General features: G+C 37.3%; 1 protein-coding gene across 1 annotated transcript; it reads right to left on the reverse strand.

The window, feature by feature from the left end:
- Nucleotides 1-4,244: 4,244 nt before the first annotated feature.
- On the reverse strand, nt 4,245-11,309 carry LOC149266314 (5-methyltetrahydropteroyltriglutamate--homocysteine methyltransferase 1-like). The gene is made up of 15 exons (XM_089430278.1): nt 11,159-11,309; nt 8,898-9,265; nt 8,685-8,772; nt 8,333-8,460; nt 8,029-8,220; nt 7,532-7,734; nt 7,252-7,415; nt 6,883-6,963; nt 6,469-6,635; nt 6,225-6,330; nt 5,886-6,136; nt 5,668-5,740; nt 5,423-5,551; nt 5,053-5,274; nt 4,245-4,871 (listed from the first exon to the last, which is right to left on the reverse strand). Exons 2-15 carry the CDS (start codon nt 9,245-9,247, stop codon nt 4,725-4,727), a joined length of 2,301 nt encoding a protein of 766 aa, XP_089286404.1. The 5' UTR covers nt 9,248-9,265; nt 11,159-11,309; the 3' UTR covers nt 4,245-4,724.
- Nucleotides 11,310-56,299: the final 44,990 nt, after the last annotated feature.

Raw genomic sequence — 56,299 nt, forward strand, 5'->3', positions numbered from 1 at the left:
TAATAGAGATGATGGGTGGCAAATCAATTTGAATTTGATTCCTACATTGATGTCAAGGTATATCTCTAAACAACTCTTGTTTTTCCCTGCTCTATGTTTCCTTTAGCTCACTTTTTCTCTATTGTAATTTCTTTGTCCTTTTTTATTTTATTTTTGTTTCCCTTAATTTTCTTTGATTAAGGTTTAGGTTAAAAAATCCCGTGCCCCCTTTTCCATTTTTTTGACTTCAATTCATTTTTAGTTTGTTTTTACTTGATTTATATTAATAATATTATTAATGCTTATAATTATTTTGTTTTAGCTTATATGTTATTATTAATACCTATATTAATTTTGGATTTACTTATAGAACATTACTAGTACTTATATAATATTATTATATTTATTTTATTATTTTTATAATGATTTTAGTATTATTATGAGTATTTATTAAAACTAGTATTATTATATTCTTAATGTTTCATATATATTGAATTTTTTTGTATATTGTTCACGGACCTGGGAGATTAATGATCGCTACATCCACAAAATATTTGTAACACACAGATCCACCCAAAGGATTATTTTTTGCCAACTCAACCATGGAGCCTAACCCCAAGAGTGGCATGAGAATTTAACCCATGGTCTCTCACTAGCAAAGGTACTTTAACAATGAGGACTCGATTAATTGAGCTAACCCTCGGGGCTTCCATATACATTACATTATTAACACTATTATTAATATTAAGTTTTTTTAAGTTTTCTTATTTGTGTCGACTATTGTAATTGCTTTTTTTATTAATTTCTATTACAAGATCAAATTTTAACCATTCTTGATATTGATTATGGACTATATTGGTTGGTCTAAAACATCTTCACGAACTTGCAAATAACCTATGTGATGGATATAGAAGAAACTTCTCAACATAACTCTAATTATAGAAGTCGTAGAACTAAGAAGATTAAAGAGATTGTTACTTATTTTTTACCCATGAAGTTAGGCCTTCAACTTCTTGTAACCTAGTGGAAGTATTGGAAGTAGAATGAGACCAAGTCATTTAAGAAATACAAGTCCAATTATAGCCACGTGTAGTTTTATCAATAGCCTATGCTATCAGTTAAATAAGATATGGAGCCTTATGTCCAAATAACTCATTCGGCTCTTACAGTTGAGTTGTGCAAGAAAGCCTCTAGTTGAGCCTTGTTTAGTCTTCTATCTTGGAAGGCCTACTTGTTAACCATCCACTAGTTCACCTTCGCAACCTACAATCCAAATGTCCTTACTATGGTCACCCAAAGAATCTCCAACATCTCTTTTGGTTCTATATATAAGGGAGGTCTATTTGGAACTCGATTATTCAATATTGTGGTTAGCTCATTCCTACCTCCATTTCCCAAAAAGTTTCCCTTCTAGGTGATAAATTATCCTTAACCATCATGTTTCAAGCACCCTAGAAACTAATCAGAATTGAAGTGATATTTATATATGCAAAAAAAACCAATGAAAACGTGTTTAAGCAAGTTCTTCTTAGTAATCATTTTTCATGGTTTAATAATGCATTGATCTATGTCAACCTTCATATGTGAATCATCGTGTTGTTAGATAAGAAGAGCTTGATGTGGCACATCTGCATTAGTCACTTGACCATCGGGTTGGGATCCTACACCATAAGCGAGCCTCTTATCACATCACTTACCCCTTTAACTCACTCAAGCAATCTCAAAGCTTTGAGGCCAAGCTATGACCTATGGTGGGTCACACTGTTTGGGAGAGGTGAGTCACATCAATTAGTACTGAAATCTATTTTCAATTAGACTTCATTATAATTGTTTTATGGGATGTTTTAGACTGTGAAATTTTGAACAAATTGAAAAGACATCGCAAAACATATCTAATAAAAAGTTTAGGTTCCAATCCACTATCATTTATGAGATATACCATGTGGAAGCTAGGGTTTGTGAATGATCTTGAAATCAATTTTAAACGAATGATCATGGCATTTTTGCTATAAAAAAAAATCTAGGACGCTTCAAACTATGAAATTCTAAGAGATCTTAGGAGACATAATAAAGTACCTTAGGAAAAAATTTGGAATCAGATTTGAAGAATTTGACAAGTGACATGCCATACAAGTTTGCCCTTGGGAAGAGGCCAGAAATTGACAAGTTTTGATAAAGTTGCCACAACTTCCATTGGGCACATCAAATTCTGATTAGACCTGTGGAATTGCATAGAAGACATATTAGAGTATTATGGGCCAAAATTTCATATTCAAAATGGCTCAAATCTAAGAGATATATCACAAAAAAATCAACCATCCAGATATTCTCCAAATTAAGTTTATAAAGGTACGTAACTTGCAAATGGCATATTTTTTTATTAGAAGATCCAATTTTTTTGGTGATTGAAAGTTGTGATAAGTAGCAGTATTACAATTTTCTCACACGCCTCAAAAGAAAGTTACTACACCAATTAAATCTCCCGAAGGCTCATCCAAGTCTCATAAAGAAAGTGAAGACTTAACATTTAGAGAAGAAAGTTAATGAAATGGATGGTAATATGTTAAAAGATGTCAATATATTAAGTTCTTAAGAAAACCTTGAAAGAGAAATGATGGATGAAATGAAAAATAAGATGATTGAAAACAAGTTAGAAATACAAAAAATACAAACCATGCTATTACAAAATCTCCTTAAAAGTGATATGGAGATCCAAGAAAATCATGAACATAAAGAGAAGTAGCGTGTTGAGACTCAATCACATATGGGGAGTATTTTATCACAATTGGAGAACACAAATATTGAATTGTAGAACCATAATCAGGAATTTTCAATCCAAGATCTGCATCATTAGGGCTTCAAGTCAACACCAAGGAACTACTTTTTGAAAAGCAATATGAGGAAGTTTGGTGGTATGGTCCTATACCTTAGATATTCCACATGGAACAATTACCAAAAGTTGAATCTCGTGGTAAAGAACATTTCAAAGGATAATATGTTAGACCTATTTATAGAAAATTTATGGGAAAACATCAAACACAAGGTGTGCCTCTTTGAACCTAAATCTCTAGAGCATACTTTCCATTTAGCAAGGAAAATTGAAAGTAAAAATATGACTACTAAAAATTGGTCACTAATAGCTATAGAGAAAATCATGTTCCTTGTCGTAAATCAACAAAGTTGACTCCTTAGCAAAAGGACCATGTTCAACTGTGACAGCAAGTATTGGACATAGACTATGAAGATAAAGAAGATCAAAAACTGGAACCACCACAAGATCTAGCGCTAAGAAGAGGCTACTCCAACAATACATTGCCATGCATTCGCCAACACCAATACTCCACAAACCCTCGAGATAGAAGGATATATCAAAAATAAAACGGGGACAATGATGATTGATTTAGGTAGTGCCCATAACCTCATCAATTACAAATTGGCAAAACTTCTTAATTGTGTTATATATCCAGCACCAGAATTTCAAGTAATGATCGCAGATGGAGGTACCATAAATTGTCTAGGGCACTGTCATGATATTAAATTGAATATGAAGGAGTGTTTACTGGATAAGGAATTGTCATGATATTAACTTGAATATGGAGAAGTGTTTATTGGATAGTTCGATGATTGCAATCCAAATGGATAGTGCTGATGCTGTATTAGGGGTCCAATGGTTACAATCGTTGCGAACAATAACCCAAATGTACATTATCAGTCATAATTAATAGTTTAAAAAAAAACATTTATACAAAGAAAAACCCACAATAAGCTATCACCCTGAACAATCAAGTTTTCCTTCCAGCAAAATTAACATACAACAAACTTGTTTAGAAGTGTTCAGTCCTGTAACTCACCTAGAATACATCTAATCTTCTGTGCTTCAATTCAGTGCTATCATGTTGTTACAACAGAGGAATGAGATCCTGTAACCACATAAATAGTTGCCTCGCTACAAGTTTTAATCAAGCAACTTTATAACTAATCCCAGCAGAACGGAATACATAAAAAATAACATCAAACTTCACAATAGAAATGCATCAGGCTAAACCACTTGACAACGTGTCTACGGAGAGATATCTGGACTTGCATCAACCTTCTGTGAGAGGTATATTTCTTATATAATAACTTCTCAAATTTCAATTAAATTTATAATTTGTGATGTGTTTTGTGAGTCATAACACACACAATCATTTAAATCTTTCCTCCAAATATCTGATTGGGCAAAAACTAAACAAAATGAGACATTCATAGGCTAAATAACAAACTCGGACTCAGAAACTACGCTGAAAATTTTTATATCAATTGTAGGCACAACATGCAGAAATGAGAAACTCCATCATAACAACTTTAGGTAGACATTTTCCATCCGCACGACGTTTTCGTAATAGCCGGAATAGCAATGTCTAGTGAAATATTTAGAAAGATGACCAGCGTGGCCAATAAACAACTCTGCAAATTTCTTAAAAACTAGTTGATTTTTTGGTTTTACTTTTTTCTTGTTCTCGTTAAAAAATTGCAGAAACTCTACATTTTTTGCCAGAGTGGGCTCAATCTTCGTGATGTGCACTTAGGTGATTCTCAGGTACAGCCATATGATATGCACTGAGAATGAAACCTGCTACTTATGTTGAACTTCCACTGATATACTTCTAAACAATAGATCAACTGACCCCTTCACATAAGCAACCCAAAATTATTCCTCCACATCTTTATTGCACTAAAATGCTGATGTTAAATTGTTTTCTTGATCATTTTGCAGAGGCAAGCTCACTTCGCAGCAACTTGGCAGATGCAACCATGTTTGTCAATGCAGGAACAACTTCATCATACTTCCTGGTTTTCAAACCACAATCTGGATTTACCCACAGGATGTTTGTCTCCAGCACAGCAAGTATCTGGCCGAGCAGGAGAAGATTAAAAAGAGTTAACGCCAAAACATAATGCAAGGGTGTCTCCTGAGTCCTAAGTAATAATATTTTGTTGTTAGAAAATGCACCTCATGTTACATTACTTGAAGGAATTGACTAGTAAATAGGCAAATTGATAAGACCAAGTGAAAAAATGCTGTGGGAGTACCTTGCGGATACGGTCTGCGATTTCTTCCGTGTCTGGAATGCGAGGAGAGTGTATATCATAAACCCCAGGACCGATTCCAGCCCCATATTTCACGCCCTCCTGGAAAACTCTCAACAATTTCTCATCGGAGCGGGAATTCTCAATGGTAATGACATCGGCATCCATATTAATAATGGAATGAATAATGTCGTTGAAGTTGGAGTAACACATGTGGGTATGGATCTGAACAAACAAGTACCATATTAAGGGAAAAGGAGAAATGATATTGCAAGGCGTGTAAACTCTGAAAGAACCAAACAGCAGTTCAGCTCATGTCCACTCGTACATTATTGCTACACAAAGAGATGAAAAAGGGCATGTTCAAACAAACCTGAGTAGTATCCTTTACACCACAGTTGGTGATACGGAAACCATGAACAGCCCATTCCAGATAGTGAGCCTGTTCCGCTTTACGCAAAGGTAGTCCTTCTCTCAGGGCTGCCTCATCGATTTGGATCACCTGCGAATGCGGAATGATAGTAGTTCGGTGATATATAACAATAAGGTTAAACGAAAGGGCACTATACAGAAAATAAAGTTGGCATGATTTTAGACTGAGCAATTGCAAAGGCATACCTGAATACCAGCTGCCTCCAAATCTTCAACCTCCTCTTTGATAGCTAGTGCAATTTGCATGCTGGTTTCTGACCTATAAGACATGTAAGGGACTTTAATTAAAAGGTTGAAATGGATCTAACAATTCAATAAAGGGGGGAAATTGAACTGGGAATCACAAGTGGAGATTCAACTAGAAAAATATCTAGCAATTGCGAAAAAGAGTTGGTCACCCCTACCTGGGCTGATCATCTCTTACAAAGGACCAATTCAAAATTGTGACAGGACCTGTAAGCATTCCCTTCATAGGGCGGGCAGTCAAACTCTGGGCATACTTTGACCAAAACACAGTCATTGGTTTTGGGCGGCTGACATCTCCATAAATAATCGGTGGCTTCACACAACGAGAACCATAAGACTGTACCCAGCCATTAACTGTGAATGCAAATCCCTGAAGCTGTTCCCCAAAATATTCTACCATGTCGTTTCTCTGCAGAAAGAGATAAGACAAATAATTAGGTTCCATCATAACAATAGATGTTGTTTGGTGATTTCAACCAAATCAATACAGCACCCACCTCAGGTTCACCATGCACTAGAACATCGATATCCAGATCTTCCTGCAGTTTAACCACTTTTGCAATTTCCTGCTGAATGGACTGAATGTAATCCGCTTCTGAAATCCTGTTACAAATCATAAATTTATACCATCTTAGACATGCATTTTGACAGGCAATGGGTAAATTATTAGTAAAACATGTTTGTTGATATAAGCGTTATACTATATATTTTGCAGATTGTCATCTATCCAACATAACATACTTGTTTGATTTGTATTCACGGCGAACTCTGCGAAGTTCTACTGTCTGAGGAAAGGACCCAATTGTGGTCGTTGGAAGAATTGGGAGGTTCAACTTTTTCTGCTGCTCATCTAAACGAGCAACGACAGGTGTAGCTCGCCTGTGATCAGAGCCTTTTAGTGCTTCAGCCTGTAATTTCAACCGAACCACTTCAAATATTGTACCTAATGGCTGCCAATTAGCCATCTACAAAATGCTGAAGGTAATGTACTAATCAGATTGAAAAATATCCTTTCAGTTCATTAATTAAAGGGCTTATGGTTTTTAGACAAGCTATATTAGTAAGTGTAAGATAACAAGAAAAAAAGGAAAAAATAGAATTAACAAAGTGGAGATACTAAGCCAAACAGTAGCAACAGAGCATTTATCAACATACAGCTTTTTGCACTGCCTTATTGTTCACTCTAGGAGAGGTCTTTCTTGAAGATATAGCAGCTGCGTTGGCAGTGAAATATGCCTGCCAAAAAATGACTATGTTTAGATAGACTTAGATTTTCGAATCAGAAGCTCTAGATAAAAAAAACATCAGTAAGAAAACAATGTTCAGATGATAAAAGGGAAGATTTTAAATGCATGTAACAACCAACTCCTGAGGTGAAAAATCTATACTCTAGTTATACCCTCGTCCAAGCTGTTCATTCCTATAGAAAATGTCTTCCAGCTTGTAATTGCAATTAGCATTGTCCTCACACATTCTAACAGTAATCAATACAGTGCAAGTTCCAAAAATGTCAATAATCCTTACCTGATCTGCTTGACCAATCAGTGCTCTTGCCAGAGCTACTACTTCAAGTACTTTTTGTGCAGCAAATGCAAGCCAGGACTTAATCTCATTATCAAGCTTTGTCTCATTTACTAAATCCACAGCTGTATGGAGAAGAGAGCAGGATGTGGAGACAACTATTTTGTCTGCAATGCAAACAGATGGCATTCTCAGATTAACTAGGAAAGCATATGGAATTTATTATTTCTCAGTCCAAAAGCACCCCAAGCAAGGTAAAATAGCGTGCATAGTGCACACATACCTTTACCAACACTCTTTTCAAGATCCTTTAAAATGCTAAACGATGCTGCCAAATCATTAGCCCAGATGTTTCTACCATCAATTACTCCAGCGAAAAGGTATTTGTCTCCAGGAAAGCCAACAGTTTTGACAAGGTTGAGTGTTTTACTTCCACGTACTAGGTCCAACCCAATAGCAGATATAGCCTTCAACTGAATTATGATCCTGAGGTAAATGGTACATTTCACAATATTAGAAGATTAGATCCCCAAACCTACACCATGTGATTTTTGGAATTTAAGTATTTTCTAACGGTTTTCAAGAAACTGAATGATTATTATGATAAAGATAGTTTATTTCAGATTATCAGAAAATTTAGATCCCTAAAGCTACACTATATGAGTTTTGGAGTTCAAGTACTATCTACCTGTTTTCAAGAGAAATGCAGTATCATTTTTATTTTCTCAATAAAATGAAAGGTATCATGTACATAAGCAGGTGAAAAGGTTGTCGTTTTACCTATATGTCTCAACAGGAATATCAGCAAAGTATGTTTCTACAAGCAATTTGGTCCCAACCAACGCTTCTTCTAAGAAAGAATAAGCTTTAGAGAAAGCATTCAGGTGGTGAGCCTCAAGGTCCATTACAAGCAAGGGTTCATCAAACTGTATCCATGTTGCCCCAGCCTCCTTCAACTCACCTAAGACCTCTCTAAATTAACCACAAATTACAACACAGAAAATAATTTTTGTCAGATTGTACCATTACTACTTATCAAACGCAAGAATCTGTGACTCAAGGGGGTTTTTACATGAAAACTTACTTGTAGACCGGCAGAATTGAATCAAGCAGAGAAAGAAGGTTGAATGTTTTAGGAACACCTTTTGCAGGCTTTGATAACAACAAGTATGACACAGGACCTACGAGGACAGGTACAGTCTCAATACCAATCTGCACTCCAAAAAACAAGCATTAATTGTACATTCAAAAATTGGCTACAATCTCACAGAGTTCACCATTCAGAACATCCATGCCAATGAAATGTGGAAAATGTAAGGATCTTTCTCAGTCAAACAGCAAAGAGTCGGTGCTTTTCATACTAAGAAGCTAAGAACAACCCACAAGACAGCCTGCTTCAAATGCCAATGTTTTGTGGTAAAATGAACAATACTGACCTCTTTAGCCTCTTTGTATTCATGCACAGCTTTGTGTGAAGAGTACTTGAATTTAATTTCTGGTCCAAGCTCTGGAACGATGTAGTGGCTGAAAAGGACAATCTTATCTATGTTTAAAGCCTCTCAATTGGAGAAACAAAAAAAAAAAATAGAAATCTATTCAGTAAAATCAGGGTATTGACAGCCTGCTACAAATTGTAATGCTGCACTTACTAGTTAGTGTCAAACCACTTGGTCATCTCCATAGCAGGAAGCTTAGCATTTCCGCGTGCCATTGAAAAGTAAGTGTCGAATCCAATCTCACCACCAGTCCACCCATATCGTGGAGGAACAGCCCCAACCATGGCAGTTGTGTCAAGGACCTGATCATAGTAGGAAAAGGTGTTGCTTGGGATGTATGTTAGACCGGCATCAGCCATTTGCTTCCATGTTGCAGCTCTCAAATTCTTTGCTACATTCTGCAACTCAGCTGCACTGCTCTTGCCATCCCAAAAGGATTCAAGTGCAAACTTGAGTTCTCTCTTGGGGGCAATTCGGGGATAACCAACCACATGGGAAGCCATGAATAAGGACTTTGAATCCTGCCAACGGGGCAAAAGAAGGATACTTGTAAACTCTCAAACAAGATCATAGGCGTATATTGACAAATATTCAAGGACAGAAGTTTTTTAATTGTATAAGTTGATAAGATGTCAACATCCCAATCAGAACCAAAGAGGCCCATGAGACCATAATATTGACCAGCTGAATAGACGCTATTAATATGAACTTTAATGTAACTGTATTTGAAACGTGACCAAAGGGTTAATCATTGAATCATGTCTAGGGACAGTTGTGCTTATTACAGTGTGGAAAAAAGTGCAAACTCCAAACTCACTGGTAACACATATTATTAATACCCAATGCATATCCACAGGCCAATCTTCAGCAATAAGCACAGACACAGCTATTCTCTTATAGTCTCCCATGCCGTAAATTCATGCTAACCTCATATACAAAAATAACATGGGTTTGCAGGACTGATCTACATATGCCCAGAAAGTAGTTCACATTTAGAATCTAAAATATTATGAGCAAAACCATAAACAATTAGACCATGATGGTCGTAAATTGGGGTTATCTCATGCGGTTCGGCAGAATGGCAGTTCAAATCTCTGTTATCTTTCCCATCGAAGTTTAAATCCTTGCTAATGAGATGATAAACTATTATGCTTTGATAAGAGGTGATGAACTATAACGCTTTGATAAATAATGTTGTAATGACTTCATGCTTCTGAATATTGTTGTATTAGCAACCTTGTTTTATTAGCATAAATAATTAGACCAGGATGGTCGTCAATTGGGGTTATCTCATGTGGTTAGGCAGAATGGCGGTTCAAATCCCTGTTATCTTTTCCATGGAGGTTCAAATCCTTGCTAATAAGATGATGAGAACTATAATGCTTTGATAAAAGGTGATGAACTATAATGCTTTGATAAATAATGTTGTAATGACTTCATGCTTCTGAATATTGTTGTATTAGCAACCTAATAATGTTGTAATGAATTCATGCTTCTTGTTGTATTAGCAACCTCCTTGGAGGTGAGAGGAAGGCTGATTTCTTTCCTCAGGAAAGAGAAAAACTAGACCTTGATGATAAAAAATTTAGGGATGGATTGAGGGATGTTATAGCATTTGATTGGATTGCAAGGTTCCAGTATCTGTGAAGAAGAACCTACTTCCACCATATCAGTGACAGGGAAATTGGGCTGAAGCGCGTTTAACGTCTAAGACATCTTTACCAGATAACAGCAAACGCATAGGCAACCAAATGATGCACATCATCTCCCTCACCAATCCAAAATTGGTGATAAGATCAGGTTTCATTTGCTGAGAGATCGTCTTAACAATCCTCACAGAATCTTAAGCCTCTTTGGTTCAGTGCATACACTGTCATCAGGGCACCCTGTGTAGACCTCCTAGCCAGGGTGATAATTAGGTAAGTATGAGTTATGTTTGAGCCCTGAACTTCTACTCAAAACCAAAATCCTAAAACCCTGTGGAATCATATAAGATTTAACAAAGCTGTTTGCATAAATTGAATATCACAATCAAAATTACAATCCAAAGTAATAACAAATGTCCACACACAATAACATCAACACTAGTCCAGATAGTGGGTTGCCATTATGGAGACCCATGTTAAAATCTCATGGAAGATATGTGTCCCCACTAAGGTATAATCAATATTAGCACAACATATATATAAGAAATACAGTGTTCACGTTTAATCTACCCAATGCATCATCTAGAGTCAACACACTGTTTTTCTGCCACACTCTGGCACATACATTGAGATCGCCCACACTTACAGGTGCTGTGAATTGCAGGTGGATTCTTTGTGTGAAACAAAACAAATGATGAAATGTTTTTGAACTCTGCATTCTAGAGTACAAATTAAAAACATAAAATGGCATTAGAATGGAAAGCTGACCTGCAAAGGAAATTGTGGCAGCAGCGGCAGACTGTATATCTTCTGCCGAACTTTCAGAAGCCCTGGGTGGAGTATAACAGTGTGGACATGCACATATATATAGATGGAGACTTGGGGTAGTCATAACGCATAAGCAGATCGTAGTAGGTGGTTGGTAATGGGATACTTGCTGTCTTTTCACGATTGTGCACGCTTGTTTAGGGCCCATCCGAACCGACTACGACCCTCCATGTGGTCTGTTCCAACGGTTTAAAAGTTTTGGAACATGATTTCCATAGTTGATGTAGGTAGTTTTAGCGGCCACCTTTGACCCAATAACCATAGTTTGTCCTTTTTATATATTGTCACCAAATTTCTGGGTAGTCTTTCACTGTTATGAATTAAGTCAGGTCCAAAGCAGAGTTGTACTTTACTTTGTTGGTTAACTTGGTTGGTACCTATGGTTTGGTAGGTATGTAATTTTATTATAATATAATATGATATGATTTAAAATAATAAGAATAATAAATGATAATTTAATTTTAAAGCGATGTTTAAGTTAGATATTAATTTAGTGAGAGTTAAAGTTTTTTTATATATGGATTTGGTTATTAGATATATAAATATTAAAATGTGGTTCACGAACATTGAGTATAGTATTGAGTGATCATTATATTTATGGGGAAATTTAAGTAGATCAACCCTAACCTATAGTATTGAGTGATCACTATATTCACGGGGAAATTTAAGTAGATCAATTTTAACTTTAACTAGCACAGCCTAATTCTAAGGCTATGGAGGAGATTTGACTATGTGACCTCTCCATTGGGTTCCCCACCAAGTGAATTATCCCTATAGCTTGGTTATTATATGTTTTACATTTGTGTATGTGAACAAATAATTTTTTTTGGAAAAAAATAAGTTTTAGATAAAAGAGCTCATTCAAATTGTTTTGGTTGAAATATAAACTTAACAAATTGTGTTTTCATGTGAAAACCTTTTTTTAATTCACTTTTTCTTGGTAGGTGGGATAGACTCTTTTTCTTTGAATTTTGGAAAGGGTGAATGGAAAACATGTTAGATATGTTTTTATTAGGAAGAAATTCATAATTAAAATATATAACCAACTTAGATTTGATCCCGCTTTGTGCTTGGTAGATCGGGAGTTAAGATGGATCTACACTAGTTTAGATCTACACTAGTTTAATTTCCCCCTTTAAATACGCTATATTCCACATGAATATATTGAGTCGATACCATGGGTTCTCATAAACCTAGAGCTCAAAAATCACTGAAAACTTGAGCAAGTAAAATTTACCTTAACTACCTAAAAAAAATTAATAAATAACAAAAATTCTTCATGACAAAAAAAAATTAATAAATAACAAAAATTCTTCATGACAAAATCAAGTAAATATTTTTATTATTATTTTAATATATATTTATTCATTTTATCTTTTATTTAATTAGAGGAACCTTAGAATGAAAAAATAAAGTCAAAATTAAAAATAAAAATAAAAGAAAAAATCTTTTAAATGGAAACTAGAAAATAATAAAAATAAAATTAACAAAAATAAAAAATAATACAAAAGATTGGAGATATTTATTTATTTATCTCATACATAATCAAAAGGGAGTGATAAAAATAATAAAGTCAAAAGTAAAAGCCTACAATTATTAAAGAATCCAAATGGAAATAAAATGGAAATTAGAAAACAATAAAAGAATTTTTCAAATTTCAAATATTAATATATAAGATTAAAGAATTAGAGAGATTGGAAAAATCTCATCACAACAAACCAAAATAAAATAGCTTAGATCCATCTTAACCGTGCCCAGAGGGATCCAATCTCTTGAGGTGCAAACCTCTTTTTTGAGTGCAAAACTTGAGAAAAAGTTTGCACCTCGAGAGATTTGATTCCTCTTGGCACTTGAAGATCCGGGGTTAAGATGGTTCTGGTTGGTTATATAGTACTATATAATATCTATATTTATATCTATGTGTATCTTTCTCATGGAAAATTTTAGGGGCTAATATAGGTGGGCTAATTTTCCATGCTTTTTCCAAAAGAAAGATTCGTCAATTTCCATTTTTTCTAAAAATGGTTCGCCCAAATTTTATAGCATACAATTATTTTACCTTTAAAGTTGCCAAAATTTTATAGGAACTATATATAAAATCATTAGAATTTTGAGTATTTTTGTTAATATATCTCTAAATAGTTTATAGTTTGCATATTATGAACTAGTAAGATTCACCAAGGTTTCTAAACTTTTAGATAAATTTTCATGCTTAAAATTTTCCCTGATCTTTCTTATTCCATCTCTCTGTCACCCCCCAAACATAGACACACACACACACTCTCTCTCTCTCTCGGCCCTTCAATTTTGTCGCTATCTCCCTCTCCCCTCCCTCGCTTCTTAAATTTGATCTCATTGTGTTGTGTTTAAGAAAGTATCTAAATTAAAAAAATTCAATTAGTTGTAAAATATTAAATTCAGAGCGAACCGAGGGGAGCGCGTAAGGAGCTACAATCAACCTAGAGACAGCACGCAGTTATAGAGCCATGGCCCCAAGAGGGGATCGCGAAATGGACCCTCCCTTTCCACCTGAGCTAGCTGCATTTCGAGATCTGGTTGCGACATGCAATAAACAGCCAGCATCTGAAAACTAGCAGAAGATTGTAAAAAAATGGAATCCATCCCCACAGTTGCTCTGTCGACTGAAGAACCCTGCAAAGTGGCATTAAACCTAGCAGAACGAGGGCTTATTGGACAGTTCACATGCTTATGGCCCTCGCCTAAAGCTGTAGAAGCTTGGGTGCAAAGGAACTGGCGACCACTGGTCAAGGAAGGAATAAAAAGCCATTTCGTTGGCAAAGGATTCTTTGTATTCGTATTTGAAGCAACAGAAGACATGAATCTCATATTCAGAAACGACCCGTACTTCATGGGGCCCCAGGGTCTGTATCTGAATCAATGGACACCAGACTTCGATCCGACTCAGGATGTGCCCTCAGTTGTTCCGGTCTGGGTGCGATTGCCCCATCTACCTCTGCACTGCTGGAACCCTAAATCCTTAGAAACCATAGGCAACAAACTTGGTAAATACATCGATCGAGCAGAAAGAAGAGATCAATACTCCTATGCGAGAATTTGTGTAGAAGTAGACTTGGAGGAAGGTCTCCCTGAAGCTATTAAACTCACAGTGGCTGACTGGACACACATACAAGTGCTAGACTATGAACAACTCCCATTTAAATGTCGGCACTGCCATGGCTATGGGCACTTTTCCAAGCACTGTAAAAAGAAAATAGAGGATGGAGTCGAGAAGGAGAAAGGAGATCAATGGACTCAGGTACAGAAATCAGGAACAACTAAGCAGAACAATAGGAACAAAGGGAAAGCCTTGTCCACTGGGAGGGGTGCTCCCCCCGAAGCCCAAGCTGAAGGAAGCACAACCCCTCCAAGAGCAGACATACCCACAAATCCCTTTGAAATACTCAGCACACCAGAAAAACTTCAAGATCCAGCAGACAAAGAGGTTGAACAACAGGCTAACAATATGGAAGAAAACAAAAGGCAAGAGGAAACAACCCCTCCCCAAACCGAAACCCCAAAAGGTGCCTCTAGCTCCCCATCCTATGCAGATATGACAAGGAAGAAGACCCCAGAGACATCGGGATCCTCGGAAGATGAAACAAATGAGAGGCCCTCGAAAAGAGTGGGGAGGAAATCTCACAAAGAAGCCAAAGAAGAGGAAGCAGAGAGACAAAAAATGCAAGGCAATCAGGCCACACTTTGGGAAGCAAACAAGTTTCAGCTAGAGATCTCTTTCCAGACGCAGCACTAGATTTACACCGAACTCCGCCATCTCCCAAGTAAGATAAACTTAGCTCTCTTTAATCTCTATGTACCTGTCCTCTATACAAAAAAGGAAGAATGTTGGCAAACACTGATTGAATTTCTGGAAGCATACTCCCTAAAGAACATAATTATTGCGGGAGACTTCAATCTAATCCTCGACCCAAAGGAAAAAAGAGGAGGAACCAGCAGTAGGGACCGCTTTCTTCCCTTGGTGGAAAATCTGATTCAATAATGGGATTTACTAGATTTCAAGCCAAAAAAGGGCTTTACACATGGACAAATAACATAATAGGGGAGGAGCACATATCAGCCAGGCTGGATAGATTCCTACTCCAGAGCTCCTTCCTCTCCGAGAAGATGATCATTTCCACGAAAATTTTGCCAAAGTGGAAGTCAGATCATAAACCCATCCTCCTTCTGCTGGAAGAAGAAGAAAACCTGGGGCCAATCCCCTTTCGATTCTGCCCACTATGGGCAAATAGAGAAGGGTTTTTGGAAACAATGAATAAGGCATGGTCCATCCATGTTCTTGGTTCGCCCAACTATGTGTGGGAGCAAAAGATAAAAGCCACCAAAGCAGCACTGAAACAATGGATAAAAAATCCCACAAACTCCCCCACTACCCAACGAAAACATAGCACAAAGAAGTTGTTGGATCTACAAATGGGCCTAGAGAAGCAAGTCATAACCAGCGCAGAAATCCACAGTGAGCAAGAACAACAAACCAGAACCCTCCAGAGTTCCAGAGAGGAGGAAGAATACTTGAGACTCAAGTCTCGCAATCTCTAGCTTGCGTCTGGAGACAAAAACACAACCTTCTTCCACAAGCAAATCCGAACTCGTCTATCTAGAAACCACATTGTTGAAATCACCTCGCCAGACGGGGCTGTACTCAAAGGCACAACTCAGATAAAAGAGGCGGCAACCTCTCATTTTTAGCTATTGTTCAAAGAAGAAGGTGTGGTGGATGGTGAGGAAGCTCATGACTTCCTCAAGCACATCCCAAGGTTGGTAAACGAGGAGGACAACGCAACTCTCCTTAAGCCATTCACTGAAGACGAAATAAGCAATGTAATATGGAAGATGGAACCAGACAAAGCCCTAGGACCAGACGGATTCTCCATTCACTTCTATAGAATCTGTTGGGACACTATCAAGGCTGATCTATACTGAATGATCAAAGGCTTCCTCTGAAAAGCCAAAGTGGGAGGAAGCACAAATTCCACCTTCCTAGCTCTAATTCCCAAAGAAGCCAACCGGAGGCGTTCGACAAATTCAGGCCAATCTCGCTTTGTAATGCGTCCTACAAAAGCCTCACCAACTTACTGGCAAATAGAATAAAGCCTCTGCTGGAAAACTCATTTCCACCAACCAAGGAGGGTTTGTCAAAGGTAGGCATATCCTAGATAATGTGATTCTGGTGCAGGAAATCATCCACTCCAGCAATCAACGCAAAGAGCAAGGTATGCTCATCAAACTGGACATGGCGAATGCCTTCGATCGAGTAAGGCACTCTTTCCTCCTCCAAGTTCTTTCTGCTTTTGGATTCAATCCTGAATTTGTTAAATTAATTAAAGCATGCATTGGAGAACCTTGGATAGCCCCCCTAGTGAATGGCAGACTGGCATAATACTTCAAAGCTTCGAGGGGAATCAGGCAAGGCTGCCCTCTGTCCCCCTTCCTGTATATTCTAATGGTAGACTCTCTTAGTAGAAAGCTCATAGCTGAGAAGCTCAAGGGGACTCTTCCTGGCATCAGGGCCATAACTGGAACAACCCCAATCAATCATGCCTTGTTCGTCGATGACTCCATCCTTATGGGGGGAGCCTCCATTAAAATAGCAAGAGCCTTCAATGGAGTAATCCAAAGCTTCTGCAGAGTCTCCGGAGCAATGGTCAACAAGAGGAAAAGTGCAGTGTACGGTTGGGTGGTAGACCAGCAAACTATACTTAGGATTGCCCAAGCCCTGGGCTTCACCGGCTATGTCTCCTGGGAAAAATTCAAGTACCTTGGCCTGCCTTTAACCTTGGGTACCAGCAAGGCCCCTCATTGGATGGAAATTATCAGCAAAATCAAGGCTAAAATGACTTCTTGGGGCGGACAGTGGCTCACCACAGCAGGGAAGCTCACTCTGGTCAAGTCAGTTCTCTCATCCCTTCCTATATATCAGGCCTCCTTCCTTTTAGGTCCAAAAATGATAACTGAACAACTAGCAAAGCTAATTTGAAACTTTCTATGGCAAGGAGGAAAGGGGAACCAAAGAAAAAATCATATAGTAAACTGGGACATAGTGAAAAGGCCAATATCTGAAGGTGGACTATAGGTAAGAGATCCTGGGTTGGCCAGTTTGGCAATGGGAGGCAGGATCCTTTGGAAAATTTTCTCAAATCAAAGACACCCTGTTAGTCAAGTCCTAATTAAAAAATATTTGCACAGACTCTCAATCAGGAATATGGAAGAAGGAGCCTCCCACAAAGGTACCAAGTTGTGGAAGCTATGCAACCAAGGTTGGAAGTTTTTCAAAGAAAATCTCTACAGAATACTAGGAAATGGGAAAAGAATTAGACTGTGGGATGACAAGATCATGGGCCTCCAACCCCTAAATCTTGCACTAGAAATCACAGACCTGCGGAACTGGCTCATTCAAAAAGGCATCCATAATCTTGCTGAAATCTACACTTGGGATGCAACAGGAAACTGGAGTAATTAGGTCCTCCAACGTCCCCTTGACTGGATGCTCCCTCAACTCCATCAATTACTTTATAAACTCAATGGTTTGTCTCCTGCGCATCTCTAGTCGAAGGACAAGTGGGGCTGGGGGAAGACAGGAGCTTACTCAGCAAGGCTGGGTTTTGCATCTCTACAAGAACAACATCATCAAATCCACACTACAAAGCTTTGGCAGCATGTTTGGGACCCATTTGGACTCCCAAAAATCAACTTCTTCTGTTGGACTCTCATGCATAGAAGGACTCTCACTGGAGATAATTTAGAGAAAAGAGGAATCATTGGACCCCACAGATGCCCTCTCTACTGCAAGGCTTAGGAAACAATCGAACACTTATTCATAGACTACCCCTTCTCTCAAGAAGTCTAGTATCAAGCAATGATGGGGCTCAACGCCCAAATCCCTGAGCAGACATCAGTTGTTAGTCTCTTTGCAACATGGAAATAAAGCTATCCACAGACTCTAAAAAGCAAATCTACATGTTCTAAAGTCTAGAATGCAATCCCAAAATGCATCTGCTGGGGAATCTGGTTGGCTAGGAATGAAGCCATCTTTAACAACAGACTTCAATCCACCAACTCAGTGTCAGTCAAGGCCAAAGCTCTGCTACTGGAAACTTTTGAAAACAGACCTTATAAGCATGACAACTCCCTACTACCTGAAGAACTCAGCTGGCTAGGTGAATCCCTGAGACGGGCCAGCATCAAAAAGAACATCTCCCTGCCTAGCCATAATCCAGAGTGGCGGCTTCGGAATTCTGAGGAGGACTTTAAAAAGTGGTGGAAAAATCAGGGCAAAGTCACGATATTCTTCGATGGAGCCTCCAAAGGAAACCCAGGGATATCAGGGGTAGGAGGAATAATTTACTCCACAGATGGGCACAAAAAGGATAGGTTCAGTTGGGGTCTAGGTCAGAGCACAAATAACCAGGCCGAGATTCTCGGACTGCTCAAAGCGTGCCATCTAGCTCAAAGGAATAGAGTGGAAAATCTTCAATTCTTCGATTACTCCGAAATCCTGATAAAAGCCCTTAATATTGGTGACCAACTCAACAACTCTGCTCTAAACAAGACTCTTGAAAGAAGAAGAAAGATTACTCAAAATTTCACTTCCTGCTCATTCTACCATGTCTTGAGAACTGGAAGCTGACATAATGGCTAATAAAGGGTGTCTTCTAGCTCTAGGAATGTTGGCAAAGAATGAAGAAGAAGTTGAAATGCACCCAATTCCTTAACAGAATAGGTGAGCGGTACAAGGACAGGCTAGACAAGGCAGTGGACCTTAGTCCCAATGCTTTTGTCTAATTCTGCTCTGAGGGCAGAAGAATTATGTAGATTCAAGGCTCTAGCATGGGGAATCAGATCGTGGGATGGTTTACTGCATGGACCATCGAAGGTATGGGGATTAAATAAGGCACAGAACAGAAGGCAAACATAGAAGGGGTGTTTTTTTTACGCGAGGAGTGGCAAGCGATCTTATCGCACTGCTTATGGAGGTTGGGCAGTATTCCTCACTTGGACGAGATGAGCTCTTTTCATGTTCTTTAGAGGTGCTAAGGGTGGGATAGCGAGGGATGTGAAAAGTGTTAGATCTAGGCAGGTGAAGATCTAATGATTATCATGCTTGGAACATAGTGCGGTGTTAATGAAGTGGGGAGTAGTCTACAGTTTTCATCGCACCACTTTTGGCTATTGGGTGGTTTTTTCTCATTCAGACGCTATATACCTAAGGGCTCGACACGTGGTGAGACAAAACTGCCCATATCACATCCTTCTGAGGTGATAAGGGCCGAACAGTAAAGGACGCGATAAGCGTCGGATCTTGTATGACAGTCATCGCGCAAGTATCATGGTGGGGAGTTAATGTCGTGGGGAGCGGTAAGTGGATTTCATCGCCCCGCTTTTGGCTGCTGGGTAGTTTTTTATGAATCAACGTGATGTACCTGAGGGCTCGATGCGTGGTGGGACAAAACCGCCCATATCGCGTGCTCCTGAGGAGTTAAGAGCCGGAAAGTGAAGGACGCGATATGTTTCGGATCTGGGTGAGGGAAGATCTACGGCTACCATGCGGTGAACAAAGAGGGAAGTTATCCTTGATGTGGGGTCGGGTACGGAAGAATAGCCCAACTTATTGGTGGTGGGGCCAGGTTATTGAACATTATAGTTATGTGGGGTCAAGAATGTAAGAATAGCCTGGCTTATTGGCGGTGGGGCCAAGTTATTTAACATTATAGTTTTATTTGGGTGGGCAAGTATAGGCTTGGGATTAATATTTATCTGGGAATTATTGTAAGGTAGGCAATATTCAATTATCAAAGGAAAGTGGAAATGTAAGAAAGGAAACTCATAATCCTATAGAAATTCAAGGAACACTCAACCATTCCAAAAGAATCAAAAGCAACAGCTAAGCTCTGATCCAAAAGCTAGAATAGGAGGACTCTAAAATCTTGAATCTCTCAAATGACTGTAATCGAGGTTGATTGGCCATGCCCAACCTCTTCTTATAAATAAAACTTAACCTTTTTTGTTAAAAAAATTAAATAAAATATTAAACCTATATTTTGGATCAATCATGCCAAAGAAAATACAATAATGAAAAACTTAAAAAAAAATCAGGCACTATCTTTCCTCTATTGTTGTTAGTCAATTTGTTTGCCCTCATCGCTTGGATCCTTAGTTAAGATGAATATATGTTGGTTCTTAGCAATACTATTTATATTATATACATTTCATAACTTTAAATATAAAAATATTTTAATTTTTAATTTTATTAAAACCTTAATTTAATTTTTATGGGAATATTTTTAGTAGTCCTTAGAGGGTTTAGATATATCTCAAAAGTAATTATAACATTTTTCCTTTTAGCTTTTATTAAAAAAATGTTATAAAATTAAGTCTACAAAAGTATACATACTCTACGCTCTCTACCCTCTTCAGTTTTGAACCTGTGACCTATGACCTCTTAGAAGGAAACACGTGCTCTTAACCATTAGGCCCACTCAAGCTATATCTATGGTAAAGTGAGGCTGAATATCCATGGTTAAGAATATTTTCATATTGTTATGCAATATTTTGATTGTGCAATAGGTTATGTTTTTTGGGCATGTGGTATTGATAAGTGTAACAAAGCCTAGCTTTTACAAGTTAATAATATCCACACTAAAGTGGGGGTGAATATCCATGGTATTGATTAGTCATGGTATTGGTCGTTGTTATTTTAACAAATCCTATTCAAAAGTTAATAACTAAATCAAAATCTAACAAATTGAATTTTATTATTTTTATTGCTTAACTTTTTATTATTAATTGAGCCTTTGCAGTCATCCCAAAGTCACTTTTAACTATATTTATTTTTTTTATTTTGTAATTAAAGCCTATACACATCTACCGTATACCGGTTGTAGAGCGCCTCTAAGGTCAAATATGAAAATTTGTTTTATTGTTTTCTAATTTCCATTTTATTTTCATTTAGATTCTTTAATAATTTTCCTATTTTTGAGGCTTTTATTTTTTACCTTAATATTTCTATCTATCATACCTTTTAATTAAATATTAGATAAATAAAGAAATATTGCTTGATTTTAGACTTTTGTGATCCATACTAATTTTGATAAATTCTTTCAGATTAATTACATCATGAGTTTTTGGTCGACGTTTCGAACCATCTAATGGAGTTCATCATCAAGACAAAGGTGAAAAATCAGTTAGTCAAAATGTTTAAATAGCAAGGATGCATTTGTTCCAGAGTTAGGCATTAGGAAATAGTTGTTATGAATTTTTTTTTTTACAAAGTCGGTTGCTATATTAAGGTCTGAAATAAAATAGGGGAGTCAGATCTCCAGAGATACAATAAATGCCGGAAACAGCCTGGGTCAATAGAGTTACAAAATGAGACTCTCTCTATTACCCTTTTTCTACTTGTTCTGATTCTAAAACTACTAAAGCTACTATAGATTCTTACGAACTGAGATAACCAAAATTTACATTTAAAGACCATCTTAGTTGATTTCGATATGGCTGATTTGTCTTGCAGTAGATTCCTTCGGATTCGGGTCTACTTCAGGTTGTTTGGCACTTGAGGAGCTGGGTGCCTCTTTGTTTCGTTTATCCATCATGAATTGCAGAATTGAGATTGATTCTTCTGCATGGCTGCAGCAATTTGCTAAATGAAGAAATTGCTCATGCAATGAAGATACCCTGTGCAAAAACAAATCTATTTCAGCTCTGTATTTCTCATGCAAAATGCGGTTCTGGTTTTCCATCCTTGTCTCGAGGTTCTTTTGTTGATTCTCCAGAATGCGTTGTTGGGCTCTAACTTCTTCGAGTTCAGCTTGCAAGTCTGAACAATGCAGGCAGTCTTCACTTCGGTCCATTGGGATTGATAAGGGAGTAAGAATACAGGAAGAGGAGAGAAGAATGCTAAAAGCGCAGTATTCAAACAGGGCGAGGGGGATAAAAAAGACAGCGGGAGTTAAGATTAGAAGAGACCTGAAAATACAAAAAGCAGAGGAAGAATACAGAGAAACAGACTTTTGGGCGCTTTGGTTGGGAAGCGCAACAGAGATCCGATTCAGCTGAGAGGAGCGCCTGCTCGCTACGCTCCAGATATCCGAACCCAAGCAATCGCAGAGGTTAAGACAGGGGAGATAGAGCTTTCTGCAAGAACCTGGTGACAAGAGAAGCTTACAGCGGGAAAGAGAAGGATTCACGATACAGAGTAAGATAGTGCTAGAGAAGGGGAAGAGGGTGTTAAATATATAGGAGAGCTGGGGAGAAATTAGGCAGGAGCAGGTATGTCTAGTCACGGGAGGCTGGTGGGGAGTCTGCTGGCAAATCTGAGAAGAATCCAGGAGTCTTAGAAATACAAATCTGGGGAAAGATATGCCGGCGGGCATGATTAGACTAACCCGATTGCTGTTTCTTCTGCGGTCTTCGTATCCTTGTATTATCCCTATGCTGATGACAATCCAGTTGCCGGCCCAATAAAAAGGACAGATATCAGGCCTGACACCGGATTTAACCTTGTAGTGGGAGATTTCCATTGAGATCATGGCAAATATTGAATCGATTCCCTGGAGTTGCATCTGAAGGTGCCGGCGGGTCTTCCACACACGTTGTTGGCGTGTTCATCCGCCTTTTTGTTAAGATTTCGAAGGATATGGAAATATTTGATGTCTTCCATCATATGATGAAGAATATGGTTTCGTTTATTTACTTGTTGAAGCAGAATGTTGGGGGAGTTTTGCTGCTGCGCCATTAATCGGATTACGATTGAGGAGTCCCCAAATACCTGAGCTTTTTTTATTCCCATTTTTCCTAACTGGGTTAGACCTTGGAACAGAGCCAGAGCTTCGGCTCTGTTGTTCGAGACCTCCCCAAGACTCCATTCGTAATGGAGGATGCATTCCCCTTTGGGGTTTGTGATCAGTCCCCCTGCTCCAGCTATCCCAGGGTTCGATTTGGATGCCCCATCAAAAAACAAGGAGTAGCAGTTACTCTTTTGAATCCAATTGGCGAAGTCCTGCTCTTTTAGTCTGATTTTCCATGACCTGATTTCTTCTTTGTTCTAAACTTCTCTCCTATTGCCTTCTGATACTTTGCACTGCCTGTTCAAGATGTAACTAATTATGTCTCGCTCCTCAACACTGTACTGTGTAGCATCAATTTTACCTTTGGTGTTGTTTGAGATAGTTTCCAAGGCAAGAGTTTTAGCTTTGTTGCATGTAGTTCGAATATTTGTACTCTTATCTTGAAAAAAAAATTGTTCCTGGCAAGCCAGATTCGCCACAACAGGGTGTGGGGAAGAGCGTTCCATACTCTTTTCACCAAGTGACTTATTTTTTCTTTCCAGGGACAGATTTTCCTCCACTTGTATATTGTCTCTGCTATGGTATTCTGAGGTTCCCAGTTTATAGCTCCAATGAAAGACATCTTTCTCTAGCAATCGGTAGCAAATGGACATTCTATGAATAAATGATACATCGTCTCTTCAGCTTGGCAGCAGTTGGGGCATCTGGAGGGTCCATTGATACCCCTTCTTTTTAAGTTTTCTGCTGTTAAGATTTTGCCTTTCAGCAGAAGCCATATGAAGAATTTTATTTTTGGGAGAGATTCTGCTCTCCAAGCTAATTTCCAATGTGGCCATATATTAAATTGAAAGGTGTTGCTGCAAATTTGTTGATGGCCTGCTTTGACTGTGTATTCGGTCCCATAAGAGTCCCAACGAAAGTCGTCTGCTTCATTTTCTTTAATAGGGGATTTGTTGTGAAGGAGGGCCTTTAGGCAGCTGAGACTGGGCTCTAATGCATTTGGAATTTCAGGGAAGTTCCAGCCTATCCAGGCACGGGATTGGGGATCCCAGTTGGAGATTTGGGCTAGTTTGTAAATACCTTTCTCGTTAAGAAACTTGATGATTAGCTTGGCTTCTTTGTGTGTATTCAGAGGCTGATGTCCCAATATTTTATCAACCCCAAAGTTTATGCTGTCTCCTCCCCCTGGGACTTTCGATATATTCTGGATCATCGTAGAAAGAGACTGCTTACATAACCTCCAGATTTTGGTAGAATCTCTATTGGGAATATTGGAATCAAGAAGTTGCTGCCTGGGAAAGCTTAGATATTTGATCTCCAACACTCTTTTCCACCACATTGGGGGCCCTGTTATTAGCCTCCAAACAATTTTCGCACCAAAAGCCAAATTCAAGAATTTTGGTGCTCTTATGCCAAGTCCTCCTCTTTCTTGAGTTTGTATAACCTGCTTCCAGTTGACTAAAATGAACTTGCTTTTGTCGCTCTTTCCCCCTTGCCATAGGAATTGGCGAAGGGCAACTTCCAATTTATGATGAAAGATGGCAGGTGCCTGATATAAAGAGAAACGATAAAGAGGTAAGGAGGTGATACCTGACTTAAGAAGGATGAGTCTGCCCGCAGGATTAAGCCATATTGTTCCCCATTGTTGCACTTTCCTCTTTACTTTGTCTATGATCCCATTCCAGGTATCAGCTTTCAAAGGTCCCAGACTAACTGGCATGCCCAAGTATGAAAAATGGGTCCAATCGATTTTGCAGGGAACCCCGAAAATGTTGGCAATGCTGTGGATAGTTTGATTTGTCGTATTCCATCCATAGATACAACTTTTGAGCTGATTTACCAGTCCTCCCGAGTAATCCATAAACTGATCTAGTAATTTCTTGAACCTTTTTGCAATTGTGGTGGAGGCGCCTTCTGTTAGCAGGGTATCATCAGCGAACTGAGAGTGGTTAATATTTTTAACTCCAACCCCATAATTGATGCCAGTTATGAGTCCAACTCTCCTGTTGTGATCCAGAGCTTGGCTGAAAGATTCTGCCATGAGGATGAAAAGATAGGGGGAAAGAGGACATCCCTGTCTTAGACCCTGGGAGGATTGGAAAGCTTCACTTGGTCTACCATTGATCAAGGGGGATATCCAGGGACTGGATATGCATGCTGCAATACGATTAATGAAGGAAGTTTCGAAGCCCATCTTTGTAAGGACAACAAATAAGAAGGAATGCCTGACTCTGTCGAAGGCATTCGCTAGGTCAAGCTTTAAGACAAATCCTTTTCCTTTTCTGGATAGACTTGAATGGATGGCTTCTTGGACGAGAAGGATGGAGTCAGTGATATGTCGATTCGGCAAAAAGCCTCCTTGATTTTCAGATATCAAGGTGGGAAGAAGGGGTTTTAATCTTGTGGCTAAGATTTTGGTTAGGATTTTGTATGAAGAATTGCAAAGGGATATGGGTCTGAATCTGGAGAAGGAAGAAGGTCGGTTTTCTTTGGGGATGAGGGCTAAGAATGTAGAGTTGGTGAATCCTCCAATCTTCCTTTTTCTTTGAACCCATCGAATCATCTTAGACAGGTCTTTTTTTATCACATTCCAGTATTCCCTGTAGAAACAAATGGGAAAACCATCAGGCCCTGGCGCTTTATCAGGATGCAGAGACCAGATTGCTCTTTTGATTTCTTCTTCTTCAATTTCTTTGTTGATGCTATCATTCATTTCCTTTGTAACTCCTTTGGGCATGTGCTGGAGCAAGTCGGCATAGTCTTCTATTCCTTTATCCTCGGTTAGCAGGTCCTTATAGTGTTTAGAAGCTGCCTTCTTTATAGCCTCTTGAGTACTATATCGATTTCCTTCACTATCCAGGATTGTATTGACATTGTTTCTGAGCTTCCGGGCTGTGGCCTGTTTGTGAAAGTAAGCAGTGTTTTTATCTCCCTCTTGAAGCCATAATTGTCTGGATTTTATGCGCCATTTGATTTCTTCTTCCCTATTTATTCTGCTCAGCTGTTCGTATAATTCATTTTCTTGCTCTTTGCTTTGGTGTGTTAATCCATGCTCCTCAATTCTTGCCTGCACATCTTCTAGTTCATTTTTAACTCTCTTTTTGTTCTCCTCTGGTTCTTGGTATCTCTCTTTGGCCCAGTCTTTTAAAGCCTTCTTGGTTCTTTTTAATTTCGTTTCCCAAATGAAACTTGGCGAGCCTTCCACATGCTGGATCCACGTTTCCTTAACAATTTCTCTGGCCGCAGGTATCTGGTTCCAAAGAGGACTGAATTTGAATGGAATGGGTCCAAGAGGGCAGTGGTTTTCCAGAGTTAAGGTGATAGGATAATGATCAGAGGCAGATGTGCTGAGAACATTGGAGTATCCTACAGAAAAGTTTGAGAGGAGCGATATATTAACTAAAAATCTGTCTAATCTTTCCATTATATTGCCACTGCCAATTCTACGATTGCTCCAGGTATATCTGCGATTTTTGGGAATGATATCCACTAAATCGTTGTCCTGGATGATGGCCTCCAGGCGCTCTCTAAATGGATCTGTAGTAAAAGTGCCTCCCCTTTTTTCGTTTGCATGCAGTATTAGGTTAAGATCACCTGCAATTATAATATTTGGACTGCTTTCCCCATCAATGCTATTTTTCAAGTCATCCCAACAAGTTTCCTTTTCTCTATAATGGTTGGGAACATAAACATTGTAAATGGTCACTGTCTGGCTGCCTGTGTTGCTGTCAAGAGTAGTTCTAATCCAGTTCTGATGAGAATTTGCTGCAGTGCAAGTCCATTTGCTGCTGTCCCAAATGGTAACGATGCCTCCCGAGGCTCCTCTAGATTCGCTAATGCTGCCCGAGAATCTCTTCTGTTGTTCTATAATTTTTTTCATTTCATGTTGATCTTGTTTTGTTTCTTGTATCAGCATTATTTCTGGCTTCTCAATGTGAATCAGGTCTCTGAGGGCAGCAGTTTTAGAGGGGTGCCCTAAACCCCTGCTATTCCATGAAAGGATTTTCAACATGGCGCATTGGGCGTGCGGAGAGGTGCTCGCCTCTCTTGGTCTTTACCACTTATCTCTTTCTCTTGATGTCCATGGATAAAGGATTCTATTGGAGTTTGCGTTCCCAATGCTATGTCCTTTTGTGCATTCTCATCCCTATGTTGTTTAGCGGTTTTTCTGCCTGGGCCTGTTTTTTTGAACAAGTCACTGGATGCTCCATGCTCTTTAGAAGAACTTTTGGTAATCCTTGAAGAAAGGGACTCAAAGGGGGGTTGAGAAGAGATGGTCTGAGGTTGAAGGGAAGGAGGGGGCTCGGAAGATGGAATATCAGGGGCAGAGTCATCTGTGGAAAGGATCAAAAAAGGATTGGAAGAGGAGGGAAGGGGAGGATCAGGGGGAAGGGTTTGAGAGGGATTGGAGGACGGGGAGAAGGGGCATTGTACAGATGGGCCAGGATTGCCAGAGTCCTTGGATGGCTTGAGAGGGGGGGTTGATTTCTTTTTTTTGACAGGTTCCCATTGTCCATCTTGCTCTTCAGTCTCTGCATTTACAGTTTTAGTACATCTATTAGCAAAATGCCCGTACTCGTGACATACCTTGCATTTGAACGGTATCTGTTCGTAGTCCAGCTGCTGAATATGACTCCAGTCGTCCACTTTTAACATTATTGCTTCCGGCAGTCCTCGACCAAGGTCCACTTCAACACATATCCTAGCACAGGCTTGCATGTTGTCCTTGGGCTCGCTACGATCGATGTATTTGCCGACAGCGTTCCCTATGGCTCGCACCGACTCATCTCCCCAGCAATGAAGAGGCAAGTGAGGGAGACGGACCCAGACTGGCACAACATTGGGAATATCCAGTTCTGGATCGAAGTCCGGGGTCCATTTGTTGAGGTAGAGACCCCTGGAATCCATGAAATATGGTCCGTTTCTAAATATCAGATCCTTGTCTGCTTTGGTTTCGAAATGGAATGTATAATACCCTCTTCCGCAAAATCTGATCGAAATCTTCCCTGAGATCTTGTCCAACCAATTTCGTTCAACCCATTTCTGGATTGTTCTTGGCGAAGGCCAGAGGCCTGTGAACTGACCTATAAGACCTTTTTTTGCAAGAGAAATCGCTGCCATGCGAGGGAGGGTTGGAGGCAGCAGAACTTCCTGGAGAATATCAAGCTTTTTCACAAATTTCGAAGTTGTTGGCTTGGGTTGCTGAGGAGGGAGTGATTTGATCAGATCCGAGAAAGCTCTTTGTGGATCGATATCCTCCTGTGGCTGATCCGGGGGGGCCATGGCAGGGGCCAAGGCCCAGAATATGTTGATGCGCTGCAGGTATCGTCCTAGGGCCGGCGCGTGCTACCAGCAGAGCGCACTCATTAGTTGTTATGAATTAGCAATTAAAAAATTAGTGGAATAAATTTATTATTATTTTGTTATGTTTTATTTTAATTTATTAATATTTTTAATTAAAATAATATTGAATTTAAAATTAGTTAGATTAATTTAATAATATAATAAGAATTGAATATTTGTAAATATATAATTAAAAATAAGTTTAATATGGTTATTATTAAAAATGAATAATATTCAACAATTATATTTAAATATTATTATATTAAAAGATGGGATAATATTTTAATAGGGAGGTCAAAGAGGACATAAATTACAACATAAAAATAAAAATAATCAATTATTAATTATTAAAAAAATTTATGAAAAGAGGGCGGGGATCCAACTTCTACTTAACTTCCAACCATCATCCATGTTAAGATTAATAGCACATTTTTCAATTTCAATGGCTTCTCCAAGCTTCCTATGATGGAAGTGATCAATCTCGATGACTCGGGAATCCTCGATGCAGACATGGTGATTGGATTTCACTACATGTGCAGTTGTGCTTAATATCTGTTGCATGTTCTTTGATTCTCTGGTTGAAGTGACTAGTTTCCTCAATGTAGGGAATCCCACAAGAACATGGGATGGAGTAGACACTTTTCATGTCTTTAGGGTTTACAGGGTCTTTGACGGATCTAAGAGAATTTTTAATGGTATTAAGGGGTTTGAAGGTAGTAGAAGTTCATAAATTTTTTTAATAATTAATAATTGATTTTTTTTATTTTTATATTGCAATTTATATCCTCTTTCACCTCTCTTTAAAAATATTATCCCATCTTTTAATATAATAATATTTAAATATAATTGTTGAATATTATTCATTTTTAATAATAACCATATTAAACTTATTTTTAGTTATATATTTACAAATATTCAATTCTTATTATATTATTAAATTAATCTAACTAATTTTAAATTCAATATTATTTTAATAAAAATATTAATAAATTAAAATAAAACATAACAAAATAATAATAAATTTGTTCAACTAACTTTTTACCGATTAATTCATAACAATTATTTTCTAACGGCTAACTCTCGAATAGATGCATTATTGCTATTTAAACATTCCTGATTGATTTTTTCACCTTTGTCCTGATGATGAACCATATTAGATGGTTCGAAACGTCGACCAAAAACTCATGATGTGATTAATCCGAAAGAATTTGTTGAATTGAGGCTTCTGTGATCCATATCAAGTTTATGAAAAGTTCTTTGGCCTAAATGACATGATAATACATTTGTCCACCTCTTTCGAACCAACGAGTGTGGTTCATCTTGAGGACAAGTTGAAGAATCCAATCATGGCTACATATTAAATAGGGAGAGCAGATCTTCCAACGGCTAGGTTTGCCTAAAAAACTACTATATTAGGTCAGATAGGATAAACAGTTAAAATTGACTAAGAAACGGCTAGATTTTACTATTCAGATTGTTTAAGCCTATCAAGCGTTATATTAATAATAAAATTAATAATATTATTATAATTTAAACAATTTGAATAGTAAAATCTAGCAATTTCTTAGTCAATTTTAACCGTTTATCCTGTCTGACCTAATATAGCCACTTTTCAGGCAAACCTACCCGTTGGAAGATCTACTCTCCCTATTTAATATGTACTGCTCTCCCTATTTAATATGTAGCCATGATCTACTCTCCCTATCTAACATGTAGCCATGATTGGATTCTTCAACTTGTCCTGACGATGAACCACACTTGTTGGTTTGAAACGTGTCAACAAATGTATTATCATGTGATTTACGCGGAAGAACTTTTCATAAACCTAAAGAATTTATCAAAAAATAAATATTTCCCCTCTTTTGTATTATTCTTTGATTTTTGTTAATTTCTTTTATTATTTTCTAGTTTCCATTTTAATTTTTTCTATTTTTTTTTATATTTTTGCTTTTATTTTTATTTTCAATTTTCAATTTGTTTTTTCATTCAAAGTTTCTTCTAATTAAATAATAGATAAAATGAATAAATATATATTAAAATAATAATAATAAATAAATAAATAAAAAGCTATTAATGGGAACTAGTTGTTGCATCTCTACTATTTATTAGTTTTCTAGTTCAACTAGCTATCTATGTCCTTATCGTGAACCACAATTATTTATTAGTTTTCTAGTTCAGCTAGCTATCTACGTCCTCATGATGAACCACAATAAGTGGTTCCAAAGGCGTCTACATAATTTTTTTTATATGATTTCGTCTCGAAGAATTTTTATTATAAATTATGAATCACTTGCATTCTGAAAAATTAATAATAATAACAACAATAATAAAAAATAAATTTTAATTTTAATTTTATTTTGACCACGTCAAAATGTTTACATGACATTACATTACAAATCGCGAGTAATACATAGCTATATTTAAAAAAAAAAAAAATCATGAGTAGGTATAAACCTTACAAAATTGACCCACCAAAAAACAAAATGTATATGTCATTCTATAACTTATTGATAATGTAGTCTTTCATTACTGTGTAATGTCAATCCATTTGTAGATTTTTTTTCACTGTATATTCAAACTACATGAATCTACTCTACTCATCACCCGAAACATGAAATCAATCACGAAGCAAAAAAGGAAGAATTTCAATTGCACATAATACAATATTTTTTTTGTGGAAAACAACTGCTCAAACCCCTTACTTTCTATATTCCATTTGTAGAATTTTTTTAATTGTAAATTCATGAATCTACTCTACTCATCACCAGAAACAAAAATTGATCGATGAAATCACGAAGCAAAAAAGGAAAGATTTCAATCGCACATAACACAATATTTTTCTGTGGAAAGCAACTGCTCAAAACCCCTACTTTCTATATTGCATTAATAGTAGATCTAAGAAGAAAATACATTGCTTGTTCCGAACAACCTATGCACAAGTATAAACTATCTCACTGCTTCAACCCAATGCTTAGCCAAATCTGCTACCTGCCAAGCCCTACTTCCTTGCACAATCCCTAAGGGAATTAACCCATATTTAATTGGGAAGATCCCTCACCACAACTACCCAATCCATCATAGGCCTTCTACTGATTGCATGCACCATTTGTACAACTCGGAAAATTATACAATTGATAGTACATTGTCCCTGAACTCTAACCTCAACTCGGTCTTCCTCTGAACTAACATGCATGAGTTATTTCATGAGTGAATTATCATTTATCTAATTGATCACTGCATGTGAATTAAATCCAATTTAATTCAGTTAACCACTCATACATGTGAATTAAATCCAATTTAATTCACACAACCACTCATTAGTTCCTCCAATAATTGGAACTAGTTTAACTGAATTTAACTCAGTTAAAATGAATTAAATAATTACAACTCAATAAGAACTCAACGTGAGCCCCTAAAATTTAGGGATCACTCTACATGACTCTAATTAGACTCGCAACTTGAATTTACTCAGCCAATTAAGTCAACTTAACTTAGTTAATTGTTACAAGTTGCTATGAGAATAGAATTACAATTTAATTCAAGGACAAATTAAATTAGGGATTTTTCTAGATGTTATTTTTAACATTTTTTGTTGCAATTTTCAACACCATTTAACCCTAAGGAATATATGACCCTCATTTAGCTATTGATTTTTAAATTTTCTCAATCTTAATTTACATCCTTCATTAGCACCTAAGTCTACATCTTTATTGAGATCACAAAAAATATGAAAATATGTTATTGAAGAGGACCCTTCCACTGCTTTCCTAGTTTTTTTCATAAGATTTTTTAAAGTTTTGTCCCTCAAAGAGCAGTCCACCACCAAATGTCGTATAAAGTGGATGGAGCCTCCCAGAATAGTGAGAGAAGTTACATATTTTTCTTTGATTAATTAAATCTCTTGGAAAAGGGCATAAACTTTAGCTTGATTATTTATCATACATTTTAAACGCCATAAATACTTCCCTTAGAAATATAAGCTTTAACTCAAAGTCTATTATATTTAATCTAAATTAATTGTGATAAATTCAAAATATTATTTTTTAATTATAATAGATTTGTTTTAATTTTAAATTTATAATGTTTAGAGAGTCGATCGAATTCTTCAATGTTATTATTTTTCATAATTAAAAAAAATAAATTATTTTTTTGAAAAAATAATTCGTTATATGTGTGAGAAGTAAGTTCTTCAATTAATTTTTTATTATTTATAGGGATTGTTTGTTTTTTTATTATAATTTCATATAAGTGATACAAATGAGAGGGAATTGGAAAAATGTACATTAGAATCTCTTTCCTATTTCATGACTTTAAAGTAAATTGGGAGAGGATGTTGTTACATGAATAGCATTACATTAGAAATTAATTATAATACGTAAATTTTACCAATTAACTTTAAACTAAATTTAGACTGGTATGAATGGAATGATATGGAAATGATTTAATATAAATTTTATATAAATAGAATTTATATATTTCTAATTGTTTCTTTTGGGTTTAGAAAAAGAGGAAAGAAAATTGTATGAATTGAATGATACGGAAATGTTTTGTATTATTGAATAAAATTTTTACATAAAAAGAGTTTATATATTTTTAATATTTTCTTTTGAGTTTAGAAAAAGGAAAAAAAGAAAAGTGTGTAATGTGTAAAGGATATTTTTAATAAAATTATTAGAAATATGAATAAATTGATTATGCATGGAATATGTTGATATATATCAAAATTAGGCAGGGGTTTTTAATATTTGAGTTTAAGTTATTTAATCTGTAAAATTTGAATGTGTTAGAGGTTTTTCAGGGTGTTGAATCTATTTGTGCAATCAAAAATGCATTTTAAATAACAAATATCACAATTTTACTTGAGATTGTATCCACGGATTACCTTTGTGTGTTTGTGTGTGCGTGTGCATTGTATGTGTTGATATATATATATAGTCTTTGTGTGTATGTGTGTGCGTGTGCATTGTATGTGTTGATATATATATAGTCTAATATATAGACAAAATAGTCTTTTTCATGGAAATTCACCAAAATCCGACAATACAATTTCAAGATTTTTTGTTGTTTAAATACATTTTTTAATGCATAAATGGATTCGGCGCCCTAAAAAATCCTCGGGGCACTTGAATTATGCAAATTAAATAATTTAATCTCAAGTTTTTAAAAATCTCAAGTTGGACAATATATATATATATATATATATATATATATATATATGGGGGTCTTCACGTGGGACAAGTTGATTAAGGGATGGTCTGGAGCCTCTCCGATTTGGAAGGATGGGGAGGAGCTTCATTTGCCTCGTCAGACGCTTCCTCTATGGCTGAGGGTAAAAGCGAGTCTTGACTGCTTGGGGATCTCCCGTTCGGGCACTAATGATAGTCTGGTATGGTCTATCCATAAACCTGTGAGCGTCAAGAACATTTACGCTGACATGATTTCTGTTGTTGCCGGAAATCCTCCTCCTCTTTTTCCTCTATGTTTTTGGAAAGCTGCATGCCCGATGAAGATGATCACTTTCTCCTGGTTGCTATTTCGGAACAAAAATCTTTCATGGGAGACTCTACAAAGGAAAAGTTGGCAGGGTCCAAGTAGATGCTCCATGTGCCTCAATGCCTTGGAAACAAATTTGCACATGTTCTTTCAGTGCCCTACGTCCCTCACAATCTGGTATGATTTGTCTACATATTTTGTTTTCCCTCACATCTTTTTTTCTTCTGTTCAGGAAGGTTTTCTCTGGTGGAGTAGACAATCCCCCTCTTGGAGATTGCTGTTCATTATCACTTGTTGGTACCTGTGGAACTGGAGGAATGCGCACATATTCCAAGACTCTAAGGAGCCTCTCCAGGCTATTCTTCAGCGTATTCTGGCTTGCCATGATTCCTATCATTAATATCTTTCTGCAACAACATGTGATCCCATTTGATGCCGCGGGTTGTGATTCTGCATGTGGTCTCTGCCTTCAGATTGTCACTTTCTCTTTTGTTTTTGGTTCCTTTTCATATAGGCAGGACGTAGCTACTCTCTTCTTATTTGTTTTTTGAATGGAATTTCCTTTTTGGAACAGCCCTGTAAAGTTTTGTCACATCTCCATTATCAACTGATCCGGGAGATGTATATATATTGTCTCTGTTCTTTCTCATGTGCTCTTCTGTTCTGGTTTTGTAAATGATGATAGGCATTATCTGCTGGTATGGGAATTGGTTTTGCATCATTATGCAGAGGTCTGGGCATCCAAGCCAAATCAGTCATTCTGAATTATGTATTCAAGATCTTTATATACTCTTAATATAAAGCTATGATGTTTATATATATATATATATATATATATATATATATATATATATATATATATATATATATGCATTTATAGATATTTATTCGTGAATGGTTCCACCTGCATAGAAACTTGTATATCGCATGGATAAATGCATATTGTTTGGATTCTATAAGTTTATACATTGAAAACAACTTTTTTTTGTGTTAGAAGTCACTCCCACAGTGTGTTGAAATCTATAGAGCTTGTCAATGAGCATTTCTACAACAAGTTTCTGCAATGTGTTGATTCAATGATCAATTTTTGCATATACAATGAGCATTTGTTAAGATAATGTTAGTCACAGAGTTTAATTTTCATAGAAAATATTTTATGCATATGTTTCTTTTATACGTATGAATTTATGAATTCCATGCATTGTCATATACCATTCCTTCCCAAAACCAAATGTTATAATATTTGTAACAACAAAAAGTATAGAATTTAATTGTTATTAGAGAGAGAGAGTGTGTGTGTGTAACAGCCTTAGTGAAAATTCCATGTAATAAAAGTTAATAAAGGCAAAAATAAGAACCATGTTTGATGAGACACCTATTCCAAGTTGAATGTTGGGCAAGACATCCTAGGGGGTGTTCACTTGGTTTATTATGGCTAAGGAAATTGGCAAAGGCAATGGGTAAAGCTTTGGAAAGGTAAAATGGCATTTTTAGCACATTTATTTATGAAAATAATGGAAATTAGGAGAAAAGGGAGGTGAAAGGTCACAGGTTGCATGTGAGGAGGGAAATGAAGGAAAATATTGGAAAATGGAGAAAATAGAGACTTCATTAATAAAAATGCTTTTGAGGATCAGTTGGTAACCTTTTGTCAGTTCAGTTTTGGAGCTCTCTCATTATTCTCTCTCTCTCTCACTCTTGGATATTTAGAGTTTTCTTGGAGCACTTTGGCATTGGAGCAAGAAGGGAAAATAAGGCAAGAGGAAGCAAAGATCAAGAAGGGAAAAGTAGGATCAAGCAGCTACAACAATATTCTTTGCATGTATCGATTTGCATGTGTATTTTCCTTGCTAGATTTGGCATGCATGGTATTGCATGTGGTTCTTTTGTTGTTATGGCATGGGTTTTTCCAGGTGTAACAGTGTTTTCAGCCTAGCCTTGCCATTTCCGGATATCCATGGTGTGATGGGGTTCTCATGTTTTGGTTGAGTTGGATTGTCGAATGGATTCAAAGCTGAGTGAGGTGGATCTCCGAATGATAGAGCACATGATCTAGTGGTCCCTGAACCAGACTATGGATCACAGTAAAGCCACTGGCCTAGTGACCCCTGAGCCAGACTGTGGGTTGCGATAAAGTCAGGATTGTATTTTCTTTGTGGGCCTAGGAATCCTTGTCGGTGAATGGCAAGATATACGGTAAATCCAAGAAGTGGTTTGCTCTCCGTTGGACCTAGTAATCCTGAGTTTGGGATATGCGGTAAAGCTTGGAGAGTGGGTCCCAGTTTAGGGCCTAGTGATCTAGGTTTGGATTGCGGTAAATCCTGAGAGACTAGGAGACAGGAAAATTCCTCACGGTGTAGATGGAGAAATCCAGTGGCATCCATGCTTGTTTTGGCCTAGTGATCTGGTGGAGATCATGGCAAAGCTTGTTATGATATGTTTATTGTTTTGGCCTATCTAGATGGATTACGGTAAAGCCTAGTTTCTATTGATGAGGGTGAGGTGGTTTAGCCTCGGTATGCCCTCGTTAGTTCTTTTGGTTTGAGTCCCATATTCATGCTTGGAATATGGCATGGAGGTGAATGGATGAAGAGATATTTGGCGCAGCGATTCTTTGGTCGGGTGGGACGTGTAAGTCCCATCCCGGGTTTGGATTTTGCATCATTAATGAAAAGTTATTTCTCCTTGTATTTCTATGAGTATTATATTGATTATATGTGGATAATATGGTTGTGATTTCATTGGTATTTCTATTGCTATTATGCTAGTTATATATGTGTTTTATGATAGTGGCTATGTATGGCTCTCATCATGTTTTTACTTGTAAATGAATGGACAATGTATTTATGGCCTAATAGATGATAATGCAGCAAATGATATGAGGGAACAATGGTTCTTAGTGATTCTCAGATAAGTATGAGATCCCTATGCTTAATTTTGTTGTTTACACCTATAGATTACATGTTTGTGAAATGTTTGACGAAATTCATGTCATGGCTAATAGGAGTCTAGATAAAGGCTTGTTCAAGTATTTGCTTTAGCATCATTGTTTCTTTGTTAAATTATTGTTCCGAAGATGTCATGCAATTCTGGGCAGTGACCTGGGCTTTGACCCTAAAAATGTGGCTTAAGTCCCAGGGACGCTGGCACAAAACTGAGCAAAAGAGTCTCTGGATGCTGGCTTGCAAGCGTGTGAGAGCATCTAGATATCCCTGGACGTTGGCTTGCCCTTAGCATGAAAGCGTCCAGAGGGAAAGTGATCAGAAGTTTTAGTGGGACACAGGGGTAAGCTACCTAAAGTGTTGGCATGGTTCTAAGGGGTCTTGTAGCTTATGTGGAAGGTTTGCGTGTTATGTTTATGTCGATTGCATTTTCCTTAAGGTCACATAGGAGGTTGAATCCAAATATAGTAGCCTCTCATCGCATGTTTACCTCAGTTGGATGGTTACTTGGGTAGATGTGGGATCAGGGTGTTATAGAATGGTATCGAACTGGATGGGTTGTGTGTTGGTCATGCATGCATGTTAGTTGCATGTGTGTCTCTTACACTTGTATTCCATGTGCTTGTTGGATTTACATAATGTTAATCATGATTTTAGTGATGTCTTCATGAGGAACTTGATGTTGTTATTGTGGATTGCATCGTCGTGAGTATATGACAGGCTTAATATTGTTATATGTCGCTTACATGTATCATTTTGTATGCTTGGTTACATTCTTGTATGTTTGGCTGCATTCTTGTATTTGTGGTTGCATGTATCATTCTTGTATGTTTGGTTTCAAGTATCGTTCATTCATGCTTTGATCATATGTGTTTATGCATGTGTGTGGTTGGTTACATGTGGCAACGTGTACAATGGAGTAATGGCTATTGTCATGCATAAGGACATAGCATGCATTGTTGATATGGCCTTGCATTGATGACTGGACTCTAGCTAGAATGAGGCTTATGTGTTGATGCACTTACTTGTTATATGTCTATATTCTATTATGATTGCGTTATACATGTATTACATAGATTTGTTGATCTTGCAGACAAGGTATCCCCCCGAGCTATACTAAAGTATGTTGGTTTATTGTGATTTGGTTTAGCTAACATAGTATGCCTTGCATGAAAGAGATCAAATGGCTAGCAAGATGGTAGACTAAAAAGACTCTCCCTATGAGTCAGATGAGCAGCGTGGTGTTGGGCACTCTTCTGATTTGGCAGACACATTGAGAAGATTGAAGGAAGAAATAAGGAGTTGTAAGGCAGACAATGATAGGATCATACAAGCACAAGAGAAACAAGTAGAGGTTAATGCTATACTTCTTTAGAGTTTGTCATAATTGTAGCGACAAGGGCCACTTCGGATCAGCCATGGACATGAGGATAAAACTAATGGGGCATATGGCAGTAGGTCTCATGGTGGTCACATTTCAGATAGAGATGACACTATTAGAGATGGCAGGTTGTTGGATACTTCGGATAGGAGAGGTGATGGATACAGGTACTATTCTAGTTCTAGTTTGGATAGACATCATGATCATCATTGTTATCATCCTTACATGAGGAGTGATAGGGGATACTTTCCAGATGAGTTTAAGAAAGCGAAGCCACCTACTTTTGATGGAGATGTGAAGAAGCCGAAAGATGCAGAGGCTTGGATACTTGGGATGAACAAATTCTTTGAGTTGCATAACTACACAGATAACATGAAGGCAAAAGTAGTTATCTTCAGCTTGAAAGGTAAAGTAGACATTTGGTGGGAAGATGTGAAGTGGGTTAGAGACATCAAGATAGATGACTTGAGTTGGCATGAGTTCAAGAGGATTTTCAGGAAGAAATACTTGTCAGAAAGGTACTATGACAGTAAGGCTAAAGAGTTATATGAGCTAAAGATGGGATCAATGACATATGAAGAGTACACAACCAAATTCTGGAGCTATTGAGATACGTACTTTATCTTAAATATGAGAAGGCTAAAGTTCAGTGATTTGTCAGTGGATTTCCATTAGCATTTAGAGATCGGATTGAGTATGATGAGCCTCGGTCACTTGAGGAAGTTATTAGGAAATTGAAGCATTGTTATGAACAGTCAAAGCGTAAGAATGAATCTCAGCAAGGATGGAAGATAAAGGACAAAGGTAAAGGTAAATGGCAGCCTAAGAGGACAAGGCCTCAGCATGTAGATGAGAAAGAAAATGTGGCACCACAAAAGAGGTTTAATGCAGCTAGACAGGGACATGGGTCACAACAAAAGCAACAAAGAGGTTAGGGTATTGGTCAGTTGGAGTGTTGGACATGTGGTAAGGAGCACCTTAAGAGAGATTGTCCACAAAATCAAGGTGGTAGGCCTCATATATATAGTGCACAAGAGGCACAAACTGTTGGGGATGTTGGTCAGAGTGTTCCTCATATCTATGCAACATTGGATAACAAACAGGCAGAACATCAGGCATTAATCATTGAGATGGATGGTAAGCTTTGTGACAATTTATTTCTATTTTGATTGACCTTGGATCTAATTATAGCTATGTTAGTCCTAACTTGGTGGATAAGTGTGGTTTGAGTAAGGAATTGCATGTATAATCTTGGTTAATGCAATTGGCTACAGGTACAAAGAAGAGAGTTCATCATTGGGTAAGAGTTCATGCATTTGATTTGAATTGTATGCCTACAACAACACATTTGAATGTATTACCGTTGGGATCATACAATATGTTGTTGGGCATGGATTGGTTGTATCTTCATAGAACCAAGGTAGACTTTTATGACAAATCCATTGAGTGTGTTGATGACAATGGGGAACCAAGAGTCTTACAAGGTAAGAAGAAAGCCACATCAGTTAGGATGGTGACAATTATGCAGGCAAAGCGTAGTCACAGGAAAGGGTGTATGTTATTTGCAATGCACATTTCTAGTGACAAGGGTAAGGAGGTTGAGGATGTAGATGTATTGAGTAGGTACCCAGTTCTGCAGCAATTTCAGGATGTATTTCTTGAGGAAATTTCAGAATTTCCACCTCACAGGGGGGTAGACTTTTCTATTGAGTTAGTTCCAAGGGCAACTCCAGCATCAAAAGAACTTTACAGGATGAGCACACCTAAGTTGGTGGAGTCAAAGCTATAGTTGAAGGAATTGTTGGACAAGGGGTACATTAGGACAAGTGTATCACCTTGAGGCGCACTAGTATTGTTTGTGAAGAAGAAATATGGAACTCTTAGATTATGCATTGACTACAGGTAGTTGAACAAAGTGACCATCAAGAACAGGTACCCTTTACCGAGGATTGATGACTTGTTCAATCAGCTGAAGGGAGTAGAAGTGTTCTCGAAGATTGATTTGAGATCCGGATACCATCAAGTATGCATCAAAGAGGATGACATTTACAAGACAACTTTTCGGACGAGGTATGGGCATTATGAGTTTGTTGTAGTTCCATTTGGCTTAGCTAATGCTTCAGCTACATTTATGTGCTTGATGAATAGTGTGTTGCATCTATGTTTGGATAAGTTTGTTACTATGTTCATTGATGACATATTGGTATATTCTAAAAATGAGGAAGAGCATGTCGAGTATTTAGCAACAATGTTGAGGTTGTTGAGGGAGCATCAATTGTATGCTAAGCTCAGCAAGTGTAGTTTCTTTCAGACTGAGGTACACTACTTGGGACATGTTGTCTCCAAGGAGGGCATTGCAATAGATCTAGAGAAAATAAGGGCCATCACGGAATGGGTAGCTCATAAGAATGTGGATGAAGTGATATCTTGCATGGGGTTGGCAGGCTATTACAAGAGGTTCATCAAGAACTTCTTGCAGATTGCTTATCTTATTACAACATTGCAGAGGAAAGGTAAGAATTTTGAATGGAGAGAGGAGTGTGAGGCTAGTTTTGAGCATCTTAAGCAATCGTTGACACATGCACTAGTGCTATAGATTACGGATCCAGACAAAGAGTTTGTAGTATGCATAGATGCTTGCAAGAGAGGACTTGGTGGGTTTGTTATGCAGGATGGACAGGTGGTGTGCTATGAGTCGCGAAAACTAAATGAGCACGAGCAAAACTACCCAACACATGATCTTGAGTTAGCAACAATCATTCATGCATTGAAGATGTGGAGGCACTATCTTCTTGGCAGGAGGTTTGTATTGATGAGTGATCACATTGGGTTGAGGTATTTGTTTGACCAACCGAATCTAAATGCCAGGCAGGCTAGATGGTTGGCCACGATCAGTGAGTTTGATTTCAAAATTAGGTACATCAAAGGAAAGGAGAACAGGGTGGCAGATGCTCTCAGCAGGCAGATACAGGTAAATCACTTAGCAACTATGAGCTCCTATGGGACAGACTTATAGGATAGGATCTTGCAAGCAGGTCAACAGGCTGTCAGGTATATGGAGATTGTGCATAGGTTGCAACAGAGTATAGGTACAGGTACCGGTGATAGTACAGGTACAGGTATAGATATAGGTACAAGTACAGGTGCAGGTGCACAGGATGTGGATTATTGTCTTATGGCAAATGGGTTGGATAGATTCAGAGATAAGATATATGTGTCAGATCAGTGAGTACAAGAAGGTGATCTTGAGATAGTTTCATGTGAAACCTTATTCAGGTCACCTAGGTTATCAGAAGACATTAATTGCAGTGAATAAATTTTATTATTGGTTGAATCTGAAGAGGGATGTAGCAAAGTTTGTGGCTAGGTGTTTTGATTTTCAATGAGTAAAGGAAGAATGTAAACATCTAGGTGGACTGCTACAACCGATTGCGATCCTAGAGTGGAAATGGGAGGTCATTTCCATGGACTTCATCACAGGGTTATCAAAGATAGTGAGGCAACATGATTCCATTGTGGGTTTTGTAGACAGGTTGATAAAGGTTGTGCACTTCATTCCAGTGAAGTCTACATTCTGAGCTAGCGATGTAGCACAAGTATTCATTCGAGATGTGGTCAAATTGCATGGTGTTCTGAAGAAGATTGTGTCAGACAGGGACGTGAAGTTCACTTCCAAGTGTTGGAAGGAGTTATTTACAGATTTGGGCATAGAGTTAGCCTTCAGTACAACTTATCATATGCATAAGATGGACAGACAAAGAGGGTCAACATGATATTAGAGGACATGTTGAGGATGTATGTGATGCATCAGCAGCGAAAGTGGGAGGAGTATCTTCCCTTGGTTGAGTTTCCATACAACAATGGTTGTCATGAGTCACTGAGGATGAGTCCTTTTGAGGCATTGTATGGACGGAGTTGTAATACTCCCATTAGCTGGAGTGATCTAGTGAATAAGGTACTTATTAGACCCGATATGTTGGAAAACATGGAACAAGAAATGCAGGTGATCAAGAAGAATATAAAGGCAACATAGGATAGGCAGAAGAGCTATGTGGATCAGAACAGGTTGTTCAAGGAGTTCCAGGTTGGGGAAAATGTGTACTTGCACATCAAACTGAAAAAGAGCTCCTTACAGATTGGATCATGTGCCAAGCTGGCACCACGGTTTTGTGGACCCTTCAGTATTATTGATAGGATTGGGCCAGCAACCTATCGACTTGCACTGCCTCAGATAGTGAAAGTCCATGATGTTTTACATGTGTCATTACTTAAGAAGTATGTTAAGGATGATGATCATGTGATTAACTAATCTGTATTTCAAATGGAACCAGATGGAGAATTCCAGTTGAAGCCTCAATGTATATTGTAGACAAAGGTGCTCATGCTCTGGAACCGAGCAATCGAGCAAGTTAAAATGTAGTGGAAGAACTTTGGGCCCGATGAAGCTACATGGGAGATGGCAGATCAGATGTGGGCTATGTATCCTTCCTTGTTTGTTGGTTGAGGCAATGCAGTTTTGGTATGGTGTTTTGGTATATGTTTTGATGATGTTTTGGTATATGTACATATGTATATGGATGTAAATACCGCCATGAGCTAAGTTATAAAGCTCAAATAAGCGATATGGGTGTCATGTCATTATGATGTTATGTTTTCATGTTAGTTTGCTTTTCAGCAGGGTGATCATTGTAAATATTGCATCAAGCTATGTTATAAAGCTCCATGGGAAGTATGTTTGCTTTTTAGCGGTTTTGCTAAGGTATAGGTGTGGTTGAAAACCGAGGACTGTGTCCCCCAAGGGGGAGGGTTTTGTAACATCCATGGTGAAAATTCCATGTAATAAAAGTTAATAAAGGAAAAAATAATAACCATAGCTGATGGGATACTTATTCCATGCTGAATGTTAGGCAAGACATCTTGGGGGGTGTTCACTTCACTTATAATGGCTAAGGAAATTGGCAAAGGAAATTGGCAAAGGAAATGGCTAAGGCTTTGGAAAGGAAAAATGGAATTTTTGACACGTTTAATTATGGAAATAATAGAAATTAGGAGAAAAGGGAGGTGAAAGGTCACAAGTTGCATGCGAGGAGGGAAATGAAGGAAAATAATGGAAAATGGAGAAAAAATAGTCCTCATTAATAAAAAGGCTTCTGAGGATCAGTTGGTAACCTTTTGTCAATTTAGTTTTGGAGCTCTCCCATTATTATCTCTCTCTCTCTCTCTTTTTGGTAGGTAAGCACCCAAGAGGGATTTGAACCAGTGACCTATCACAAGGAGTGCCTTAACATTGCACCCATTCACCGTCAATCCAAAGCCCCGTGGGCATTCTCTCTCTCTCACTCACTCTTGGACACTTATGTTTTTCTTGGAGCAAGAAGGGAAAGAAGGAAAGAGGTAGCAAAGATCAAGCAAGGAAAGGCAAGATCAAGCAGCTACAACAGTATTCTTTGCAGGTATTTATTTGCATGTGTATTTTCCTTGCTAGATTTGGCATGCATGGTATTGCATGTGGTTCCTTTGCTGTTATGGCATGGGTTTTTCTAGGTGTAACAGTGTTTTCAACCTAGCCTTGCCATTTCCAAATAGACATGGTGTGATGGGGTTCTCATGTTTTGGATGAGGTGGATTACCGGATGGATTTGAAGTTGAGTGAGGTGGATCTCCGAATGATAGAGCACATGGCCTAGTGGTCCCTGAACTAGACTGTGGATCATGGTAAAGCAAATGGCCTAGTAACCCTTGAGCTAGAATGTGGGTTGCGGTAAATCCATGATTGTGTTGCCTCGGTGGGCCTAGGAATCCTTGCAAGTGAATGACAGTATATATGGTAAATCTAAGAGGTGCTTTTATCTTCCTTGGGCCTAGTAATCTTGGGTTTGGGATATGCAGTAAAGCCTGGAGAGTGGGTCTCGGTTTAGGGCCTAGTGATCTGGGTTTGGATTGCGGTAAAGCCTGAGAGACTAGGAGACAGGAAAATTCCTCACGGTGTAGGTGGAGAAATTTGGTGGCATCCATGCTTGTTTTGGCCTAGAGATCTAGTGGAGATCATGGTAAAGCCTATTATGATATTTTTATTTTGTTGGCCTAGTGATCCGGGATGGATTATGGTAAAGCCTAGTTTCTATTGATGAGGGTGAGGTGGTTTAGCCTCGGTATGCCTTGGTTGGTTCTTTTGGTTTGAGTCCCACATTCATGCTTGGAATATGGCACGGGGGTGAATGGTTGAAGAGAGATTTGGCTTAGCCATTCTATGGTCAGGTGGAACCTAGAAGTCCTATCCCGTGTTTGAATTTTTCATCATTAATGAAAGGTTATTTCTATGAGTATTATACTAATTATATGTGGATCATATGGTTGTGATTTCATTGGTATTTATGTTGATATTATGTTGTTTATATATGTGTTTTATGACAGTGGTTATGTATGTATTTCATCATGTTTTTACTTGAAAATAAATGGACAATGTATCTATGGCCTAATAGATGATAATGCATAAAATGATATGAGGGAACAATGTTCTTAGTGATTCTCAGATAAGTATGAGATCCATATGCTTAATTATGTTGTTCACACCTGCAGATTACATGTTTGTGAAATGTTTGACGAAATGCCTGTCATGGCTAGTAGGGGTATGGTTAAAGGCTTGTTGAAGTATTTTCTTTAGCATCATTATTTCTCTGTTAAATGATTGTTCTAAAGATGTCATGTAATTCTGGGCAGTGACCTGGCTCTGAGCCTGAAAATGTGGCTTAAATATCGAGGACGCTAGCACATAACTGAGAAAAAGAGTCCTTGGACACTGGCTTGCAGGCCTGTGAGAGTGCCCATAGGTCCCTGCACACTGGAATGTCGATAGCATGAGAACGTCCAGAGGGCAAGTGATTAGAAGTTTTAATGGGACCCAGGGGCAAGTTGCCTGAAGTGTTGGCATGGTTCTCAGGGGTCATGTAGTTTGATGTGGAAGGTATGTGTGTTTTGTTTCTATCAATTCCATTTCTTTAAGGTCATATAGGAGGTCGAATCTAATCATAGTAGCCTCTCGTTGCATGTTTACCCTGATTGGCCGGTTACTTGGGTAGATGTGGGAGGAGGGTGTTACAAAGAGAGATTGGTTTTAAATAGTTAAAAGGTTTTTAATTATGTAAATAAAAGAATTTTATATATTAATTTTGATATGGATTGGATCGTTATATTATTTGTCATCAATCTTGATGCTTTCAGAGTGGAAAAATTCGAGGAATCAACTCACAAGACCATTTTTACCCATAGGTCCCATTTTGGCGAATTGGAGTCTGAAACCTTTTAGAAGTAGTTTGAGGCATCAAACAATATTTTTTTGGGGAAATAAATTTATATTTTAAGCGATGAATCCCCTGGTGCAATTCTACACACAGATACCTTTACAATGGTTCAAGAATTATCTCAATTAGAGTTCATATGCAAAAGTTATGCCACTTGAAGTTGACCTTCTTGTTTTGACCTCCATGATTTAAGAGAATGCCATGTTAGCCCCTATTATCCATGGAGAAGGGGCTAACCACATGATCATGATGAATAAGACTTTAGAAGAGTTAATATTGTTTTAATTAAGAGTTGAAGGAGTCAAACTTAAACACTAGTAGGCTATTAGGTTGTGTTATAACCAGACCACTAGGAGGAAAACGGTTCCCATTCTATTTGAATGCATTTTGTTCCATAGATGAGTAGAGTAACTGAAGTGGATATAGAAAGAGAAAATAAAGATGGTTTGTGCATTGTAATAGACCACGAGCCACAAGGTGCTAAAACAAAAGACAACAGAAAAAATATATTGAACCAAATTAACTCATAAATGGACATTATGTGGAACACCCCATTTAGTGAAAACCACGGGGAAAGGGATTAGAGATTTTTTATTGCAATAAAAATAATTCTATTATATTTCACTCACTTTCTTTTACTCACACTTCTATTAAAAAAAACCATTACAATACCATGGGCCCAATACCATACCATGGGTTACTAATACCATGGGTGTTGACAACTTTTACTTTGATTTTGTCTCACACCTAAGAATCTCCCATTTGAGACCAAATTAAAGCTTAAGTAAATATTCTTGACGTTGTTTCTTTCTCCTCAGTACTAATCATTTCCTAAGATGTCTTTCATCATGTTTGTAATACTCTATCCAAGGTTCTCTAAAGCTCTTGCTTATCCCTTGGAAAAATCTTTGTTAACATATTAGTTGGATTGTCTTTAGTGTGTATTTTCTCCAACTGTAGTAACCCATCATCTAACACTTTACGAATCCAATGATATTGAAAATCAATGTGCTTTGTCTTAGAATGGAATGCTAGGTTTTTTTCTTAATGAATGGCGCTCTAACTGTCACAATGCAACACATATTTGTCTTCCTTTATTCTCAACTCTCCTAAAAATTGTTGCATCCACAACATCTATTTGAAAGCTTGTGTGGTAGTTATGCATTATGCCTCTGTTGTGGAGAGGGCTACTGCTTTCTGCAGTCTAGACATCCAAGACATTGTTGCACCTGCAAAATTATATAAATAACTAGTGGTGGATTTCTTGTATCCACATCTCCAGCAATATGTATAACCTTCAAGAACAACATTATTATTACCAGAACATAAACAATAATTACTAGTACCCTTGAGATACCTCAAAATCCCCTTTACAACTTACTAATGTTGTTTGTCTGATTTTCTAAGGAACCTAGTCACTACTCCCACTAAATGTGCAATATTTGGATAGGTACATACCATGGTATACACCAAGCTACCAATTTTTGAAGCATAAGGGATTTTTCTCATTTCTTCCTTCTTCTAGTCATTATAAGGGAACAAATATGGTTTTGAAGTGTGATGCTAGGGATGTACCAATTGGTTTTGCATCCCCAATATTGGACCTGTCTAACACCTTCTCAATATATTTTTCTCATGACAGCGACAACCTTTTGTGTTTTCTATCACATATAATTATCATGCCCAATATTTGTTGTGTTGGACCTAAATCTTTCATTGCAAATTGATTTCCCAAATATTTCTTCGACCTATTTATCATGTTCTTATCATGTCCAACAATTAGCATGCCATCCACATATAACAATAGTATAATATATTTTTCTTGGTCATAGCTCTTGATGTAGACACAGTGATCAGCCTATAGTATTTTGAATCCATGCACCAACATTAATGACTCAAATTTATTGTACCATTAATAAGGTGTCTGTTTCAGCCCATAAAGGCTCTTCTTCAACCTACAAACAAGGTTCTCTTTACCTTTTATGATGAATCCTTCTGGTTGTTCCATATAAATTTCCTCCTTCAATTATCCATGAAGGAAAGTTGTCTTCACATATAATTGTTCACGGTCTAAGTCTATAGCAACAGAAAGACCAAGGATAACTCTTATGGATAATATTTTAACAACATGTGAAAATATTTCTATAAATGCAATACCTTCTTTTTTGGAAAATCCCTTCACGACCAACCTTCCTTTGTATCTTTACTTCTTCTCCTCACCCTTGTGTTTAATCTTGTATAACAATTTGCTTCGTAGGACATTTCTTCCTTAGGAAGCTTCACTAACTCCCAAGTCTTGTTTTCCAACAGAGAGTCCATTTCTTCCACTTTTTTTTAATTTCCACTTCAGGAACTTCATAAAAACAATGAGGTTCACCTTCATCAATTAGCAAAATATGATTTGAGGGTGGATACCTTTGTGAAGGCTTATGATGCCTAGTAGACTTGTGAACCAATTGTGGTGGTGTGTTTTCTAATTGAATCTCTTGTAATGGATGCGGAAAGTTTTCTTCGTTTCGTTGCCCATCATTTTCCACTTGTTTTCCATCCCATTCTTGAATTTTTTGCCCAAATTCATGCGATGGTGAGATATTTTCTTGATTTTTTGTAAACCTATCAACTTTCTTAACCTCCATATCACTTAGTTACATTTTTATACATCTCTAATTCATTATATTACATCCATACTTCTAAATATGTTGTGAGTGATTGGATCCCATAGACGGTAATGAGACTCACCCTTCGCATATCCTAGAAAAATGCATTTCCTTTATTTATCATCTAAATTTGGTTCTATGCTCTTTGGGAATATGCATAAATGCTTCACACCCAAAAAAATTCAGGTGAGAGTAATTTACCTTCTTACCAGTCCAAACTTCTTCAGGAATACCACCATCTAGGGCTATAGAAGCTAAGCGATTAATGAGGTAACAAGTCATTTTCACTGCTTCCACCCATAAATTCTTTTTCAATTTTAAATTTGATGAAATACTCCTCACCTTCTCCATGATAGTGTGATTCATCCTTTTTGCAATACCATTTTTTTGAGGAGTACCAGGGACAATTTCTCATGTTTAATGCCACACCTATTACAGTAATTCTTGAATGCCTTGGAGCAATGCTCTCCATCATTATTTTTCCTCAAACACTTGAGAAATTTGTTAGTTTCCCTTTCAACAACAACATGAAATTTTTGAAATATCTCAAAAGCCTCACCTTTACTTTTCATATGGTAGGCCCAAATTTTCCTAGATGCATCATCTATGAATGTGAAAAAATGTGAGGCTCCTCCTAAAGACTTAAAATTCACCAGTCCAAGCACATTATAGCATATAAATTTATTTATTTATTTTTGAACCACCTCTCATGAAAAGAAACTCTTCATTGCCTACCATAAATACAATGCTCACAAAGATCAAGTTCATAGGATTTCAAACCTGGGAGTAGATTTTTACCAACAAGAATGTTTATGCCCTTTTCACTCATGGTTCCCAAGTGCTTATGACATAACTCCACTGAGCTTCATTCCTTTGCAGCAACAGTTGCATCTAATATCTCTATTCCCCCCCCATTGTATACGAAGTTCCTATCTTGAATCTTTTAGCCATGACCAATGACCCTTTGCTAATTTTTCAGCCACCTTCCAAAGGTTGTGGAGCAGACTTCATAATCCAATCATCCCATAGAGATCAAACTCATATGCATCTCTAGAACACATCTAACTTGTTTCAACAATATATCTTTCCCATCCTTTGTCTTGATTTGAACATCTCCCACTTCAACAATATTATAAAAATGATTATTTCCTAAATGTACTCTACCATGATCACTCGCTTCATTTATAATAAAATTACTTTTGCATGGGGTCACAAGGTGAGGGGCCCCGGAGTCAAGTACCCATTCAATGCTACGGCTAGAAGTATATAAACAAGCTTCTTCTACTAAAATAGTAAATAAGACATCACTTTTAAGTTTTAGAAGCTACAATAATGGTCTCACCTTCATTTGTGTTGCTTGATTTTTTATTTGTGTTGATTGATTTTTGTTCCTTTTATTCCTTCTTCCAAAAACATCAATCATTTTTATTATGTCCTGGTTTTCCACAATGAAAACAAGTAAAACTTCTTGTTCTTGATTTCAATTTGCCTCTTGATTTTGAATGCCCTTGTCTACTATGTTCAACTTTCCTTCCATGATCAACTAAGGTTAGAGCCTCTCCTCCCTAGTTTTTCACAATTGATTTGTGTAGAAACTCCTCATTCATTAAACTACTTTTAACATAATCAAATTCAGGGTCCCAGTGGGTGTTCAAGTGTTCATAGCTACTATCAAAGTCTCCCAGTTTTCTGGCATGGAACACATAAGTAGGATGGCTTCTATTTGCTCATCCAAAACAATTTTGACAAAGGCGAGATGACTGGTAATTATTAAATTCGTTCAAATTCTCTGTAATTGAAGCACCCTCCTTCATCTTGAGTTTATATAACTTCTTCATCAAGAAGACTATTTGATGCTGTATTTTTCTCATACAAATCATGCAGCTTCTTCCATAGCCCTTATGTTGTCTTCTCACTCGTTACATTAAAGTAGACATTCTTTGCTATTTATTGTCGAATTGTAGCAATGACCTTCGTGTCCAACGACTTCCAAACTTCATATGTCATTTTTAGTGATTTCTTTGCCACTCCTTCAATTGGAAAATGTGGATCCTTCGGAATCAACATATCCTCTATTTATGATTTCCATAGGGTGAGATTGTCCCCATTCACCTTCTCCATATCACTTATTGTATTAGTCTCCATAGTGCTAAGAAGACCTAGCTTACACCATTAACAATAAGAACTTGTGGCTCTGATACAAGTTGCTAAAAAAAGGACAATAGAAAAAATATATTGAAACAAATTAACTCACAAACTAGACATAGGTTTTATGTGAAAACCCCCATTTAGGGAAAAATCACAGGGAAAGGGATTAGAGCTTTTTTATTACAATAACCATAATTCTATTACATTTAACCCACTTCTTTTTACTCATGCCCCCAAAATAATAATAATAATAATAATCATTACAATACCATGGGTGTGGAACATTTTTACTTTGATTTGGTCTCACATCTAACATAAATCTCACTCCTTTGTACTTGCATCCATTTCCATTCAGAGAAAGAGAGAGCGAAATAGCCTCACCTTCCAATTATGTGTTCTCCCATAAGTGTTTCCCAACTCATATATTGTGTTATTATGGTTGTGAGTGATTTTATTTGTGTTTGTTCTATGTTTTCCATATTTCATATATTGCATGCATAAGCATAACACAGTGATTAATGAATCCATAAATATAATGAAACATTAGTCCCCATAGTGTAGATTCTAGATTTTTAATATATCTTCATATATTTGTTGTGATGAATTGTAGTGAAATATCCACATTAATTTATGGATCAAATTTGATAACTTTAAACTTAATTATTTTTATTATTACTAAAAAATGTATAAACCAGCTTAAATTTATCTCAACCTCAGATTTATCAAACATGGAAAGAAATAAAATATTTGATCTTTGTCGACAAATAAGGTTAAAATGGATCTAGATTGGTTTAAACAAACCAAAAAATAAATAAAGAAAATACAAGTATCTAACTTTTACCATATTCGAAACGTTAAAGAGAAAAAGGTGTTTTTGTCTATTAGATATAATCATATAATCATTCAAGAATAATCAAATAATTAAACTTAGTAAGAGTTATGAACATCGTATGATACAAAATACTGTTAGGATATTCCGACACATAGGAAATAGTTAAGTATAACTTGATCTAGTGTAGAGTTAGGTAAAGTGTGTTTCTTTACTATGTACTTTTGTAACTTACAATCTGACGGTCATGATATGTAGTGATCTGACAGTTCATTCTCTCTTCGGTATTACCGACACTTGATCCGTGGCTTAACACCCGATTGGTCCATGATCTCTATTTAAAGAGCATGGAGCGTCATTTGTAGGTTAACCGTTCATGAGAAAAGCTTATGTAAATTTTCATTGTTTTATTAATAAATTGCCCGAAGTGGCTGCGTTGGCTCAAGCTGTGGACTGTTTCCCTCTTTGAGGGTTTTAACCACATCAAGAATACTGGTGTATTGATCTGTGATCTATTTGTGAGCGGTGTCCTTTGGTGTTCTGTCTGAGGAACTTACCCTGTAAATTCCTACATGGTATCAGAGCTATTTGAGGGCCGCATCCGTTGGTGATCCAAATCTGAAGCCGGTAGAACTACATCTAATTGTCGTTTCCTAGATTTATTGTTTCTGACTGCTTTCGGGCTGAGGGGACTACTCTATTGTGTTAGGAGCATCTGTTCCAGTGAGGAACCCCTTTTGTTTCACGCGAAAAGGTTTCCGGTAGCCCTAGCTATGTCATTTTTAAGATCTAGAGGTATACAGTGTTTATTTGCAGTTTTTAGTTATTTTCCCTCTGTTTATTTCAATTTATTTAGCTCTCTGTTTTTTATTACCGGATCTATACCTTTAATTTCTACGTATGCTCTTTGCCCCGCGACTCTGTGCGATCTGGGCAAATCAGAAACAGAAAGGAAGGATTTTTCTCATGCGTATGCTTTTCTCCGCCATGCCTTAGTGTGATCTCGGAAAATCAGAAACATTGAGGAAAATATTTAGTTTGGGTTTTTTTTTGTATGTCCGTGTTGGGTTTTTTTGTGTTTTTTGTTTTATAGGAAAAAAGAGTTTTTTCAAGTAAGCACGCACCCCAAAGCTTCAGTGACAAAAGAAGAAAAAAGAAAAAACTCCCTTCCTGTTTCCCAAAAATTACTAACCTTTTAAACTAGCTCACTTGGTCCAAAGTTACTTTATGAGAATAGAGCTTTTGGGTTCAAGTCTTTCTTTTTGTTGAGTTACTTTTTCAAAAAGCACATGTAGCTTATGTTTTAAAGTTACTTTATGTAAAAGTGTTCTCACCCATTATAAAAAGTGAGTCACTTATAATTCTAAAGTCTCTTTATCTTTTATTTAAGTTACAATTTAGTGGGTAGCTCATAAAGTACCATTGTAAAAGTGACTTTCACTTACTTATAAAAATGAGTCACATGTTTTTCTTTTAAAAGTGAGCTAATTAGATTTATGTTTGGAAAGGGGGGAGATTTTTTTTAAATATAACATTACCATTCATTTCTGCACATTCACGTACTTCATCGGCATCTTTAACAACTTTTATTCAAAAAGCCATAACTTCTTCATCTAGAAGCCGTTTTCAGAGCCATTTTTTTTAATCAGCCTATTTTTTTGAGATCTTTCCATTGGAACACTTATTTTCAGCATCTACAACTTCAGTTTCTGTTAAAATGGAAAGTCTATGCAAAGTTATTCTTGACAGTACCAACTACTTCCAATGATGGTCCTACATTGTGGATTTACTTAGAAGTAAAGGTCTTTACAGAATAGCCTCAAGCCAAGAAACCAAACTTAAAGATGAAGATAAGGCAGCCAAATGGGAAAATAGGCAAGATCAAGCACATGGGCTGATAGGGATGTCTATTTCTCTAGACCTTAGATTCCATATCGCAGAACTTGATACCCCCAATGAAGTAATGAAAAAACTCACTAAAGTTTTTGGAATTAAAAATGAAATTATAACCCATCAACTTGAAAATGAGTTGCTTACGTTGGACCCTAATAATTTTTCTTCCATTGGATATTTTTTGTCCAAGTTCAAGACCCTTAGACTTCTCTTGGAAGGTGTTAAGGTTAAGAAAGAAAATGGTAGCCTTATCTATTCCATTCTTACTAAGTTGGGACCAGCCTACTCTATGTTTGTTCCACCTTCCATTCTACAAGAGAAGCCTTCTTCTCTCAAGGACAAGACTACAAGTCCCCTTCCTTTGATGCTTTTTGTGATTCTTTAATAAGAGAACAAGAAAAAATCTTACATCTTGGTCTTCTTAATCTTGGAAACTCTTCTAAGAAAGCCTTAGCTGCCCAACAACAACCAAATTCAAATAATCCTAAGAAGATGCATGCTAAAAAGAATGGTCCTAAACCAAACAAGGGTCCTAAGCAATTTCAGTCTCAAAATGAAAAATCATTTCAACAAAATGATAAGGCAAATAAAAACAAAGGGAAGAAGATTGATAGACATTGCCACTTTTGTAATCGAGATGGCCACTTAGAATCCAAATGCTTTAAGAAGATGGAAGCCTTGGAAGCAGCAATGAAGAAGCATAACATCAATCTGGAGCACTCTTCAACTTCGACTTCATCTTCAAGAATAGCACTTTCTACATGTGGTTGGCAAGCATCTCGGTCTGGATATGCACTAAATGTATCTTCTTCTTCTCATTCTCATGAGTGGCTCATTGATTCTGGAGCTTCTTATCACATGGCCAAAAACAAAGCCATGTTTTCTTCTTTAAATGATTGTAACACCAAAAATATATATGTTGGTGATGATAGATCTCTTAGTGTTGTAGGGACTCGAACTGTTCATTTAGGCAATGGTCAATTTAATGATGTATTACGTGTTTCAACCTTATCCTGCAACATTCTATCTATATATCAGATAACTCATTCAGGTGAAGGTAAAATCATTGAATTTTCACCTCAAGATGTTGTAATTAAGGACCTAAGAGATCCTAGACAGATTTTAGCTACTGGCATTGCTGACGATTCTACAAGGTTGTATAATTTTAACAACTTTGGGTCATCAAATCTTCCCTCGGTATTTGTTGCTCATAATGATGAAGTGAGCAAACTTTGGCATGAGCGATTTGGTCACTTAAACTATCGCTTCCTTCAGATCTATGTAAAGAAAATATGGTGACAGGTCTTCCAATGGTATCTTGCAGAGATGGTGTTTGTTCCAGATGTGTACTTGGAAAACATCATCGGGATAGTTTTGAAAAACGTGCCTCTTGGCACACCTCAGCCCCTTTATAGCTTGTGCATAGTGATTTATGTGGTCCACTTCTAGTTGTTTCATTCTATGGTTACAAGTATTTCTTAACTTTCATTGATGATTTCTCCAAACGCACTTGGGTATACTTCTTAAAACTCAAGAGTGAAGTATTTAACACGTTCTTGGCCTTTAAGGCCTTTGTTGAAAAACAATCTGAACATCAAATTCTTAAGCTAAGATCTGATAATGGAGGAGAATATGTTAACAACAAATTCATCAACTTTTGCACTGAGAATGGAATTCAAATGCAACATATTGTTCCATATACTCCACAACAAAATGGTGTAGCTGAAAGGAAGAATCACACCTTAAAGGAAATGGCTAATTGTATGCTTCAATCTAAAGGACTTAGTCTTAATTTTGGGCAGAAACAATTAATTGTGCAAATTACATAGTAAATCGCACTCTTACTAAGATTTTAAAGAATATCACTCCAAAAGAAGCATGGAGCTCAATTAAATCAGATGTAAGTCACTTTCATGTTTTTGGAAGTGAAGCATGGGCCCATATTCTAGATGAGAAACATAAATCTTTAGAACCTAAGAGTGAAAAATGTATTTTTGTTGGATATTCTGAAGATGTCAAAGGATATAGACTTATTCCACTTAAGTCCAAAAATGTTATCATTAGAAGAGATGTAAAGTTTGCTGAAAATATATCGGCCTACGAGCCTAGTTCGGCGAATGTGCCACCTCTCTCTATCCCTTCTACTTCTAAAACTATTTCTTCTTCAGATGATGACAGCGAGGATGACAATCCTCCCCCACCTTCTCAGGATCCTCCTCCTTCTCCCCGGCTTCCCAAATGGATCTGTGCTACTCGGGATGCAGCAAGTGCTCTTGCCATTGATCCTACAGATCATCGACATACATGTTCTTAGTTCGATAGAACCTCTTCTTTACTGGCTCAAGCTTCAGGGAATTATGATCCTGACACCTTTGGAGAAGCTTCAGGCCATCCAGATTGCGACACAGCTATGAATGAAGAATATCGTTCATTATTGGCAAATGATACATGGGATCTTGTTCCTCTTCCAAAGGGACGAAAACTTGTTAGATGCAAATGGGTTTACAGAACTAAGTATGGACCAGATGGAAAAGTTGATAAACATAAAGCTCGTCTTGATGCTAAGGGTTTTTCACACGTAGAAGGCATTTACTATACTGAAACCTTTTCCCCTGTTGCCAAAATGAACTCTATATGCCTTGTTCTTTCCCTTGCTGCCTCTTTCAAATGGGAAGTCCATCAGATGGATGTTAAATCTGCCTTCTTGCATGGGGACTTGCATGAAGAAATCTATATGGAACAACCTACTGGCTTTATACAAACAGACTCCAACCTTGTATGTCGGCTTAAGAAATCCATTTATGGTCTCAAGCAAGGCCCTCGAGCTTGGTATGCCAAAATGGATAGCTTTCTTTTAGAAACTGGATTTTCTAGGTGTCATTCTGATAATACTGTCTACACCAAGAAAGTGGACAAGTATTTTATCATTATTGTTCTTTATGTTGATGATCTCATCCTTACTAGTATTGATCCCAACCTTATAAACCATGTGAAGTCCAGCCTTAAAAAGAAGTTTGAAATGACAGACTTACGTCACTTGCATTATTTTCTTGGTCTTCAAGTCTTGCAATCCAAGGAAGGTATTTCCCTTTCCCATTCCAAGTATGCATGTGATATTCTACGTCATTTTCACATGGAAGACTGTAAGCCAACCCCTTCTCTCTTTTAGTCTGGAGCCAAACTTTCAGTCACTTGTACTTCCCCTGAAGTTGATGCTACCTTATACCGTCAACTTGTAGGAAAACTTTTGTATCTGGCCCATACTCGTCCTG

The sequence above is a fragment of the Pinus tabuliformis genome, chromosome 6, assembly GCF_031772625.1.
Source record: "Pinus tabuliformis cultivar Carrire ecotype Pingquan chromosome 6, CPIR1, whole genome shotgun sequence".
In the NCBI taxonomy this organism is placed as follows: Eukaryota; Viridiplantae; Streptophyta; class Pinopsida; order Pinales; family Pinaceae; genus Pinus; species Pinus tabuliformis.

Bases quoted from the DNA above. Each gene is read 5' to 3' on its own strand.
- LOC149266314 (XM_089430278.1), bottom strand. From the start codon at position 9,247: ATGGCTTCCCATGTGGTTGGTTATCCCCGAATTGCCCCCAAGAGAGAA. The intron at 8,461-8,684 runs GTCAGTATTGTT...TTTGGAGTGCAG, and splicing joins AATACAAAGAGGCTAAAGAG to ATTGGTATTGAGACTGTACC. The intron at 6,964-7,251 runs GTAAGGATTATT...ATTTTTTGGCAG, and splicing joins TGATTGGTCAAGCAGATCAG to GCATATTTCACTGCCAACGC.